Source organism: Lynx canadensis, chromosome F2, assembly GCF_007474595.2.
Source record: "Lynx canadensis isolate LIC74 chromosome F2, mLynCan4.pri.v2, whole genome shotgun sequence".
In the NCBI taxonomy this organism is placed as follows: Eukaryota; Metazoa; Chordata; class Mammalia; order Carnivora; family Felidae; genus Lynx; species Lynx canadensis.
The window spans coordinates 46052653-46122238 of NC_044320.2; the positions used below are offsets into that span (position 1 = coordinate 46052653).

General features: G+C 39.2%; 1 protein-coding gene across 1 annotated transcript; it reads right to left on the reverse strand.

The window, feature by feature from the left end:
* Window positions 1-5874: 5874 nt before the first annotated feature.
* DECR1 (2,4-dienoyl-CoA reductase 1) lies at window positions 5875-45239 on the reverse strand. The gene is made up of 10 exons (XM_030304220.1): window positions 45125-45239; window positions 33220-33422; window positions 30864-30921; window positions 30653-30739; window positions 29544-29691; window positions 14080-14179; window positions 8902-8974; window positions 6656-6802; window positions 6130-6192; window positions 5875-6029 (listed from the first exon to the last, which is right to left on the reverse strand). The coding sequence occupies exons 1-10, from the start codon at window positions 45173-45175 to the stop codon at window positions 5970-5972; spliced, it is 990 nt and encodes a 329-aa protein (XP_030160080.1). The 5' UTR covers window positions 45176-45239; the 3' UTR covers window positions 5875-5969.
* Window positions 45240-69586: the final 24347 nt, after the last annotated feature.

Genomic DNA, 69586 nt, shown 5'->3' on the forward strand with positions numbered 1-69586 from the left:
TCCAGGTGAAATCTGAAATTCCTCCCCATACACAGAGGGCAGGGAGAGACTGAAGAAAGAAACAGGATTCCAAATTATAGGTGGCAGAGTAATAAACAAGGGAACTTACTCAGGAGGCTTGTCTTGAATAACCCCAGGACGGATAAATCTTCATACTCACCCACCGGAATCTTTTTTTTTTTTTAATGTTTATTCATTTTTGAGGGAGAAAGAGCACGAACAGAGAGTCCAGGTAGTTTCAACAACACGTTGCTGACTCGAGGCTTCATGCTTGAAAACCACTCGAGCCAGGAAACAGTGGGTACGTGGAACCAACATTCCAAGGGGATGAGAACCCTGATTGCCCAGGTGCAGCTCTCGGGTCAACCAGCGGTCACGTCCTCCCGATGACCTCCTCCAACAATTTGTAGCACATATAATTGGCAAAGGTACTTATCCAGAGATATATAAACGTTACTCCAAAAATTAATTTTAAAAGCATAACCCGGTAGAAAAAATATGTAAGAAAGTTGAACAGGCATTTTACAAATAAAAAAGTTCTCTAAACAGCCAAAATAAATAAAAGTAATCAACTTTATTAGTAATGAGAAATGCAAATTAAAACAAATGAGATACTGCCACACACTTATCAGAAAGGTTAAAATTAAAGGGATGCTGAGGGGCTCTTTGCTGGCTCCGTCAGTTGAGCGTCCAGCTCTCGGTTCCGGTTCAGGTCATGATCTTGGGGTTTGTGAGGTCGAGCCCCATGTCGGGGTGTGCTCTGACTCTGCGGAGGCTGCTTGGGATTCTCTCTCTCTGCCCCTCCCCCGATCGCACTCTTTTTGTCTCTCAAAATAAAGAAATAAACTTAAAAAAAAAATAAAGAGATCTTAAATGCTAAGTATTGGTGAGGGCGTGGCACAGTGGAAATTCTTACTGCCGGGTGGGAGGTTAAACTGGGATATTTTGGAAAGCACTGTAGCAGTGTCTAGTAAGTGTGAATGTGTACACGCCTTATATCCCAGCAATTTCAATGCTAGGTTTTATCAACCTAACAGAGAAAGGTCTGCGTCGTCACCAAAAGAATGCTTACAGTCGCGTTGTATTTGGCCTAACCCCAAACTAGAAACCCCAATGCCCACCAATAGCAGGACTAACATATGAATTGTGGTGTATTCATACCACATTGTTATGTAGCAATGAGAATGCATAAAGAATTGAGACACAGATAAAAACCAGAAACAGGGTAATACAAGGCATAGGATTCTACTTTATATAAGCTTCAAAAGTAGCTTAGCTATGGTGGTAGAAGTCAAGAGAGTGACCCGTTTTACAGCAGGTTAAGTCATGATGAGAGACACAAGCAAGGCTTCGGGACTCCTGGTGATGTTGTTTTTCACCTGGGTTGTGTTGACACCACAAGTGTATTCATTTTGCGATAATTCGGTTTGTGTACCTTAAGAAATCATACATCAAACAAAAACGTTCAAGAAATTAATGTTGCGTGAGCAGGGATTTAGAGAAGCACATTCCTAGGACAAAGGAGCAGCTAGTGCAAAGGTTGTAGGTCGAAGAACCCCTAGGAACAGAAGGAAAGCTGCTGTGGCAGAGCCTGGGTAGAGGGCAGAGTGTGAGGCAGAGCAGGCAAGATCTCCTCTGCCAGAATTAGTTGATTTTATGCTAAGTGCCATTTGTCCTGTCTCCAAACACAAGGATTATGTTACCTCACAGTTGAGACATATAAGACTTTAGAAGAGGGGCGCCCGGGTAGCTCAGTCGGTTAAGCGTCTGACTTCGGCTCAGATCATGATCTCAGAGTTCATGAGTTTGAGCCCCGCGTATGGTTCTGTGCTGACAGGTCAGAGCCTGGAGCCTGCTTCGGGTTCTGTGTCTCCCTCTCTATCTACCCCTCACCTGCTCTGTCTCTCTCTCCCTCTCTCTCAAAAATAAACAAACATTAAAAAAAAAGAAGACTTTAGAAGAAAATTCAAGTTAAAGGGATTGAAGTTGAGAATGAATTCACGAAAGCCTAATAAATAGTTTTATGTTCAATGAACAAAATAATAAAATTGATCAAGAACAAAAAATTTTATAAGCTTTTTCCCCTTGAAGGCTTTTGCAATAGAACTGTAGGTCATAAAGACCCTGTTATTGCCTCTTGGTTTTAAATTAGGATCCCAAGAAATGGTCTAATTGGGGGGCGCCTGGGTGGCGCAGTCGGTTAAGCGTCCGACTTCAGCCAGGTCACGATCCCGCGGTCCGTGAGTTCGAGCCCCGCGTCGGGCTCTGGGCTGATGGCTCGGAGCCTGGAGCCTGTTTCCGATGCTGTGTCTCCCTCTCTCTCTGCCCCTCCCCCGTTCATGCTCTGTCTCTCTCTGTCCCAAAAATAAATAAACGTTGAAAAAAAAAATTAAAAAAAATAAATAAATAAATAAATTAAAAAAAAGAAAAAAAAGAAATGGTCTAATTGGGAAGAAAATGACCTTGACTGATGGAGTGACCTTAGGCATATCATAACTTCCCTGAGTTCTCAGTTCCCTCAGATATAAAATGAAGGGGTTAAGAAGTATCTTCTAAGGTTTTCCGGCTCTAAAATTCTATTGTTCAAAGTCATTTAAATTCTTGCTGCTTTAGTTTTTTTCCATAAGAACAATATGACAACTGTTATTCCATACGTGACACGTTTTCTGAAGGTGTTTTCATATACTAATGATAAGATCGGTGATATTATTACCAACAATCCTTATTTTAATGTACTGAATATTAACTCTTCCGTTAGTGTTGGAAGCAGGACCCTTTGAAAAGGTACTAAGTAGAGTGACAAACTAATAATTCTTAAGATGAAACATTGATGTGGTTACAGCCCCAAGGTGGTATGTCATTACATACAGTGACTACTCATCAATAATGTGTCTTGCAGGCTTCCTGAAAACGTTTCTTTCCTAGCAAGAAATTTCAATGAATTGACAGCCTCGTAATCTCTCTTTTCTGGCCTTCTCTTCCATGTTTGCAAGCTCTTCTTCCTCACTCATCATTTGCAATAGAATATAATAAAGAAGCAAACTCTAGGAGATGATTAATAGAAGAAAAATGTGTCTAAAAACTTGGACAAAACAAAGTTTTTATGGTACCCAGTGAAGATACCAACAGGTAAAAAACACAAACGGGACATTCAATCGTGTAGAAAAGTATTCAATATCACGAACAAATAAACACATACTTGAAGAGAAGCTTTATCCTTTACTTACGAAATGAGGAAATAGTTTGAAAATCAGACTACCCCATGTTGGCAGGTATTTGTGGAAACTGGCACAATCACACACAGCTCAGGGTGCTCTAAACCCATACAAATCTTAGGAATAACAATTTTAAAATGTGTATCCAGGGTCTTTAAAAGCTCCATAACCTTTGATTAATAATATGACTTCCAGAAATCTGTCAGGAGGAAAAAATTCCAAATTCTGAAAGGTTTTTCATGCACAAAGATGCTCATCATAGTTTTCTATACTATACTGGAAATAAAAATAACCGATTCTGAGAATAAAGAATCAAATCAAGTATGATATATATAAACCATGAAATACAAAAAAATCAGATTTGTTTAAAAAAACAGTATCTGATTTATCATACACTCTCAACTATTAAAAAAAAAGAGGAAAGTTGAAAAAACACTGGAAAAAACGATAGTTATGAAGTTATAAAAAATGTAAACACTGAATACTAATTTAAGCAAAATTAGAAATATGGTTTTCTTGGTAGATTTAGCGGAGGGAAAGAGTGTATATTACAGGAAAAAAAGTTTAAAAAGCTGAGGAGCTTACTATGGACTGTGGTAGTTCTCTTTCTGTGCAAATTATATAAACAAATTACTTCCATAAAATATAAAATTAAATTAAAAGGCAAAAGACCAAAAACAAATATACCAAAGTATTAACAGGTATTTTCTTTAGAAAGTTAGTTTTTTTTTAATTTTTTTTTTTAATGTTTATTCATTTTTGAGACAATGCAAGAGACAGATTGCAAGCAGTGGAGGGGCGGACAAAGAGAGACACGTAATCTGAGGCGGACTCCAGGCTCTGAGATGTCAGCCCAGAGCCCGACAGGGGCCGGAACTCACAAACCGTGAGATCATGACCGGAGCCAAAGTCTGACGCTTGACCGACTGAGCCACTCAGGCGCCCCTAGAAAGTTAGTTTTTAATGCTTCCTGTTCATTTGTATTCTCATGTTTTCTACGATAAACAAGTCTTAAAAATGAAAGGGTCAAATGACAGGAGGGCCCACCATTCATTTGTTTAGTTTACATTTTACAGTATTTTCTTTCACTTGATCCTCATAAGAACCCCGCCAAACAGGTATTATAATCCTGAACTTTATAACAAGGAAAAGAAGAAGTGATGAAACTTATACAAGTTCATTTATATAACTACTGGCACCTTTTTATTTTTTCCTACACCATAAGAGGTACTGATAATTTGAAAACAAAGATTTAGGCAGACAAGAGGAAAATGAGGGTTAGCATTAAAGGTAAAACGCAAACTGGGTACCTGCATTGCGAGAGCGTGAAGACATGTGACATCCTAAAAGGCCCAGTATAATTGAGAATGTCAAGGCCACTTATTCCAAAACTATAACATTACCCATTTATGTACACAATTTAATATAATTTATGTGCACAATTAACTGTGAACGTAGTAAGAGTGTCCGTGTGGGGCTTACAACATAGATATTCAAACAGGAACACTAGATTCCTTTGCAGATCTGTTCAGAGGAGGTATGATGGAAGTTGGTCCCCTCTCTTGGTAATTTGGGCAATGGGGATAGTCCAGTGAGCATGTTTATGAGAGATGCCTGTGACAGCCAAACAGACCTTTTCTTTAATATAAGCTCAAAATTATAGCTACATAGACTAGAGACTACGGCTTTATTACTTGATCCTCAGGATGACAAATTAGTCAAACCCAATATGAAATGAAATGAAATTACACACAAAAATATTTTATAAGCTTGTTCATCTTCTCTACCTAGAGAAATCTACTCTTCTTTTAAAGCTGAGATGGAATACTATTTCCTAGGTGTCACTTTCTCTAAACTCTAGAGTCAGAATGAATTACTTCCTCTTCCACACTTCAACACTGCTGGAATAGTAATTATCACAATGCATCAAAAATAATTATTTATAGGTCTCTCTATCCTGCTAGATAATATTTCAAGAAGGCAAGGCTGTAGATTGTTCATGTTGTATACTCAGTACCATACAAAATGCCAGGCTATAAAATAGGTCCCGGTAAAATTTTCTTTGAATTAATATTGAGCTACCTAAAGAAGATAATTCACAAGTCCAGTGAAAAGGAAATATAATGGAGGGGTGCCTGGGTGTCTCAGTTGGTTAAGCATCTGACTCTTGATTTCAGCTCAGGTCATGATCTCAGGGTCGTGAGATCAAGCCCCAGGTGGGGCTCCGTGCTGAGCGTGGAGCCTGCTTGGGACTGTCTCTCTTGCTCTTTCTCTGCCCCTCTTCCCGCTAGCATGCACACTCTCTCTTTCAAAAATAAACAAATAAACATTTAAAAAAAGGAAATATAATGAAAAGGCAGAGTCCATTAAATCTACTGTATACCCTCTACTTTTGTTTTTTTAGGCCCCATCCCCATAGGCATGGTTTAATATGTAACTCAAATGCTACTTTGACCATTAAGATTCTCCTGACTTTTTCAAGTTATAATATCTGTTTCCTTCTCTGCATTTCCAAGCATTTTACCTCCACCAAAGCCTTTACTCACTAGCCTTTTTTATTTTTAAAAAAACTTTTTGAAGGGATAATTTCCCATCTTACAGATCTTTAAATATAAAATGTATACCTACAGCTGGCCCAGCACGATACACACCCAGGCTGTGTTTGTTCGTTAACAATTTATTAGACTTGAAAATATTCAAAAGATCATAGACTGTATCATTTCCACTGTAACCAAGATGAAGGCCAGAGTGATCTTAGGAGCCTTTTGTCTTCCTGATGAGTCCTTCTATCGTGTCCCACTGCTCCTTAGTGACCTAACACAAACAGAAAGCCAACTTAATGTGGTTCTTGCATATTTTTAAAGCTTAGCATCTTAGCTGCTAATATTATATTATATTCACAAAACGGCATTACCTTGCTCAGACTGTTGAATTCCCCTGAAATAAATGCTTCCTCTCCACCATCAAATCTAATGACCTGAAGGAAAAAAAAAAAAAAAAAAAAAAAGCAAAAATTCTGAAACTAACACCTTTTAAAACGGTTCTGAACCATTAGACATTCTCTCATCTTGATTGGATGGAACATCTCCTCGGCACTTTCAATCAAAGCCCAAATTCTGAAGACAAAAGTGATGATTAAACCTAATCTGATTAACTTATTTTAGAATCCTTTTTCCCCCCATCTCCACAATTTCAAATTCTACCCGATATTAAAAATCATCCTAAAGGCATGTCTTCCAAGGTAATTTGCATTTAATAAAATTAATTTATCCATGAAAAAATTCCATAGGCTAAACAATCTACATTAACATTTTATATTGTTTGCAGCTAAATAAATATTTTAAATCATATTTATATTCAATATTGTCAGGACTGGTTCCACAACATGCCTTTCTACCCCAAATCCACGTCCCCCAAAAGTTAAGAGAAACAATGCTTACTGCCCCATTAATCCAAGAAGCATAGTCACTACAAAGAAAAGCAGCAAGATTTGCAAGTTCTTCTGTAGTTCCCAGCCGACCACAGGGGATTCTGTCAATCATTTCTTTCTCAAATTCTCCAGTTGGGTCAAGACGGCTAAAGGCACCCTTAGATATTAAGAAAATAGTTAGGTCGCGTTTTTTGTTAACGCAACTCCTTTCCTATCTAAGAAACAAGTTTGTAAGAAATGGAATATTACTATGGCAGCCTGTTCATACCTTAGGCCTTGTAAACAACAGAGGAGATTGCCAAATTCTTCCATATTCATTTTAGCTCAAAACGGGACATTTTATCTTATACTTACAAGAAAAAAAATTACTAGAAAATATGACCTTTTTACCTTTGTTTTCTTCATCCATAAAATAAGGATACCTGTCATGAGCCACCTCACAAGACCGTTATAAGCATCAAAGGAGAAAAGGTATATGAAAGTACTCGGAAATACCTACAAGCCCAGTGTGCTGGACGTAGTAGTGATATTGTCATTTGATTTAGAAATCAGAAAAGTACCTCAAGTAGGAAACCTTTCAGGGGAAATTCCTTTTCTCCTCCTTTCTTCTCAAAATAATTGGAAAGGAGGAAAACAAGTAGGGAGGAATACTAAATTCAAGTAGGTCTTAAAGAAAAAAAAAAAAACAACCAAAAAACTAAATTTGCCAAACAATGTCTGCCTTCTGTTAATGATATGAAGGTGCGGACCAAGATGAAGTACGTATGTGCATGGATCAAAAAATAAATACATAAAAGACTGGGTTTCTCTGTATCAACGCCTGGGAGCCGAGGTGACAGCTGTCTTCAATAAAACAGGTATGAGACAGAGCAAGCCCTCAGGAGGCTCCTTGGGGGGTCCTCCAGCTCTCCCTGCACACGAATCAACCGGTGGAGACAAAGGGTAGCAACGGGCTACCTGGCTCTACCAGTGCTTGCTTCAGAGTTTCTAGACTTCAATTTTCTTTTAAACTCTTTAAAGCTACATGCGTGATTGATCACAAGGACTGATACCTCTACTGCTACATTGTAAGCTCCTTGACAGCAAAGACTCTGTCACAAATGTTTTTGTATTTTCTCAGCACCTTTGCATACAGCAGACACTCAATATATGTTAAATAAGTAAATAAAATGCAGGTGATCTTTCCTAGTTAGTGAGGGCTTAAAAAGAAGCTCTGTGACCCCAGGGTTTTCTTCGGATAGCACTCAGCACAGTGCTGCCCTGAATCACGTGTGTTAATACATGCTTTTGAGTTATTTTTCCATTAATTGTATTAGACTCTTTATTATTGAAGTGTCAAATAAGATAGCCAAGTTTCAGTCACTCAGGTAGTTCTCCTTTCCATTTCCCCCCCTTCAAGCTGCTAAAGAAACTAATACAGCCATTTCCTCATTGATATTTAATACCCAGAACTACCTACAATCCAAATGCTCCCTAGCATTATTTTCTAAAGTGTTTATTGATACAACTAGAACAAGTGATCACACTTCACTGAGGCCTTCAGAGCTATATGCCAGTTAGTGTTGTAAATTCTTGCTTCACATGAAAACAGAAAGTGAGAGGGAAGTTATCTGGGGCAGTGTGAGAGAACACAGAACCTGTGGACATTCTGAGCAGCAACCGTAACAGCAATAGTGATCATTATAAGTTGCAGTAAGTATCTGTAATGATTATTAATTATAGGTGAAATGCATGCCATCAGAAAGATTTGTAATCAGAGACATGGGAGTCAAATGGCATGCATAATTGAGTGTCTGAAAGTGAAAGGCAGAGACGTGAGCAAAGAAAACGCTACCTATCGCAAGAGCAGAGAACCTTCTAGAACATCTCTTAAAATAAAAATATACTTCCATTTCCAGGAACTAAAAAAAAAAAGGATGTCAATCAAAGAAAGAATCCTTAAAATACGGTGAAGATTAATAAATATAGGGTAATAACAGATCACTGAAGCAAATCAGACAAAATACCAAAATTGATGGCACAAAAGATCCCAGAAGATTACGACACTGAAATAGATCTTATCAAGAAATTATATAGCTGCTGTATTCCTGTCCACCTCCTTACTTATAGTGGATAATGGCAAAACCCTCTTCTCTACCACTAGGGCTCCAAGCTCAGACATCTCTGACAAGTCCTGCACACAACAATCAGAATATTTCTACCAATATTTCATTCCTTAATCATTCACAATGAGATACTAGGCAAACTAAACCTTACTTTCGTTTTTATAGGCCCCGGTTGAATCACATTGAATCGTAGTCCATATCTACCCCATTCAGCTGCAAGAGACCTAAAAATTAAAAAACATAGATTCTGAAATATTACACTATATGCTAAAAATGCTAACAACCAAGATTCACTGCATGCTCACTACATGCCAGGGACTACAACCCCGAAGTACGTACTATTATTATTCCCCATATTATAGACAAGGAAACTGAGGCACAGAGAGGTTAAATCACTTGCTCTGGGTCACACAGCCCGTAAATCAACTTTAAGTGGTCTAGCTCCAGAATTTGTACCTTTAATCACTCTGTTTTAATATCTACTATTTATGTAGCAGGATTCTCACACAGAGTCCTGACGCCAAGGCTTTTCTTTCCAGGAAGCAACTTTATTTGTGCCAGCATCGCTCAGTTGGGTTCATTTCTGAAGAACTGAGCCCCGAACACCACGTGGCATAGTTTTTTACATATTTTTTACTTCTTTGTCTCCCACATATGGTAACATACAGACATGTAGTCTGATTAAGTGTCCCATGTTACAAGGTCATGAAGGATGTTTTCATGTATGCGTATACAACCGGATTGCCTTGAGGTTTTGTTTTTTTTTTTTTCTTTTTTCTTTTCTTTCCTTAGGGAGGGGGCCCTACCACATTTACATTTTAGTGTCCTTCCATAATCACTATGCTCTACCACCCACCATTTACACTGCCAAACCAAGTCCAATATCAAAATACATTATTAGAGTAAGTATCACAATTTAGCATGAAGAGTGAGAGAATCATGCCCTCCTCCACATCTTCTGGAGTTCAGTCCTACATGTACAAAGTCCAAAATAGCTTGACTTATATATAGTCCATTGGATTACAATGTTTACAGCATCACAAGTGCTTTTAAGTAAGAGATGAATTACAAAGATATAAAATACTATCTATATCCATGTTTAATGAGGCTTTAATATAATTGTTGAACTGCACTCAAAAGGAAATAGGAACCTAACAAAATCTTACTAAATGGTATGACACAAAATATAACAATAATAGAAAACATGGAAACTTGAAGCAATCTGTTTTAAAACCCTACTTGATAGACAGGTCTTAACTTTTATTGTCTCATTTTAGGAATTTATATTCATATGTACATTTGTGTCTATATATACTTAATCTAGTTTCAAAAAATGACTTAGGGTAACCATTGAAAAATATATAAATAATGGGGGCGCCTGGGTGGCTCAGTCGGTTAAGCGTCCGACTTCAGCCAGGTCATGATCTCGCGGTCCGTGAGTTCGAGCCCCGCGTCGGGCTCTGCGCTGACAGTTCAGAGCCCGGAGCCTGTTTCAGATTCTGTGTCTCCCTCTCTCTGACCCTCCCCCATTCATGCTCTGTCTCTCTCTGTCTCAAAAATAAATAAACGTTAAAAAAAAAATTAAAAAAAAAATTAAAAAAAAAAAAAAAATATATAAATAATGCAAATAAGGAAGATAAAATCATTTGAAGGAAAGAAATAGAGAGAAGAAGGAAGGCAGGAAAGAAGGAACAAAGATAAAAAAAAAGGATAAGGAAACACAAAGGAACCAAGAATGGAGCTAATACCTAAATGTTCTATGGCATTCCATATAATCACAATACGTGGGTCACAAATTTGCATCCATTCTTTCCATGACACTATGCAAAAATGAAACCTAATCAGTTACACACTTTGCAGTGCCCATAAGGAAAAAGCAAGCTAATATCTCAGGAAAAGCACAACTGTTCCTGATTAAAAAAAAAAAAAAAAAAAAAAAAAAAAAAGATCAGAAAAACACTTCTTTCAAGAAGACTTCTAAAATGAAAATTGTGTAATGTAAATAATACAATACTGCATACTTGCAATAGATACAAAGAGATAAGTCTTACGGAACTACAAGAAATCAATTAACATGACCCAACAAGATCAATTCAAAGGCCAAATCAGAGGGTGCCTGGGTGGCTCAGTTGGTTAAGCCTCTCACTCTTGATTTTGGCTCAGGTCATGATTTCATGGTTCCATTCATGAGATTGAGCCCTGAGACAGGTTCTGGGCTGATAGCGTATGGAGCCTGCTTAGGATTCTGTCTCTGCCCGTCTCTGCCCCTCCTGTGTGTGCTCTCTCTGTCTCTCAAAATGAATAAATAAACATGAAAAAAAAAAAAAAAACAACCCACAAACAGCAATTCAGCAAAATTCATTCTATTGGGGTGGGGGTGGGAGGGCAGGGGCTCCAAACACAGTCTGTTAATCTGTGTTAATCCATGGGTGCATTTTAGAGAATGGGTGGATTGCATCTCTTTGGGGCAAATCATACATAAAGATTGCTTCCCTGAGTGATACTTTTGACAGAATTCATGACCATACCTACCCTTGGCATGTACTTGTAGTGCATCTGCTCCAAATTGCTAGGAAAGTAGTAACTTCATGTCCTAACAGAATTACCGAGCCAAGCAGAGTTTATGGCTTCCTGTGAAAAACTGAGCAACCTATTAAGGAAACATGCCTAGAGGAAAAGCCATCCAATCTCTGCTGAGAGGTGCAACAGATACACTTTTTCCAGTCCTAACTCTCATTAAACTAGTTTATATTCTGATAACATGGTAAGAAATCCACCTCATTAGCTCATTTTGCGTGACAAGATGCTAAACATAATATACTCATTATATGTTAGCCATTATTGTTGTTAAATCAACAGATGTTTATTTATCGTGTACTTACTGTGAGCTGATAACACTTTATAAGTGTTACCCTCAAAGAAAGGCAGTCCCTGCTCTCAAGAGAGCAGTCTTATTCTCTCAAAAGAAGCCAGCTCAGTTATATCACAAAGTAGTTACTCTTCTGGGAATTATGTAAGGTGTGCCATGACTGCTTAAAGGAAGAAGTACTTCAGTCTACTGAGAGTGAGAAGGAAGGCTTCCTGGAGGAGGTGATATTTGAGTTAACACTTGAAGGAGTAGGAGTTTATGGTGAGAGGCAAGGGGGAGGAAAACAGGATGGGAGATACCAGAGCATAGGATGGAAAACAAAAGATAGCCCAGGCATATGGGCCAGAATGAGTGAAGGACAAAGGCACAAACAACATGCAGTATTTGGGGACTTATAAGGCCTTATTCAGTAGGACCATGTACCATAAAGTATGAGAAGAGAACTGATGGGAATGCAGGCTGGAGAGGAAGTACACATTTACTGAGTATCTATTTCATGCAATACACTATGCAGTAATAAAACAAAACAAAACAAAAGAACAAGCAGCACAGAATCATAGACCTTAAAGGACATGAAACTGAAACTTCTAACAAGATCAAAGGTCCTAACAAGACAAAAATATTTTTTGAGAGAGCACGCACACGTGATGGGGGTGGGGGGCACAGAGAGAGGGACAGAGAGAGAATCTTAAGCAGGCTCCATGCTCAGCACGGAGCCCGATGGAGGGCTCCATCTCCCGAATGAGTTCATGACCTAAGCCGAACGAAATCAAGAGAAGTTGGGCACTTAACCGACTGAGCCACCCAGGCACCCAAGACAAATAGTGATACTGTACAAATGATGCCAAAATAGTCAAGTTCTAATTCCTTATTTCTAATACCATCTGACCTTTAAAAAAAGGTAATTATCTCTATTCACACCAAGACTCAACTTGTAAGTATAGTGATATGTCTTTGTATCTCAAATAAATATATGTTACTGATTTAAACGTTAAAAAGAATTTTGAGACTACTTGGGAAAGAGAATAATTGTGCAGTTCAGCCAGCAAGGAGCAAGAGCTACACATCAGACCTTGCCAAGAAATAAGTATATAGAGATGAATAAGGCTTCTCCCTCACAGAACTCACATTCTAGTGGGGAAGTCAGACAGCTTGGACAGGATGTTAAAAAGGAGTCTTGCGTGTCCTTCCCTGTGCCCCTCATTGGTACACTACCTTCATTTTAGAATCTATAACAATGGGTGGCATTTATTTATTGGTGTGTTAGTCTTCTCACTAGACAAAAATAAAGTTTTAAGGGTGCACAGAGTAGAGAATAATTCATTCTGTTCTAAAGAAATGAGAGAAAACATCACAGAGGAAGTGATATGATGACAGCCTTGAAAGTAGGGAAAATATCACAGCAAATTCCAACAGCAGCATAGCCCAAGCACAGAGAGATGAAAATGCACGGCATATTTAAGGAAATACAGAACAGTTCAATGGAAATTAAAACACAAGAAAAATGGCATAAGACTATACACTCAGGTGGGCGTGAGGACTATTCTACTTCTATCACTATTATATCGTATCGCTGGTACCCAGCATAGTGTCAGGCACACAAAAGGCACAAAATAAATATTTATCCAATTAGTCAGTGAATAAACAAAGGTCAGGGACCAGTTTATTTAGAATGCCATAGTGAGTTTTGGCTTTTATTCTAAAGAGTCATGGAAAAATGATCTAAGATTTTAGCTAGGGAGTATCATAGGCATACCTGTATTTTTAGAGAGATGATTCTGGTGGGAATATGCATAAAAAATAAAGAGGGAAAAGACTGGTAGCAGAGAAACACATTAGAGGGCTATTACAGTAAGCCATGATGACAACTGACATTACCACAAAAACAGTGGCAAAGGTTGATGGGGAACAGATTCAAAGAGCTATCATATGCTGCTGAGAAAAGGCCACAAGATCTGGCAGTGGTGACTGGTTTATATTAGTCCTATGAATCTCACACAGCAGGTACAATAAAAGGATGAAGGTGTGTTTAATAGAGATCAGAAACAGACTAAAGATAAAGGTATATGGGAGAACAAAAAGGCTGTACTCCTGTGCTATCTAATATGATAGCCACTAGGTACATGTAGCTATCTAATCTTAATTTTCATTTTAAAGTAATTAAAATTAAATAAAATTTAGGTTCTTAGTCACTGTAGCCACAATTCAAAGGTTCATATGTGGCTGTTGGATAATGCCGAGTTATAAAACACTTCCATTGCTGCAGAAAGTTCTATCGGGCAGTGCTGACCTTGACAAATAGGACTCATCCAAGAAACAGAAAGTATGTTTTCAAGTAAATCCAAATTAATCTTTGTTTACTTTTCTCTGGATGGAGACTAGAATGAAGAAATTTAGCTCCATGAACTACCAAAGTACACTGTTTATCTTCAGTGATGGGATTAACATAGGAGTACTCACTTGTTCATGGCCTCCACACCCGCTTTGGCAGAAGCACTTGGTACTACAAAACCCGACCCACTTTCAGCATAGATGGTTGTAATAGCAAGAAATGCTGCTCCTGAAATTGGAAAAGGATATAGTAATTAACAATATGGCCAAATCTACGCACGTCAGGAAAACATGGTTTATAAGAATGGGATCTGATTCAAGAGGATATAACAAAAATGTAGCATTTTGTAAAACTTCAGTAGCCCTAAATTAATGAAAGAGTAATCTCTAAAACTGCTACATCTTGCTAGTAATCTTGCTGTCCATCAAGGCGGCCTAGTCTGTGCTTACTCGACATTCTATACCGGGTGAGTCAATATCGAGGCCCAAACCTCAGAGGCATGGCCCTATATAACCCCCTGCATAGTCAGCTGGATGGGATTTCCACTAACCAAGCACCCACTTAAGTAAGAATAAATTAGAATCACAACTATATTAGCAGGGACTTCTGCTTCCAGCCACGATGGACTTGCCCTCCTCCTGTAAACATCTGCATAACACATACAATTACATGATACAACTATTTTCAGATACCATACAGCAGGCAGGGAAAGACAGTGACCCCTGAGAGAAGAAAAACACGTGAAATGAGCCCTAAGGCCACCCCAGATTTTTGTCTAAAGGTACGATACATATACTATATACTCTACGATGTAATATATACCACAAACATACAATACTACACACACACACACACCGTACACATATACTATATAGACTGTGAGATAAGGAAGAGAAATACAAGTGAAATATGGCATTCTCACTGAGTTGAGGAGACAGAGATCAGAGTTTGGGGAGACTGAGGAAGCTGGAATTTGTGAGGAGAGATCCCCCAAGGAGAGAAGTATGCAGATAGAGAACTCTAGAAATCTGCACAGTGTCTCTTTGAGTCTTTGGTCAAACAGCAAGCTGTCCGTGTCTAGGAGGAGACTTCACGAGGCCAGGTGAAGAACAAGTGCCAGGGAGCTGGAAGCTGAACAAGTCCCAGACTTCACATAGGGCTGGGAGAGAAGGGAGTTCAAAGTAGCCTCACTGAACATCCAGGACTTTCAGTGGAGAATTCAGAAAGGCCATGCCTTACTAGGAGTGTTAAATTAGCTCAAAAGTAAAGACTACCCTACACGGATGCAAATAAAGCTTAAAAATGAATACCGAAATGACCAAGCTGATCCACAAGTAACTGAACTGTTTGCTAAAATAAAACTCAACACATTTCAAAGGAAAATTTTAATAAACACACACATATTCAACAACATAACATTCATAGCATGCAGTCAAAAATCGCTACACAAAAAGACACAAACATAACCAGGAGAAAAATCAGTTAATAGTCTCAGAAATGCTACAAAAGATAGAACTGGCAGACAAAGACCTTTAAAATGATATTATAAATATGCTAAAAGATTTCAAGGAAAATGAGTATAATAAAAAAATCAATAAAAATACAAAAATAAACCAAATAGGAATTCTAAAGCAAAAAAAAAATACAATATCTGAAATGAAAAATTACATGAATGGGCTTATTTATAGAAGAAAGATCCACTGTCTTGAAGACATAGCATCAGCAATCAGTGAAAATGGAGGACAGTGAAAGGAAAATAGTTGGGAAGGGAAAAAAATAACCAGAGCTTCAGTGAGCTGTAGAACAGTATCTAGCATGCTAGCATATGTACAATTGGTGTCCCAGAAGGAAGGGGAAGAAAAGTCACTTGGAGAAATAAAGACTGAAAACTTTTCATATTTGGTAAAATCTATATCGATCCAGGGAGCTAAACAAATCCTAGGTAAGATGAATACAAAGAAAACCATACCAAGGCATATCATATCAGTCACTCAAAACCAGTGATAAAGAGAAAATCTTTTTTTTTCTTTAAGATTTTATTTTTAAGTAATCTCCATACCCAATGTGGAGCGCGAACTTACAACCCTGAGATCAAGAGTCGCATGCTCCACCTACTGAGCCAACCAGGTTCCCCAAAGAGAAAATCTTAATAGAACCAGAGGAAACAGTAAAAAACATAAACAAGGGAACAGATATTAAAAATATTCACTAACAGTAGTACCTGGGTGGCTCAGTCAGTTATGCATCCAACTCTTCATTTTGGCTTAGGTCATGATCTCATGATAGTGAGACCAAGCCCCTGTGCTGGATGTGTAGCCTGCTTAAGATTCTCTCTGTCCCTCTCCCTCTGCCCCTTCCCTGCTCAAGCTGGCATTCTCTCTCAAAAAAAAAAAAAAAAAAAAAAAAAAAAAAAAAAAAAAAAACAACTATTCACTGACATCATCAGAAACAAAGTTAGCTCAGGTCATGATCTCATAGTCTATGAGTTCAAGCCCTGAGTCAGGTTCTGTGCTGACTGCTCAGAGCCTGGAGCCTGCTTCAGATTCTGTGTCTCCCTCTCTCTCTGCTCCTCCCCCATTCATGCTGTCTCTCTCCCTCTCTCTCTCTCAAAAAATAAACATTAAAATTTTTTTTTAAAAAATGAAAGTGATATTTTCTGACAAAAAAATCTGAAAGAATTCAATGCCAGCAGACGCATACTAAAAGAAATATTGAAAAAGTTCTTCAAGCAAAATGAAAATGATACTAAATAGAAACTCAAATCTTCAGATGGAATGATGAATGTCAGAAACAGTAAATCAGTCAATATTTACAGTTTTTGTTTTCCAAATGTCTTTTGAAAACAACTGACAGTATAAAGCTGTATTAGAAAGTGACACAAAACATACAGTAATCAACAGTGCTTGGGACATAATACATTCTCCATAAATTGACTAAATGAATGAAAGTTTAAAATAATAATCTTTAGCTGCTAAGAAATCACTGATTTTCTATTTTTTTAGCCACTAAACTAGATAATACTCCAAGTGTAATATATCGTGTACATATATATATATATATATATCTTTTAAAACAACATATGCTTTAAGAAATTTAAAGGACAATAAGTGTGAAAGACTACAATAAAAATAATTTGAAGAATATTCAGATAAGTTTTATTCCTCCTCCAAAAATATCTAGCTTCTCTTCCCCTCTGCATTTTCCAAAGTAGCAACAAAACTCAGCACATCCTGGACAATACGGGGGTGGAGAAGGGGGCAGGAGTACCATTTTGAGGACATGAGAAGATAGTCATTATGGTAACTCCTTTTGTATATCAAACTCAGCCTCTTTTAGTGCTGTGAAAATTATTTTCCTTCCAAAATCACTCTGTGCAAAAGGAAGGATGTCGAACATTCATGTACACAATCACACTACACTGACAACAGAGGCTAACCGCATCACTCTTACAGCAAAATCATAAAAGCTACTTTTGCTTATACAAAGCAAATGCTCCAGTAGAAAGTGCTCCAAGGGTGCCTGGGTGGTTCAGTTGGTCAAGCGTCCAACTTCGATTCAGGTCATGAGCTCATGGTCCAAGACCTGCATCAGGCTCTCTGCTGTCAGCACAGAGACCACTTCAGATCCTCTGTCTCCCTCTCTCTCTGTCCCTCCCCCACTCTCGCTCGCTCTCTCAAAATAAATAAACATTAAAAAAAATTTTTAATTAAAAAAAGAAAGTGCTATAAGTTCTGATTCACATTAAACAAATGTTTATTAAGGTGTGGGAGAAGAGGAATTAAGCCATTTTATATAAAAGATGTTGTCCTCTTCTTTCTCCTTTTAGGTTTTATTTTCTCAACCTAGAAGATCTGGGTCACCCACTGCCTGCAATGAGACGACAGTGCTTCTTTTAACTCTATGAGTGTAAAAAGGAGGTAAAATTTGGAAACTATACTATTCCAATAGGTTTAATGCTGCACAGTGGAAAAATACAGCAGGACTTTAAAGAATGAAAAATAGTGCTAAAAGGTCAAAATAAAGATTGTTAGAGGCACCTGGGTGGCTCAGTTTGTTAAGCATCTGACTTCGTCTCAGGTCATGATCTCAAGGTCCGTGAGTTCAAGCCCCGCCTCGGGCTCTGTGCTGACAGCTCAGAGCCTGGAGCGGGCTTTGATTCTGTGTCTCCCTCTCTCTCTGCCCCTGCTCTTTCTCTCTCTCTCTCTCTCTCTCTCTCTCTCTCTCTCTCTGTCTCAAAAATAAAGAAACATTCTAAAGATTGCTCATTAATCATTGCTACCTATCAATCTTTTACCCTCATGCAAAAAAAAGTGCACCATTTTGAAACTGATAATATCCAGCTTTTTAATTACTAACTGTAACTTCAACTGACTTCCTAGCTACTCTGCCAATTTCACTGAAATTTGACTCCTGGCCTTAAACCTATACAAGGATCTGTAGCCACATCTCAAACTCAACCTCTGTCATCATCTTGGTAGATTTCAAACACCAGGAGGACAAGATTAGAAATCTCACAGCTCTAGGATCTCCTCATCCCCAACAAGCTTCCCTGCTACCCTGCCACAACCTGAGCTTTGCCATCACATGCCAAAATATTGCTACAGTGCCTCCCTCACTCTCTGGATCCTGCCCTTCCAGCACTCTCACACCCTCATACTATATGTGTTCCTTAAGACCTCATTATAAATTCCGGGTGCTTTTCCTCTCATATTCCTTAGGCTTATAATTCACTCCCGGTCTAACTTGCTTATTTGCCACGTAGACAATTACTGAATTAATCACTTAATGCCTAGCTACCATGTTGTCTCAACTCCTCAACTCCTCAATACCAGAACTGCCTTCTCCACTCGTAGAAGGGACTGTTACACTGTTACAACTGTGAGTGAATGTCACTGGAAAGATACATCCGTAATTTCACCTGGCTCTCAACACTGCTCATCAGCTCTTTCATTATCCAGAGTAAGACCCTACACCTGTGTTTCTAATTCACAGCTCCAGGGACTAGACCATTCTTTCATTGGTTCTTGTTTCTTTCTCCTTTAACACTTCTCTTCACTGGGCTCTCCCCTCAATCATAAATCATGCTTCAATCTCCAGTCAGAACGTATCTCTTCTTAAGATCCTTCAATTAAACTTTACTAATCTCCAGAGGGTAAACTCCAAACCCCTTACCCTCATTTCTTGCCTCTCCAGGCATTATATGTTACACATACATAACACTGAACTCCTTATACTTCCTAAACACACAATTGAGCTATTGTTTGTGGCTTTCCTCTTCCATTATTGCCAGCAATTAATTTTACTGACAATCATGGCAAAAAGAGAAAATACTGCACTGCTCTGCCTTTTTGATTAGGGCACAGAAGACCTCATCTATTGGCCATTTTTCAATAGAAGCTCAGATTAAATTTAAATCTAAAAATCATCATTGCTCTAAAAGTTATTCAAAGGAGGATTATATAACTTAAAAAAATAGAATAACTCTTCTAAAAAAATATTATCTACTAAGTAAAGAATTATCTCAGTTGAACATTTAATATAAACACATTATTCACATAGATTGAAACTTGAAAGTTTAATTACAATAAGTAGTATCAGGACTCTGGTTTTTCTAGTCTACTTTAATTATGGGTCCTGGTCTCAACTTTAGGCATTTCATGGCACCCTTGTAACTGAGGTAGTAAACATACACTTATCTTGGTGGAACATAACGTTTTCTTTAATAGCTAACACTTAACTGAGCACTAGCCTGGGCCAGGCACTGTTCTTAACACTTTGCACGCACTACTTCATTTAACCATCACAGCAATCCTAGGAAGGAGGTTCTATATTATCCCCAATTTACAGAAGAAAAGACTGAGGCACAGAAAAGTAACTTGCCCAAATTCACAGTACTATCAAGTGATGTAAGCAGGATGGGAACAGGCAGTGTGATTCTAGAGCCTACACCCTTAACCACTGCTAAAACTGCCTAAGAAACTTCCAATTACATAGTTTAAAAGAAAAAAAGATTCCCTTCAAAATTTCCAAATCACTTTACCTTTATATTATCTTCATAATACACCAAAGTAAGGTACATGGTTGCTACAAGAAATTTTAACAAATGAATTTGAGGGGCGCCTGGATGGCTCATTCGGTTAAGCACCCAACTTCAGCTCAGGTCATGATCTCCCGGTTCACGAGTGCGAGCCCCATGTCGGTCTCTGTGCTGACAGCTGGGAGCCTGGAGCCTGCTTCGGATTGTGTCTCCCTCTCTCTCTGTCTCTCTCTCTCAAAAATAAATAAATTTTTTAAAAAATTTTTAAACAAATGAATTTGAAATGTTCCATCAAACTAAGTGAGATAACTCTGGCAAAAAGTGATTTTTGAAAATGATACTGATGCTGTCCTAATAAATTCTGAATGATGAGTAGAAACGTACTTTTAAACATTCTTTAAATGCACCCAGTATTCTAAGGAAGGACTGGACACAATACACAGAAATGTGTCCATATGGTCCTAATATTCTTTAAAATCTAGACAGCATTTAACTTGCACTCACACTACTGAAAAATAAGAAGGCCACACTCTACTCCTGGTCTACTCTTCCTTGCTTGTGCAACAAGGTGCACTTGTTTCCATACCAGTGATTTTGCCAAATGACTGGTCATCTTGTTTTATTCCAGTAGTAAAGCTGACAGACATAACCGAAAGAGCTGTTAAATACGCCCTCAATTCCTCTTGTTTTTGTGGCTCTCAGAAATGTTTCATATACAAACCATCACCTTTCGTGCTTAGTGGTAAGTTAGGAACTCGTGGCAACAGGAATGGAGAATTGAGAATTTAAAGCATCTACCTCATATATAAAAAAGACTAATTCTGAGCCACGTGTAACTATAAGGGAATAAAATAGTACTCACTTTACAGTCACTGCAAGTATTAAATGAGCTAATAAATGTTTAGCATTTAGAACAAAATCTGATACAGAATAAACAATAAATGTTTGGTGTTTTTTTTTATGATTATTTTTATTTTTGAGACAGAGAGAGACAGAGTATGAACGGAGGAGGGGCAGAGAGAGAGGGAGACACAGAATTGGAAGCAGGCTCCAGGCTCTGGGCCATCAGCCCAGAGCCCGACGCGGGGCACGAACTCACGGACCGCGAGATGGTGACCTGAGCTGAAGTCGGACGCTTAACCGACTGAGCCACCCAGGAGCCCCTGTTTGGTGTTTAAAAAAAAGGAAAGATGAAAGGCAAGAAGGAAGGAGGAAGAAGGAAGGGAGAGAGGAAGAAAATACGGCTAAAGTTAAAACATTTCCTTACAAATAATATTTTGCTTTTTGCTTGTTCCATATTCTAACACCTGTTGGGTATTCTACCTTTATTTAGTAATTATATAAGTGGGAGTGATGACTACAGAATTCTCAAATGGTCCTATGTGGAAGGAATTCTAGCTTCTTGGTATAAAGTAACCCATGTGACTCAATTACCAAAGTTAGTCCAAAATCAAGTACAATATCTGGGTAGGCTAACCTATAATAGGATTTAAGAAAAAATGTTTTATTTGAATAAAATCCAAACAAATATTTTTTAAATAATTTTTTTTTAATTTATTTACTTTTGAGAGAGAAAGAGAGACAGAGACAGAGTGAGAGTAGGGGAGGGGCAGAGAGCGAGGGAAATACAGAATCCCAAAGCTCCAGGCTCTAAGCTGTCAGCACAGAGCCCAACAAGGGGCTTGAACTCATGAGCTGTGAGATCATGACCCGAGCCAAAGTTGGACACTTAACTGACTGAGCCACTCAGGTGCCTCCAGACAAACACATTTTTAAAAGACAATAATGGGTATGTGGCCAATATTTTAACTTCAATGTCAAGTAATTTTTTAATGTTTTTAACGTTAAATATTTATTTTTGAGAGAGAGAAAGAGAGCACACACACAAGAGGGGGAAGGGCACAGAGAGAGAGAGAGGGAAACACAGAACCTGAAGCAGGCTCCAGGCTCCAGGTTCCCAACATGGGCTCGAACTCACGAACCTGAGATCATGACCTGAGTTGAAATCGGACACTCAGCTGACAGAGCCGCCAAGGTGTCCAAACAAGTAATTTAAAATTCTGATAAGCAGCCAAAAATGACATTTATCAGGCTGTTTTGAATACTCATGTACTATGTTTTTGACAGTGGTACATGAAGGAGACATGTTTTGGACATAGCTTAAACATGATAATCAATTTCAAAAAGCAGGGCTATAGCCAACACATCATCTGTTCAAAAAAACAGAGGTGAGGACTGCCAGAGCAGGTGAAAAGAGGAAGCAACATTTGCATACAAATTGCCCTCAAATAATTGGCTGATCCCTAAACTGAAAAAGCACTGTTACAGCTCTAAGAACCTCAGTTAAAAGTAATAGCTGGAAGCTGAAAAAGTGAGCCTTAAGAAAATTTTAGTGAAACAAATCTACCAATACACAAATAGGATAATATATCATAACCAAGCAGGATTTAGATTCAGAATGCAATGTTGGTTTAAAAGTTCAAAAATTATGGACTTCAAGCTGTATTACAAAGCTGTAATCATCACGACAGCATGGTACTGGCACAAGAACAGACACTCAGATCAATGGGACGGAATAGAGAACCCAGAAATAGACCCACAAACCTATGGCCAACTAATCTTTGATGAAGCAGGAAAGAATATCCAATGGAATAAAGACAGTCTCTTCAGCAAGTGGTGCTGGGAAAAATGGACAACGACATGCAGAGATATGAACCTGGACCACTTTCTTACACTATACACAAAAATAAACTCAAAATGGATGAAAGACCTAAACGTAAGACAGGAAGCCATCAAAATCCTTGAGAAAGCAAGCAAAAACCTCTTTGACCTTGGCCACAGCAACTTCTTACTCAACACGTCTCTGGAGGCAAGGGAAACAAAAGTAAAAATGAACTATTGGGACATCATCAAAATAAAAAGCTTCTTTCTGCACAGTGAAGGAAACAATCAGCAAAACTAAAAGGTAACCGATGGAATGGGAGAAGATATTTGCAAACCACATATCTGATAAAGGGTTAGTATCCAAAATCTATAAAGAACTTACCAACTTAACACCTAAAAAACAAATAATCCAGTGAAGAAATGAAAAGACAAAAGACATGAATAGGCACTTCTCCAGGTAAGACATCCAGATGGCCAACTGACACATGAAAAAATGCTCAACATCACTCATCATCAGGGAAATACAAATCAAAACCACAATGAGATACCACCTCACAGCTGTCAGAATGGCTAACATTAACAACTCAGTCAACAGCAGATGTTGGTGAGGATGTGGAGAAAGAGGGTCTCTTTTGCACTGCTGGTGGGAATGCAAACTGGTGCAGCCACTCTGGAAAACAGTATGGAGGTTCCTCAAAAAGTTAAAAATAGAACTACCCAATGACCCAGCAATTGCACTACTAGGTATTTATCCAAGGGATACAGGTGTGCTGTTTCAAAGGGGCACATGCACCCCAATGTTTATAGCAGCACTATCGACAATAGCCAAAGTATGGAAAGAGCACAAATGTCCATCGATGGATGAATGGATGAAGAAGACGTGGTGTGTGTATATGTATATATATACATATACATACATACAATGGAGTATTACTCGGCAATCAAAAAGAATGACATCTTGCCAATTGCAACTACGCGGATGGAACCGGAGGGTATTATGCTAAGTGAAATTAGTCAGAGAAAGACAAATATCATATGACTTCACTCATATGAGGACTTTAAGAGACAAAACAGATGAACATAAGGGAAGCAAAGCAAAAATAATATAAAAACAGGGAGGGGGACAAAACATGAGACTCTTAAATATGGAGAACAAACAGAGGGTTGCTGGAAGGGTTGTGGGAGGGGGGATGGGCTAAATGGGTAAGGGGCATTAAGGAATCTACTCCTGAAATCATTGTTGCACTATATGATAACTAACTTGAATGTAAATTTAAAAAAAAAATTAAGAAATTAATCAATGGAATTCACCATACTAACAGGTTTTTAAAGCTGGGCATGTCAATAAACATAGAAGATTTGACAAATGCCTATTCATGATTTAAAAAAAAAAAATCAGCAAACTAGATACAGAAGCAAATTTCCTCAACTGATAAGGAACACTTAGGGAAACCTACAGGTAAACTCATAATTAATGATGACTGAGTGGTTTCCTCCTGATATCAAGATAAAACATTTACTTTCACCACTGCTATTCAACATCGTACTGGAGGTCCCAGCTGGTAAAATAAGGCAAGGAAACTAAATACAGATTAGAAAGGAAGGTATAAAGATTGACTTTTTTCACAAACAATTATCAATAGGGGCGCCTGGGTGGCTCAGTCAGTTAAGCACCTGACTTTAGCTCAGGTCATGATCTCACAGTTTGTGGGTGCGAGCCCCACATTGGGCTCTGTGTTGACAGCTCAGAGACTGGAGTCTGATTCAGATTCTGTGTCTCCTTCTCTCTCTCTGCCCCTCCCCCACTCTCTCTCTCTCTCTCTCTCTCTCTCTCTCAAAATAAATAAACATTAAAAAAATGTTTTAAGATTATCAAGAATATAGAAAATCCTAAGGAATCTACCAAAAAAGCTGTAAGAACTATTAATTAATTTTAGCAAGCTCACAGAAAAAAGGTCGATGTACAAAAACAAGTTCACCATATTTTTAAATACTAGAAGCAAACAATTATAAAATAAAATTTAGAAAACAATATCCTTTAACATAACACCAAAAATATAAAATTCTTTGGCAGAAATAAGACCTACACACTGAAAAGAGCAAAACATTGCTGACAGAGATTAAAGACCTAAACAAATAGAAAGATACTGCATGCAGACTGACTGAAAGACGATATTGTCAAAATATCACTTCTCCTCAATATAATCTATAAATCTATAATCTATAATGTATAAATCTGTAAATTTTGACTCCTGGTCAAAATTCAGGAGACTCTTTCGTAAAAATTATTGAATTCTAAAATTTATATGAAAATGCTAAGGACATACAATAGTGAAAGCAATTTTGAAAAAAGAATAAATTTGGAGGACTCACAATACCTGATGTCAAATTAATATAAAGCTAATCTATATATATGTATACATTATAAAGCTAAGTAATCAAATAATGATAGATGTATCAACTGAACAGAATAGAGAGGTCAGAAATTGACCTACATTTATATCAACTGATTTTCCACCAAAGTACCAAAGTATTTCAATGAGGAAAGGATGGACAGATATATGCAAAAAATTAATCCTGACTGTTATCTCATACCACATGCAAACATTAACTCAAAATGGATCATGACCTAATTGTAACAGTGAAAATTATAAAAGTTCCAGAAGAAAACAATGGAGAAATTAATTGTGACCCTGGGTGAAGGAAAGATCTCTTAGATACAACTCAAAAAGCATGAGTCATAAAAGAAAAGTTTCATTAAATTGAACAATATCAAAATTAAAAACCTTTTATCTTCAGAAGACATTGTTAAGAACAAGACAGATCACAGACTGAGAAAAAAATATTTGCGAAGCATGTATCTAATAAAAGATTTATACTCAAAATATGTAAAATAACTTTTCAATCAATACTAAGACAAACACCTAATAAATAAACGGACAAAAGATTAGAACAGACACTTCATCAAAGAATATATGCAAAGACCACAGGAAAAGATGCACAACTTCATTAGTCACGAAGTGTAAGTTAACACCACAAATGAGGGACAACTATAGAGGACGGCTAAAATGTAATATAACCAATCCAGTGTGGGCCAGAATGTGGCACAAATGCATATAAATTGCTGTTGGGAAAGCAACCTCCTAGAGCCAATTTGCAAAACCATTCAGTGGACTTATCAAAATTTAGTTTCCTCAACTCATCAAAAGACACTGATAAGGAAATGAAAAGACAAGCGACAGATTGGGAGAAAATATTCTAAAGACATACTATATCTGACAAAGTCCTCAGTCCAGATTAAACAAAGAATTTCTATAAATCAATAATGAAAAGACAAACAACCAAATAAAAATGTATTAAAAACTAAGATAGTGAGGAGTAAGTGGAAGATGGAAGAGGGAACCCTTGGGAGCAGTAAAAATGTTAGATGTCTTGCCTGGCGCGATGGTTACCTAAGTGCATAAGCTTATTAAAAGTTCAATTTGAACACAAAAAATCTGTGGGTCTCACTATATACAAATTTTACCTCAATTTTAACAAGCTAAAGTTAATACATTTGAGTTATGTTTTGCATTTATTTATTCTTTTTTAATAAGCTTATAATAGTCTTGATTTCATTCTATTTCCACACTGTTATATAAAAGTACATTGTAAATTAAATAGTGCCACAGTGGTATAAAGTATTATTAGTGTTACCTCAATAAAATACTTTTTACACGTCCTTAAATCACCTCTTTTGAGTTTCAGGAGGTATCTCTTGTTTCTAGTGATCTAGAGTTTCATGTAAAAATTCCTATCCTATCCATGTCCTTTGTGACTACATTTATTTAGTTTTTTTAGTATGAAATTTATTGTCAAATTGGTTTCCATACAACACCCAGTGCTCAACCCAACAGGTAGTCTCCTCAACTACATTTAAATAAAACCCTCTATTAGTGTCTTTTTTAGTCTCTCTTCATTGCAAGTTCTCTCAATTCTTTAATAAAATTAGGTATCCTTTTCCACACTGTTCACTAATTTTTACATTGATACGTGATACCTTAGAGATTAATGGATCTCAGCATAATATTTTCAATATTCTTCCCAATAAGGATCAGCTATGTATTTACCAACCTTTGTGGTTATAAGAGTACATTGGGCTAACGTTTTTAGGAGTTTCCTAAATTTTTTTTTTTAATGTTTATTATTTATTTTTGAGAGAGAGACAGAGACAGAGCACAAGTGGGGGAGGGAAAGAGAGAGGGAGACACAGAATCTGAAGCAGGCTCCAGGCTCTGAGCTGTCAGCACAGAGCCCAACACGGGGCTCGAACTCACGAACCGTGAGATAGGACCTGAGCTGAAGTCGGACGCTCAACCAACCGAGCCACCTGGACACCCCAGGAGTTTCCTAAATCTTTTATTTGTTCATAATTATTAACTTTGCTTCAATGTTACTTAGAAACATACTTTAATAATGTCCTTCTAGTTCTAGCTTTTCTGTCTCTGCTAAGGTCACCTCTCTCGTGATCCTCAGTCATCTGCTATCCCCTCTCCAAGGGCATATGTCATCACCAATTCCTGCCAGCCAATGTCTGCCTTCCAGTTGCCTTCCCTTCTCTAGTCTGAGTTCCCTGGATATAGAACCTTAACTAATTTCCTAGATTCCAGACCACCTAACGTACTTCTGACCACAAATTACCAAAGACTGCCTGCCTTCTGAACTGACTTCCACTTTGACACACTTCAGAGATCATCAGCACCTAAGTTCCTTGACTGTCGCTCCAATACCAGAATAGGCCCTGTGCACTGTACTCCACAGCCCAGTGGTACAAGTCCTTCAAACTCTGTCAGGTTATGGCATCAATAACTGACAGGAATCTTGGAAGAATAAAAACTGGCTTCCATCTTTTAAAAGTCTTAGCTCATATATTTTTAATGAAGCCCATAGAATTTTAATCCAATGTGATGAGTAAAAATAGATCATAGACTGTTAAAATGAACGACAATAATGAGAAAAGAAGGGGGAGTCAGACAAAAATCAAGAGTCACAGAGACGGGCAGCGGAAGGAATAAAAGAGACAATGGAGCAGAGAAACACAAAGGTGAGAGAGACCAAGATGAAGAACAAAATAGGGAACCAAGAATGAAGAACTGACAGAGACAGAGAAAGAAATAGAGAAATGAGTAAGAGATAAGGAGAAAAAAATCGGAGACGGGAGAGACAAAAGGCACACAGGTCAAGGATCCTAGGACAGAGAAAGAAAAAGATAAAAAAAAAAAAAAAAAAATCTTGGAAGCTCCAAATGGAACTGGAGTAAGTGACCTGAAGTTTCTATTTCAATGAGCTCAGGGACAAAAGATGGCAGTTGTACACATACAAAAACAGGCAGCACCTCTCCAGCATCCTTCTGTCTGTTCCTACATTTTTTCTCAAGCTGGCTTGAGAATTATCCACACTGTACAGAAGAAATGGAATCTAATGAGGCAAAGGCTTCCGAACCAGAAGGAACCTGGCCAACTCCATGCCTTCCCTTCTCCCCACAAGCCTCAAGGACTCTTCCCCCTTTTCCTTGTTCAGAATGCTCTCTACCCTAAGAAATACCCCTTTCAAGTCCCACCGCACCCTCCCCCCACCTTGTTCAGGGACAGAGTCTCATCCACCTCTGTCATTTGTGCATATAGTACAGGACCTGTTACACAAAAGTCATCAGTAAGTGTCCATTAAATGAACAAATATACTCTGATTCTAGGCATATAAGTATGTACACACGTTACACACATACATAAATTACACATATATTTACTACTTATATTTCATGAATAGAGTTTGTTCCTAGTACTAAACAGAAATGTTCTAGTAACTTCCCTGCAGATCTATTTTCCCCAGTGTTCTCAACCACACCGATGCCATCATCATCCAAACTACTCACCCAGCACAAACTCTCTCATGTAATCAGTAAGGCCTATTGATTTAATCTGCTAAATGTCTCCTAATTTATCCCTCATGTCATGTGGCCACATACCAAAAGAAAAGACAAACCCTTCGGAACGGTCTCCCTAATTTTTTCCACCCCCCACATTGTTGTCAGTATCCTTTCCAATCAAGTCCAAGACATGACTTGAAGGAGACACCTTGAAGAGAAATCCCTAAGAAAACAACTCCCATTTCCTTCACAAGTAACATCAAATTTTCTTTTTTTATTCTTTTTTTTTTAAGTTTATTTATTTATTTTGAGAGAGACAGAGACAGTGCAAGTGGGGGAAGGGCAGAGAGAGAGGGAGACAAGAGGATCCCAAGCAGGCTCCTCGCTGCCAGAGCAGAGCCCAATGTGGGCCTCGAACTCACAAAACCATGAGATCATGACCCGAGCCAAAACCAAGAGTCAGACACTTAACTGACTGAGCCCTCAGGTACCCCAACATCAAATTTTCTATTTCGATATTGAGAACTTTCCCAATTACACCCAATCCACATCCCCACTCATTTCCCACTATTCTGCCTCCTCATCTCTAACCACATCAAATTTCTCATCAATCCCTAAACGTTTGTTTATCAGGTCTCTTTCCTGGGACATTTTCATTTACTTGCCACCCTCCTTTCACCCCAACTTCTCCATATCAGGATCTTGGAAAATTCAGCTCAAATTGTGTCTTGTTCCTCAACCTGATAATCATCCTAGGGAGAGTTAGTCATTCCTATCTCTGGGTTTCCAACATACATGAAATGTATATTTATGACAGCTCATATCATAACATCCAGTAATTATTTAGGTATCTTTCTGCTCCATTAGCCTATGAGTTGCACAGATACCAACAATGTCTTATTGACTTCTGTAAATATCCCAGGACTTATCACAGAACCTGTGTGCAGTAGGGACTCAATCAATATATGAAGAATTAATAAACATACCTTTCTGTGCTTTAATTAGTTGCTTTCCAATTTCTAGAGTCACATAGGCAGTACCATTTAGAACTATGTCAGTTATGGTCTTCCAAGCATTAGGAGAGAGTCTTTCAGTGGGAGAAATAAAATTCCCTGCTGCATTGTTTATCACAATCTAATAAAGCAATAAGGCAAGTTATAGAAATTTTTAGATAAGGAAGAACATTTTCCCTCCAGAGTTTTTACTTCTAAAACATACTAAATCCAAATACCATTAAGGTAAAATTGATAGTCTGCTATGAAATAAAACCACAAGATTTGGTTCAGTTTTACTTTTTTTGAGCCTGTAAAAATCCCCTGTGTTATTTACCACATTTCAGAATCCTATTCCCTGTCTCAAAATTAGGGTAGAATCTATCATTAAGAAAACAAATACAGATTAAGCATGTCTACCACTTATCTACACTGTATTTCAAGGAATCTCAAAATGCCTTTTAATTTCTGGTGACATTTTGGCTTACTTTACCCAATGAAATTCTTGCTTGATAACATGTTTCTTCACTATCAGTAAAGATTCTACCCAGCTCTATTAGCAGACTCAATATTACTGGTCTGTCTGAAAATATCTTTAACTCAGAAGAGCGCTCTCTGAGACTACTGGAGGAAATTGCTTCTTTCCCATATGTGAACCAAACAACAACCAAATACTCATACACAACTCGGGTCTTAAAAGGAAAAACCTGGAGTATTTTATTGATTTCTTTACTTGTATTATTCTCCTCTACTGATGGAGATAATCAAAAGTTATTAGGAAAAGCAAAGAGCATGAATCATTTAAACTAGATATTGTGTTGTTGGATAATTGCTCTTATTTCATAATCTTATTAAATAAAGTGAAATCAAGTTTGTTCTATATGACTGTAAATGCATTTTTTAAGTATTTCTGAAAGGAAATGGTATAGCAGTTCACCTAAACTGTTCCCTGCTCTGAGCAGAGCTGGCTCTTCCCTTAAGAAAGAAAATAGCTTCTCAACACAGCACTTGCTCACGTACATATTTTATTTCCTGAGTGCATCCTTAGTACTCTTGTGGGTGTTATCAACATCCTGTTCTGGCCTCATCAGCACTGAACTTACGTCGGGATGTCCCGCAACTTTGATCAGTTCTGACACAGTGTTTTGCACCATTTCAGGATCCCTCACATCACACTGAACTGCATGAACCTGAAAAATAACACAGAGAAAAAGAAATCCAACAATTTCCAGACTTCTTAAACCAAAAGCATGAAAAAGTTACTTAAACATGTTTTATTTGTAAATCCGAATTAAATAACTCTTTTTAATGTACCTTATTTCCAGTCTGAGAAGAAATTTGTTCTGCCGTATCTTTCAAAACATCAATCTTTCTAGAAATAAAAATATGGTACTTTGCATGAATTCTGAAATGACTTCATATTATATTTTTCTTTTTAATTCCATAAACTGAATTCCATAAATTAAACACAAAGAGAATCTATAGCTTAAACACATGCATTTTTGACAAAATACAAAAGCTGTATCTATAAACAAATCAGTTTGAATGAATTTACTTTCCACAAGTTAATTTAGTATAATTTTTGTATACTTGATACTCAATTATTGAATTATTTACTTTTAAACTAGTTGCTTTATATCTACTCATAGTTTAAAATTATTTCCTTAATACAAAAATGCTGATTCAAAGGGGTACATGCACCCTAACATTTACAGCAGCATTATCAACAATTGCCAAATTATGGAAAGAGCCCAAATGTCAAATGTCCACCAACTAATGAATAGATAAGGAAGATGCGGTGTGTGTGTGTGTATATGTGTGTGTGTGTGTGTGTGTGTGTGTACACACACACAAAATGGACAATGGAATATTACCCAGGCATCAAAAAGAATGAAATCTTGCCATCTGCAACAATGTGGATAGAGCTAGAGAAAATTATGCTAAGTGATATAAGTGAATCAGAGAAAGACAAATACCACGTGATATCACTCATGTGTGAAATTTAAAAACCCAAACAGATAAACACAGAGAATGGGGGGAAAAAAAGAGGGAGGCAAATAAAAGACTCTTAACAATAATAGAGAACCAATAGAGGGTTGTTGGAGGGGAGGTGGGCAGGGGGATGGGCTAGCTGGGTGATGGATATTAAGAAGGGCCCTCGTGATGAGCATTGCTGTTATATGTAAGTGATGAATCACTAAATTCTACTCTTGAAACCAATATTATACTATGTTAACTAAAATTTAAATAAAAACTTAAAACATGAAAAAAAATAAGTAAATAAATTTTCTTAATTACAATAATTTCTGTTCCCTTGCCCAAGCCTGCTTTAGAAAGAAAATACATTTATGATATAATGTAACCTTATATTATACTATATGAAATCTGTTATGTATAAAATTTATGTTAGTAGATTTTAGACCAAATTTATGGATATAAAAGCATTATATGCATTTAGCTTCATACTCTCGAAAGAAACATGAAAAATAAACCATAAGCATAAATTATGTAGTGTTACAAAGAAAATAAGATTTTAATACTTGCAAAAATGTTACAATATAAAAAAATGTTCTGGCAAATTTGCATGAAAGGAAACATCTGAAAGAGATTCCTTTGGCCCTTTGTAAATTACATTGTGACTTGTCATTCAGATTATTATTCAGCCTATCTAAAAATTTTACACTATTCAAAATAGGAGGAAGGTGAAGATTTTTTGACCAGTCTTTAAAGTTCTACACTTACATAGGCATAGAGTCCTAAAAATAGTCATAGTTATAGGGCCTAAATAAGAAATTCCATCTACATGGCCTTATCCTTCCCACATTTATCACAAGAGATGTTTTGAAATATCTACCCATCTTATAGAAAATGGAAGGATTATATCCATTACCCAGGTACAAGGCTAACTAGCCTTTGAAGCAGTAACTATAATCACTCTCACTGAAAAAAAAAAAAAAAGCAGCCTCAATACAGTAGTTTTTAACTTATCCATTATCAATCATTACTGATCTTCCTCAAGTTAATGATGTGGTTACACCCAATAAACCCACCATAAATTCAAAACACCGTTAAGTTGAAAATGCATTTAATACACCTAACCTACTGCACACCATAGCTTAACCTAGCCTACCTTAAACACATTAGCCTATAGTTAGGCAAAATCACCTGATGCCAAGCCTGTTTTATCATAAAGTGTTGAATATCTCACAGAAACTTACTGAATACTGTACTGAAAGTGAAAAACAGAAGGTTTATCTGGGCACAAGATGGTCGGAAGTGTATCGGTTATTTACCCTCATGACTGAGTGGCTGACTGAGAGCTACAATTCACTGCCAGCATCATCAGAGTATCTCGTCACATATTATTAGCCTGGGAAAGGTTCCAAATTCAAAACTTCAAGTACAGTTTCTACTGAATGTGTATTACTTTCACACCATTGTAAAGTCGAAAAATCCTAAACTGAACCAATGCAAATCAGGATCCCATCTGCATTTCTATCATTACAAGTATAACTGATTTTTCCAAGGAGATTTACTTAAATAATCTAAAGGATATTCACAGAAAATGATGATGAAAATCAAAAAACTCTGGCATATAGTGTTTTCAATACTGTGGCACAGAAATGTTTTATACTAGACTCTTGCCAGGCAACTGGTGAGCGTGACTTACCGGCTGGCTATCACACACTGAGCACCTAGGCTGGACAGAAGAGCTGTCATTCCTTTACCAAGGCCAGTACCTCCCCCGGTAATAAACGCCACTTTTCCTTGAAAACTATTAGGTGGTAGCATCGGTTTTCGAAGGGGCAGGAAGAATTTAGACTGAAACGCTTCAAGGTTTTGATACAATATTTTTGTTCCATAACTGAAAAACTGAAAGGGAAAAAAGATTAATTGAAATTTTCACACGTGCATTTCCACAAAATAGATGAATTTCAAAAAACTTACTCTTGAATTCACTATTAATCAAACTCTTGGATTAACAAACTCACTGTAAACTTACTGGTATCGTATTTAACCAATTATTACTTTTTTCCCCACTGGAATGTTAAGTAACACAGTGGAATGGGTAAAAGCATGGGCTTTGGACAAAGACCACATAGGACATATTTTCTCTTTAATTGTATAAACTTCAGCAAGTGATTTAACCTCTTTGTGCCTCAGTTTCTTCCATAAATGAAGACAATAAAAGAACCTTACTCTTGAGACATTGTAAGCATTACATGAATTAACATAAGTAAAATACCTAGAACATTGTTTAGCATATACTAAATGTTCTATAAATGCTAGCATTATTATTTACAGGGGTTTTGCTTAAATTTATATAAAAAGAACTGACATAAAGCACATTCATCTTTCAATAAGAATAACTTGGATAAAAATCACATTCCATCTTTGAATCACTGAAGAAAATTACTACAAGTCCTTATAAGTTTATTAAATCAAATATCTCATCCCATGTTGTCTTCTGGATAATAAATTTAGAACAGATAATTATTTGTTATATTTAAAATAGGGAAAAAATTAAAACATTTTACACTGAAAACATTTGCATTGCCCTATCTTATGCCTTACAACTTACATTCTCACATTACTTGTAAAAATCACTGCCATTTTCTCACCTTTAATTATAAAAACAAACTTTAAGTGTTGAACATAATAACAATAAGGAGCTAATTTCATTAAGTGCTTATCATGTGTCAAGACTCGATATCTTCACCAGCCCATGAAACAGGTATTATTTTAACCTCACTGTGCTGTGGAGGTGTGTGTGTGGGGGGGGGGGGGGGGGGGAGTTATGTTAAATATATTTTAAATATATTGCCCAAGTCCCAGAACCAAGATTCAAATGTGGTCTGATAGGCTCCAAAGCCCTCCCTCATCATTACCTTGTATATTTCCTCTCTCTACTCACTGAACTCCTACAGAGCTTAATGATCACACCAAAAAGGCATGTGATGTTCTCCATCAGGTCATGGTTGCAAGACTACAACTCCAAAATGTATCATTTCCTGCTAGAATATTCCTATAAGCTAAGTGAGCTGCTATCAGTTGGTCTTGGGTATCTAGAAATTTCTCCTAAGGAAATAATTGGAAATGTGGTCAATGATTTAGGATAAGGCTGTTTATCAACTGGAAATTACACAAGAAAATGCTTATGATATGATGTTACGTGAAAAAAGAAGTATACAATATGTTAACTGTAAATAAAAATATATGCTTGGGAAAAAGACTAATGAAATAACAGTAAGTAGTAGATTCACCATTAATCATGTGCCAAGGTCTACTAAAGACTTTAAATGCATTATCTCACAACAATCCTATAAGGTAAATTCTATTGCTATCCTCAATTTATAGATGAAAAAGGTGAAACACAGGAAGATCAAGTAACAAACTTTTTTTAAATTTTTTTAATGTTTTTTTTTTATTTTTGAGACAGAGACAGAGCATGAGCAGGGGAGGGACAGAGAGAGAGGGAGACAAATAATCCGAAGCAGGCTCCAGGCTCCAAGCTGTCAGCACAGACCCCGACGCGGGGCTCGAACTCACGGACCGCGAGATCATGACCTGAGCCGAAGTCGGATGCTCAACCGACTGAACCACCCAAGCGCCTCAGTAACTAACTTTTAAAGACAAATAATAAGTAGAAAAGACTTGATTCAAATCCAAGATGTGTCTGGCTTCAGAGTCCACCCATATCTTCCTTACACAATTACTCTCTCTAGGTGATGAGATTATGGATGATTATTTTTGCCTTTTGTTGGGTTTTTAGCATTTTTATCTTTTCAATATGTATGACTTGCTTTTACAATCAGGAAGAACATGTTACTGAAAGACAAAATCTGAAAGCATGTATAAAATAATTGGTGAAGATAAATTTGTAAATCTGATTATGCTCCAGGCTGGTCTTTGTACATCCTTTGGCTTCAGGTTGACAAAGCATTTTCTTTTTGTATCCTCTGCCAAAGCAGAATAATCCAAGCAACCTACAATAATCTTTCTCTACATAAATAGCAGTTTTACCTAAGGCTGCCACCGCCTCCGAGAATATTACATTAAGATGATAGAACAGGAAATTTGCACAAGTAGCTTAGGGAGTCTGTCATTACTCACTAATGATGAAAAAACCGTGTTCCAATTTTCCAAAGACTCTAAAATGAATTTTTATTTATTTAGTGTTGCTTTGTACAGGGAATGTGATGTGGTGCTTTACAAAAGATAAATTATGCAAAATATTTGCATATAAACTTTTTTTACTTATCCTAAAACATTGTCTCAACCTCCCAAATGGTAGAAGAATGTACAGGTAAAAATAATCAGTTTGATTAACAGTTCCTAATAAGTGTCTATAACGTATTAGGTTACTACTTAGCACAGGCTTACCTGTTGTATTTTATTTGATCTAAACAACACTGATCTTTCCCACCAAACCAAAAGTGAAGAAATTGATATGCTATTTTAATTCACATTACCTTCTAATAATTCATAGCATATATGCTGTTGAATATTAAATTCAAGCCATCTATTTGTCTACAAACAACTTGTTCATTTTAACATTAAGACCCATTGAGGTGAACAGACCTCATAGAATCTTGTTGTATTCGGTCTCCTATTTCTACAAAGAATTCTGAGCAACCTGAAATAGCATTTTGGCTATTTCTTTTTGTTTTTTTTTTTTAATTGTTTTACTATTTATTTATTTTTGAGAGACAGAGTGTGAGGGGGGGAGGGGCAGAGAGAAAGGGAAACAGAATCTGAAGCAGGCTCCAGGCTCCGAGCTATCCACAAAGAGCTCGATGCCAGGCTCAAACTCATAAACCGTGCCATCACGACCTGAGCCGAAGTCGGATGCTTAACCAACTGAGCCACCCAGGTGCCCTTGCCATTTCTTTTTGAGTCATAAAAAGTAGATTCAAAATAGACTTTTAAGTTTTCAAATCTTGCTCTGTGCTTTTTCTAGAAATCAGTTGTCTTTTGAAAATAGAAATAATACCTTGCATATCAAGATTGAGTTCTCTGGATATCTTTAAAACCTAAAATTCTTACAACCCTCTCTCATCTTCCATTTTGGCAAACAAATTCACTTTTAGAATTAGAAGTTCTACAATCTCCCAGAAAAAGAAAATCAGTTATCATCTGCCTCCATATGCACGACTCCCCCACATCATATAAACAATATCTATCTCCTTCATGTGGTCCTAAACAATACCATCTAAACTCATGAAAAGTGATTGTACTTTTAATCCTCAGAATGGCAATTCTTTAAGAGCCTTGACTGTCTTCTCCCCGGAGGATGAGGACTGTATAGCAATGAGATTTATTCTTAAATTACCTAAGTATTTTGGCTAGTCTCAAATGTCTAGAATAAACACCTACAATAAAGGCAGATTGGTGATCCTAGGCCAGATGTTTTATTAGGCCTGCCCAATGTTTTAAAATAATTTTTAAGTTCATTTATTTTTTAAGAGAGAGAGAGACAGAGTGTGAGTGGGGGAGGGGCAGAGAGAGGGAGACAGAATCCAAAGCAAAGCGGGCTCCAGGCTCTGAGCTGTCAGCATACAGCCCTACATGGGGTTCGAACTCATGAACCATTGAGATCATGACCTGAGCTGAAGTTGGACACTTAACCAACTGAGCCACCCAGGCACCCCCAATGTCTTAAAACTTTTGAGCCAATATTTAGATACTGAGTGAATTCAGATAAAAATCAGAAGCTCTACTGACACTGAGGTTCAGCTTCCAATAAGGCTGAGTTAATGCCTACTTGAGACAAGACCTAAGCTCTGCCCAATCCTCACTCACACAGGCAAAGTAAACTCTTTTCAGTGGGCAATCACTGTCATTTTATAGAGCCTCTCAGAACTTGAGGCATTTGAGTGCATGACTCCTAATCTAGATAAAACCCAAGAAACTAATACAAAATAGAAAAGGGGAAAATGGTTTTTCTTTTTTCTTGTTCTTTTTTGTACCACAGAAAAGTTTCTGAAGTTTCATATAAAACAATTTTCTGTAAAAGTAATTGTTTAATGATCGAGGTACACTATTAAGAAAATCCAGTTCCAAATCTGTAAAAATCCTATAATAACAGACACTCACACAGAAGTTGTGGGCTAAAGGTCATATTTAAATAGCTCTTAGCTTAGTTATCTCACTATCATTGTCACCATTACTAATTGACAGGGCTCCCACACTAAAATCGCATACCTCAAAAATACAGATGTCCTCTAGAGTTGAAAATACAAAAATTAAACTCTTTACTGGCATTCAAGCTGGACAATACAGCCTCAACCTACCTTCGTAGCCCTACTTATCAGTTTCACCACTTAGAGGTTTATTCTATGCTCACCAACCCCTCAGCATTCCTGAAACTTGCCAAGAACTTTCACCTTCCAGTCTTTGCTCGGTCTTTGCTGATTTCTCACTTGCCTAAACTAGCCACTTTCTTTCTCAATCAGCCTTCAAAACCAAGCCAAAGTGTCAAAAACTGTTGACACTTTTAAACATGTGTGTCTGTTAAAAATGGGCCAAATGAATCCCTCCCCCCATCAGGATCTTAGTCTTTCTTAGCCTTCCGCACCAGACTGTGAGCACCCAGGAAGACAGAACAGTCTCCATTCATAACTATAATAGGGTGTCTTGTTTTTTTAAGGAATAATTTTTTTTGAGTTTATTTGAGAGAGAGAGAGAAAGGGAGGGCATCAGCAGGAGAGGGGCAGCGAGAGAGAGAGAGAGAGAGAGAGAGAGAGAGAGAGAGAAAGGGAGAGGGAGAGAGAGAGGGAGAGAGAGGGACAGAGTGAGGGGAGAGGGGCAAAGACAATCCCAAGCAGGCTCTGCTGTGTCAGGGCAGAGCCCTACTTGATGCAGGGCTCCATCTCAGGACCATGAGATCATGTCCGGAGCTGAAACCAAGAGTCAGACACTTAACCAACTGAGCCAGCCAGCCTCCCCTTTATAATAGGATTTCTAACACCAGTTGGGCATTCAGTAAATGCTTGTTTTATTTTCTGTAATGCTGATCAGCCAGGGTCTGATGCCATCCAAAGTACATGAGAGAAGACAAGTAGACTCTTATGCAGCTATGGATACAACCCAGGTTTCTGCCGCATGTTTCATGAAGTTGAAATAGTCACTTCCAAAGACTCTAAATTATGCCACATTAAATATTAATCCAAATCTATTGATGTATGAGTATGAACAGATCATTTGCAAATAGAAAAACTGGGCAAAGACCTTAAAAGATAGCCCACACGCAAAAAATATATACAACCATACTTTCAACCAAGTGATGTAATTAGACAAAGAAGGTATCATTTTTCTCACAAAAGATTGGGAATACTAAAAAATATCTGATTAAAGTCACTCTTACAATCTGTTGAAATGAATTGGGCCAACTTCTTTGGAGGCCAATTTGGCAACACATATCAAAATGTTGACTAAACTACACATATCCTTTGACCCAGCAACTCAACATTTAGGAATTAATCCAACAGATAAACTCACTCTTTCGGGTGGGAGGAAGAAGCTATGTTCAAAGAAAGGCACTAAGATCAAAATGAACTTAACAATTCTATTTACAATCACATCAAAAAGAATAAAACGCTTACTAATAAATTTAATAAAAGTACAAGATTTATAAATTAAAAACTTTATACACCATTAAGAAATTAAAGAGGACCTAAATAAATAAGACATCCTGTGTTCATGGATTGAAAAACTTAATTTTGTTAAGATGGCAGTACTCCCCAAATTGATCTACAGATTCAATGCGATTCCTATCAAAACACCAGGTGGCTTTTTGCACAAATTGACAAGCATATCTCAAAATTCACTCTTAGGGACTCAGAAATACAGGGCACTCAGATGAGCCAAACAAACATATTTACTAAAGCACTGTTTGCAATCAAAAAAGACCAAAAAACAATCTATCTGCATTTCCAAAGGGATGCTCAATTAGGGCACATCCATATAACACAATACTGTGTATCTTTTAATAGAATATATTCTATTCTAATAACAATATGTTGTTATTCAATCGCTCAACAAATTTATTGAGTACCAACAACGTGAGGCATCATGTGTTAAGGAAAAAATCCAAGGTAGGGAAATATATATAAAATGCTCTCATTTGTGTGGTTTCTTTTAATGAAAATATCTCCATATATATGTTGATACATAAACAAAAATTGTTGGAAGGATCCACAAGAAACTATTCATAGCATTAATCTCTTGGAGAGGGACTGTTTGTACGGTCATTGCATCCTTTTGTACTGTTGAGTGTTTGGTATGTTCATAAATTAATTTTTGATTAGAAATAGTTAACACAATATCAGATCATATATGCAAGGACACAATATAAAAAGGGTATAGAGGAAAACAAAGTGTCAGCAAGAAGAACACTGGCATACGATCAGTGCTATTTAAAGTGTAAATAGTTAAGTGTCCGACTCTCGATTTCGTCTCAGGTCATGATCTCACAGTTCCTGCATCGGGCTCTGCGCTGACAGCACGGAGCCTGCTTGGGACTCTCTCTCTCCCTCTCTGTCTGCCCCATCCCTTGCTCATGCTCTCTCCCTCTCTCAAAATAAATAAACATGAAAAAAAAATTTTAATAAAGTGTACTGTATATTCCACACTGAAGTGTAAGTTATAAAGACAATGAAACATCACCCTATTTTTTTTTTTTTTTTTTTTTTTTTTGGATTTTCTAAGTACAACATGAGGTACTGCTGATTTAGGTCAACACGAATATTTTTTTAAAAACAAATTCATCCTGACCCAAATTCACAGGAAAAGAGCTCTGCAGACTGGGGCCTTGACTGTCACATTAAGATGTCAGCTTGGTAAAGACCTGACAATCTTATTTTTCAAAGGATGACTTTGAAAAATGCATAATTCTGCATTCCCAACACAACTCAATAGTCTGTGCAGACAGTTAAACCTCCAGTAACTACTTCCCAGTCTATTTTGTCCAGTTGCTAGAAGGCACGTATCTGTGCCTTGCCTGCATTATTTTCAATGTCCAGACCACTGCCACTTAAGCACAGTGGACATGGCTCTTAGCCGGAAACATCTGGAAATACAAGAGGAGGCTGGGCAGGATGCTCTACTTGATGCTCCTGTACAAACAGATAGTCCTGCAGAATGAAGAATTGTCCCACCCACTAATCCAAAACCAACCCTACAAACCATAAAAGAACTGAAGAACCCAAACTCTACCCATACCCATGGCTTGCCACAGGCCATGCTACTCTCGAGCTCTGTGCGTGTGTGGATTGCTTGAGTACCTCTCCTTCTCCTTAACTGAAAGCAGAGCACTGCACAGAGGCTCTTCTAAGCAACTGCAGAACACAGATCTCGTTGCCACAGCAACTTGAAGGTAAGGCTGAGCAAATATAAAAGAAAGTTAGCTGGACTCCTAGCTGCAGTGGCTAGGCTGAATTATGTAGTTGTTGCCAGTAGCAAGACAGAAATTACATTTTTAAGTAACGATACATCTCATAGCAATGAACATGAGTCCTTGAAAAAGTAGCTGCTGTGTGCTCCAGGGTGTGCTTCCCATTTTTATTACAGTTCTTACCTGTTGGCAGTTAGATGTGGACCAAACAGATGCTTCACCAATACCACACAATAAAGGGAGATGAAATCAAGGAGATAAATGAGCAGGCAATTTGGTATTTTCAACTGGGATCTTCACTCTGGCTAACCTCTCATTGAGTAATCTCACTGATCCCCATCACATTCGCCAAAACTAACACGACTACCTGACTTCTTTCTTTCTTTCTTTCCTTCTTGCTTGCTTTCTTTCTTTCCTTTCTTTCTTTCTCTCTTTCTCTCTTTTCTTTCTTTTCTTTCTTTCGAGAGAAAGTTCCAGTGCACAAGCAGGGAAGGGGCCGAGGGAGAGGGAGAGAGAAAATCTTATGCAGGCTCCAAGCCCAGCACAGAGCCCAACATGGGGCTTCATCTTACGACAGTGATATCATGACCTGAGCCAAAATCAAGAGTCAGATGCTTAACCAACTTAGCCACCCACACATCCTGGCAATCTTTTTTGGGGACAAAAAATAGAACCTCAACTCTTCAAAAGGTTTTTTATATGGGAATTTGCTTATATGAAAAAAATATATTAGAGATAAACATGATGTTATGAGCTGGTATAGACTTAACTCATTTACTTATATTTAGCAAGTTTTTATGGAGCATCTCCTATGCCCTAGGCACTGTTCTAGGAAATGTTAACACAGCAGTGAACAAAAACAGATACAATACTCTACCTTGAGAGATTATTTTTTGGAGGGAGGAGGATAAGTAAATTAAATAATATATGTAGTATATTATAAGCTAATACATACTGTGGGAAAAAATAAGGCATAGAATAGGGGTGGAGATCTAACTGAGGTGAATTTGAGCAAAGACCTAAAAAAGGTGAGGAAATGAGTGCCACAGTTCTTTCAGGCAGTAGCAAGAGTTAGATCCTAAAGATCCTAAAGTTATTGCTCTTGATAAAAACAAAAGGAAAGGGGGACACCTGGGTGGATCAGTCTCAATCATCTGACTCTTGATTGTGGCTGAGGTCATGATTTCGCAGTTCGTGCGTTCGAGCCCCACATCAGGCTCCTTGCTGGTGGTGTGGAGCCTGCTTACGATTCTCTCTTTCTCTCTCTCCATCCCTACCCCACTGGCTCTTCTCTAAAATTAACAAATATACTTAAAAAAATTTTTTTTAAACACAACAAAAAGAAAGGAAGCTTGGCAGTGTGCATCTTAGAGATCTAAGAATTAATCTACAAAAGGAAGAATGGTAAAATTAAAAAAAAAAGTTTCACAAAGTAAACTTAACCTTACTACCTGAGATGAATTCTGATATTTCCTATTCTATTTCAACTTATTTTTCTTAAACTCATCTTGTTCCACAAAACTGATTTCAATGTCCAGTCGTGATTATCTCTTAGCCTGAAAAATATACATGAAACTTAATGATGTACACATAGCTTTTCAACCAACTACCCCTAAAGAATGCCTAACACTTAATAGGCACTTAATGAGCATTTCCTGATAAACAGCTGAATATGTGAATGTTTTCCAGGGTAGAACTGAAATCAGCATGAGAGCAAAGGTAATTTTTTTTTTTTTTTACGTTTTTATTTATTTTTGGGACAGAGAGAGACAGAGCATGAACGGGGGAGGGGCAGAGAGAGAGGGAGACACAGAATCGGAAACAGGCTCCAGGCTCCGAGCCATCAGCCCAGAACCTGACGCGGGGCTCGAACTCACGGACCGCGAGATCGTGACCTGGCTGAAGTCGGACGCTTAACCGACTGCGCCACCCAGGCGCCCCAAAGGTAATTTTTAAAAAAATTTTTCCAACCCAGGGCCAGGCACGGAGCCAGTTCTCAGTAATTGTTTGTACTTAGGCCTACTAGTTAAACAGAACAATTTAATGTAACACTTCATAAATAGAACTCAACAAATGAAACTTTTCTCTTTGTTCTTGGTAACAAAACTACTCAAATTAGGTTTTAATTGTAACAACTAGTATTTGCTAACAAAAATCTGATGTTCCCTGGAACAACCCACTTCATAGAAGTAAAGTCTCTTCTCCTAGGAATTTAAGCCCAAGCCTGCGTGTGCCAAGAAAACAAACCACACCAAAACAGGCTTCTCTTGGCCCTGAGCCCCAATCCTCAAAACTTCTATTTTTCTTAAGCAAAAGAAATTCAAAATTGTCAGATTACAATTACTTTTTAAACGAGTTCATTGTCTAAGGGTGTCAGAAGAGCTGGGATACAGTCTGTGTGACCTTATTACTACAGGCTTAATGATTTGTGGGGGAAAAAAAATCTCTGGGGACTTTTCTGCCTCACAGAGTTGTAGGAAGAGAAAGTTCTTTGAGAAGAGTCCAGAAAACACAAGCTTCTTTTACAACGATCTGTATCCAAAACCTTTAAAGGAAAACAGTATCAACAAAACTTTGGTGTTGAACAAGTATCACTTTTTAAAAGAAAAGTTCTCTTACTTGAGAGATTTAGCATACTATTATTTCCTTGTGTTCACATTTGAAGCTACTGTCTCTCCTTTAAACAAAAAAAAAAAAAAAATTAAAGGGGCTTCTGGGTGGCTCAGTCGGTTGGGCATCCGACTTCGACTCAGGTCATGATCTCACCGTTCCAGAGTTCAGGCCCCGCATCAGGCTCTGTACTGACAGCGCACAGCCTGGAGTCCCCTTCAGATTTTATGTCTCCCTCTCTGTCTCTGCCTCACCCCTGCTTGTGCTCTCTCTTTCAAAAAATAAATAAATAAATAAATAAATAAATAAATAAATAAATACACATATATTTTTTAATGTTTAATAAACAAACAAATAAAATTTAAAAAACTACTATGGCTGCCCATTCTATTTGATTTAAAAGGGTTTTTTTCACAACTGGCAAAATAGCTTTTCAACCTAGCTAAGGAAATTGAACTTTTTGGTTTAATTTATTAAGATTTTTGAATTTGGTTGTGGAAGAGGCTGTCTTGGATACTACTGTTTGCTTTTTTTTTTTTTTAATGTTTATTTATTTATTTTTGAGAGAGAGAATGAGCAGGAAGGGACACTAAGAGAGGGAGACAGAGAATCCCAAGCAGGCTTTGCAGCTGCCAGTACACAGCCTAAGACAAGCTCGAACTCACCATGGCTCAAACTCACAAACCTGAGATCATGATCTGAGCCAAAACCAAGAGTCCGGTACAACCGAGGCACCCACGCACCCCCACTATTGCTTTGTTTTCGTCTTCCTTTCTCCTTATCCTCTCTGTCTTCACTTTCATCCCCGCCCCCCCCGCCCCTGCGCCTGTTTATTTATTTTGAGAGAGAGAGAGAAAGAGAGAGAGAGAGAGAGAGAGAGAGAGAGAGAAAGAATCCCAAGCAGGCTCCCTGCTGTCAGTGTGGAGCCCAACGCAGGGCTGGAACCCAGGAGTCTTGACATCATGACCTGAGCCCAAGTCAGACATAACTGACTGAGCCACCCAGGCGCCCCTTCACTCGCATTTTCTATTTGGACTATGAGTCCAACGGATATACATAAGTTGACAAACCAGCAAACAAGTTGGTGGAGATATAGGTAAAAGCCAGCCTTAGATGCTTCTCTCCCAGCTTTACCTCTGGGAAATGGAGTCTAGATAGCTGGGGGTTTCTCCCTTTCCATAAAAAGCTTTATGTGAATATGCTTGTATTAATGTTTAATTTGCACAACACATGAATGGCTCTTCCTCTTAAATCAAGGTCTCTTATAAGGCCAATGCCCCTTCTGGACCCCCCCCCCCAGTCCCTCTCCCTCCGCAAAGGGCCAACGTGTGCAATGTCTCCAGTCTTTCCACCTATTTCCACACAACTTTGAAACTTCTTAGGGACATGAAAACTTTGAGAATCACAGCATGACCCTCACACACTTTCTCAGACAGCAAGTGTGGCTTTGACCCCTCTTAACTCCAACCCCGCCTCCCGGCTCCCACTGCTCCCGCGTTTCTCCGCGGCCCGGAACCCCCTGTCCTCGCTCCCCGCATGCCGGGTCCGGATCTTCGCTCCGTCGTCTTACCCTCCGAGGACCTTGGCCCCGAGTAAGGAAAACTCGGCCTAGCATCGCCATCTTGGACCTTCCGGATTGGGACTGGCGGGAGCGGGGAACCGGGTCGAACGGGGTGAGGGGACGGGGGCGGGGCGGGGCGGACCGGAGAGGGGAGGAGGGGGTGGGGCCGGGGCGGGGCCAAACGGGGGGCGGGGCGGACCGAAGAGGGAAGGAGGAGGGGCGGTGTCCGGGCCGGGGCGGGCGGGAGCGGGGCCGGGGATGGGGCGGACCAGAGTGGGGAGGAGGAGGGGGCGGGGCGGGGCCGGCAGGGGCCAGGTCGGACCGGAGCGGGAAGGAGGAGGGAGCGGGGCGGGGGGGAGGAGTGGGCGGGACCGGGCTGGCACAGGACTGGACAGGCGGGAGCTGGGAGGAGGAGGGGAGAAGGGGGAGGAGGGGAAGGAGGATGGGAAGGGGGCGGAGCCAGAGTGGTCGGAACCTGGCTGGCAGGGGTCGCGATGGGCGGGAGCCGGAAGCTGCAAGCGGGCGGATGGAATTGGGGGGGGGGGGGGGGGGGGGGGGCGGCACGGCGGTCCACGGGGTAGGGGCGGGGCCAGCAGGGGTAGGGGCGGGGCGGGGCATGTCTTGATGGCTGTCTAATTCCTGGTTGGTGTGGCGCTGGATCATACATCATCAGAGTAGTAATATCTACCTTGTAGCAGGATTCTTGCACACAGAGTCCTGACACTGAGGCCTTTGTTTCTAGAAAACAACTTTATTCCTGCTAGCACCACTCAGTTGGGTTCGTACAGGAAGAACTGAGCCCTGAATGCCACGTGGTATAGTTTTTTATATATTTTTTACTCCTTTGTCTCCCATATATGGTAACACAAACATGCAGTCTGATTAAGTTGTCTCATGTTATGAGGTCCTGAGGGATGTTGTCAGGAACCAGTATAGACTGGAGACAGACCACACAACTAGGGGAGCCAAGCAAGGTACAAGGTACGATTAAGCAACCTCCCAGAATTAGGTGGATAATTTTATGAGAGTTTTGAATCCCCCCAAAATTGAAAAACATCTTCCAAATAACTCCCTTGGATTTTAACTCTTCCAGGCCTGGACGGGAACAAGAGCAATTCTTTTTGTTTGATTTGTGATCTCCTCTATGACTTTTTTTTCATTACTTATCTGTAGGCAGCAGTTACTTAGGTTAAACTTTTTACAAATCTCTCTCAAAAGCAAGCAGGTAATCTAATGCCAAGTGATTTTGATAGGTAGCATTGTGTATTTGGGTTTGCTGCTTGGCTAGTAAATTAAGAGCTCTGGGAGTTTTATTGGTTATAATTTTTGTAACTGCTTTTAGTCTGATTATGCAGTTTAGCTTGTAAGTAGGAGTGCGGTAGCCCCAGGACCCATCCTCTGCCCAGGTGGCAAGGCCATAATATTGGATTATACACTTGGGAGGCCATTTATCATCTTTTTAATTGCCAATTTGTAAGGCATGCCACTTTTTTTGGAGTCTCTCTGTCCCCATACATTTGGACTCCCAAATGTTTCCTTCTGGCAAGTGGGAGCAGGAAGAAAGTTGGACAAATAGTTTCCAGCACATACGACCCTGACCAGATTGAGGGAAGTACTATATAGGCTGTCCTTCCACATATCTAGTATAGTCCACCTGGGTCCTGCCATTGGATGGCTTCGTTGACACTGTCCCAGGCCTCTCAGAGATGAGAGAAGTTAGACAGGGTGTGGGGATCTGGCTCAAGGTGATCTGAGGTCCGCCACCATTGGGTTTTCCGGGCAGCTGAGTTATAAAATCTTTGGCCTAGGCATGTTAAGTTTTTAATAAAGATGACGATGAACTTTTTCCCCACCAGGCAAGACAGTTTTTCCCAATAATTGTGCTTTTGGGGAGCCAATGCCCGGTAGTGGTACTGGGGTATTTTGTTTTACTCTAAGGTTTGTGGGGATCTAATTTTCTAGTCTCTTACAGCCATTGTTTCCCCATGTTGGTACCAACGAAGTATCCTATACCCAAAAGGAAGGTGAGTGCTAACAGAAACCTCTCACCACATTTTCAGCCGGCCAGGGCAGCCTCTGCCAATCCTATGGCAAAGAGTAGAGCAAGAATCACAATAATAGTGAGAAACAAGGTGTGACAGTGCATCACAGTAAGGAAACAGATATAGAAAGCAAGGACAGTCTTTTGTTTCACCAGACTGTCAATTCCTCAAGCTTCTGCCATGCACAGATAGTCAGCTTCCTGAGTGACTAAAGCAGGGTTGTAGTCTCTTGGAGCCTCTGGAGTTGCAGATTGCTTTTTCCATATGGTTAGCTTGCATGGCATTGATGGATTAAGAATGCACTCCGAGTTTCGAGAGTAGTAGTAGTGAATCCGGGGACCCACTCTGCTGTAGTGAATCCAGGGACCCACTTCGGCTACCTTTACTGCAGTAGGGGTGGACAAAATGACACTGAACGGGCCCTCCAGAGGGATTTTAGGGGTTGGACATTTCACTCCTTTAGCCATATCGCATCTCCTGGTTTAAAGGGGTGAGCGTCTATGGTCAGACTCACAGGTAATCGCTCCCTGACCCAGTGGTGTAAGATGGTTAGGGTAGAATCAAGGGGCCCGCATTTGTTGCCTTAGGGTTAGATTGCCTATCTCATTTAGATACCCCCCTTATGCTCTTGATAATGGGGGGGGGCACCATAAAGGATTTTTATTAAGGGGAGAACCCCATCTGTTGCTTTAGCCTCCCACCTGCGGCTGCAGTCTGCCTCCCTGGAGGTCCCTTATCTCTCCCTGCCTAATGTTAACGCCTTCCCTATTTCTTTCTCCCCTGGAATAGGGCCTGTAACTGCTGTTGGGGAACAGGGACGATGGCCGTTCTGGCTTCTTCAAGCTGATAAGGGACAGTGTAGGGGTACAGCAATTAGAGTCAACCCAAGGGTCAGTCCAGTGGCCCACAGTATGGTTTTACAGAAAGACTAGCAGACATAAGGCAACATAAAAGCAGACACAAGGAGAAAAACACAAAGTAAATATTCTACTGACCAACAAGATGGCATCTTAAGATGGCATCTACAGTTTCCAAACCTGTCAATCTAGGAGAGACCCTGACTTTGTAAACAACATATATCAGGGAATTTCTCATAACCCAGGTGATGGAGGAGCAGAAGCAGTAAGTAATCAATAGTGGCTCTATTTCCAAGAGTTTGGCCCTAACTTCATTTTTAAAAAATATTCAAGCATCTAATGCTTGTGAGGTGTTATTTAGAGTTTTGCTGAGTATAAGCAGACAGTCTGCTTTATTCTGAGGTGTAAAACTTTTCCAAGAGCCAGGAGTTCTACTAGAGAAAGAGGCAAGGCATCCATTTACCATTATTAATTTGTAAATTTTTAGGTAAGCCAAATCTGGGTATGATTTTATAAAGCAAAACTTTTATTACTTTCTGTGCATTTTCTGTCTTGTAGGAGAAGGCCTTTACTCAATTAGTAACAGTATCAATCCATACCAACAGATAGTGGAATTCCTTTGACCTTGGCAGATGAGTGAAACCTAATCGTTAGTCTTTCCTGGATAGTCTCCAGTTCCTGGATTGCCTGGGAGAGCAAGTTTGTGGTTGAAAGGATTGTTTTTAAGACATACCTCAGGGTGCCTGGGTGGCTTAGTCGGTTAAGCATCTGACTTCAGCTCAGGTCATGATCTCATGGTGCTTGAGTTCAAGCCCTGTGTCGGACTCTGTGCTCAGATCCTGGAACCCGTTTCAGATTCTGTGTCTCCCTGTCTCTCTGCCCCTCCCCTGTTCATACTCTGTCTCTCTCTCTGTCTCAAAAATAAATAAACATTGGGGCGCCTGGGTGGCGCAGTCGGTTAAGCGTCCGACTTCAGCCAGGTCACGATCTCGCGGTCCGTGAGTTCGAGCCCCGCGTCGGGCTCTGGGCTGATGGCTCAGAGCCTGGAGCCTGTTTCCAATTCTGTGTCTCCCTCTCTCTCTGCCCCTCCCCCGTTCATGCTCTGTCTCTCTCTGTCCCAAAAATAAATAAACGTTGAAAAAAAAAAATTAAAAATAAATAAATAAATAAATAAACATTAAAAAAAATTTTTTTTAATTAAAAAAAAAAAAGACATACCTCACAGGCTGATACTACTTGCAGATCTTTTAGCTCTGTGAGCTTGGTAATAGTAATTGCCCTGCTCTGTTTGTAACCATTCCAAGGGCTGGAGACACTGTCTAGGAGTCAGACCCCAGTTTATTTTTCTGGGAGACTAGGTGGGATTGAGTTTCCTTTAATAATTGATATAGCAGGCAAGTTATTTTCCTGAACCCTGGTACCTACAGCCTATAATATTCAGTAATTTTCCAAAACTCATACAATTGTTTATTCGTTCTGGAGTTAGTAGTACTATAGTCTCTAATTTAGTTATAATGTCCTTTCCTAGCAATAGAGTAAGGCTCTCTGGTATTATCAAGAATGAATGAGAAAAAAATTAGTTTTTCCCATATGTGTATCCCAGGGACTGAGAGAAAAATTTAGTTATAAGTTTTCTGGAGATGCCTCTAATCGTCATGCTGCTTTTGGATAGTTGGCCTGGAGTGGAAAAGAGGACAGAAAAAGCTCTGGTGTTAAGAAGGAAATCAACCAGTTTTCCTTCTATATTTAGAGTTACCTGAGGCTCTGAGTTTCTGATAAACAGTTGGTTTAGGGGAGCCACCGTGAAGAGCCCCAGAACCTGGTTAGTCGCTTATCTGAGCTCTCACAGATAGAGGTCCCTGAGGGCACTCAGATCTCTAGGGATTGTCTCCACATAAGGGGCATGGCTTATGAGGTTTTCATTTTGATTGTCCTCTCTGAGGACTTTTTCATTTTAGTGCTCAGAACGGTCATAAAAATGGCACTTGGTTCCAGGACCTTGAGAAGTCTAGTCTGACATAGTATGTCAGGCCACAACAAGGCCTCAGGTTTTTGTTTTTTTGTTTTTTTGTTTTTTTAATTATTATTCTTATTCTTCCCTTGATCTTGGTTGTAATATACCCAACTGGCAGCTCATAAGAGCTCCTCCAGGGTCCTTTCCTAACCAACAGCAAGTTTTTGCAGTTTTCCTCAAATATCTGGGGCCAAGTGAGTGACAAATTTGACTTTTAGAATTGTCTCAGCCTCAGGTGGGTTAGGGGAGATAGCCATATATTTAATAAGAGCCTCCCTTAATGTTTCCAGAAAGGCCACCAGGATTTTATTTTGTGTCTGTAAAATAGTGGCTAATTTAGCATAATTTAAAGGTTTAACCTTAGACCTCCTGACAATATATAAAATTTTTTAAAGATTTTTTTTTTTTACAAACTTTTTACAACTTTTCCTTTGCTTTTAGATTTTGATGTCTTTTTTTTTTTTTTCAAACAACCAGTCTCATTTAGGACAAATTTACTCTTTTTTAAATATATATCTACTCTTTTATATGTAGAGTTGTGTTTTGTTTTTTGTTTGTTTGTTTGTTTTTATTAGTCTTAACTATATTTAGCAGCATTTTAACTCTTAGAAACTTTAGTCTCCGGTGAAAACTAAGTAGTAAACAATTGTGAACTGTTACATTAGAATTTCTTAGATGGCAAACTTATGAATCAATTAAGCACAAAGCATGTTTTTTCAACAGATCCAAATATCCTTGGTTTTTCTGCAACAAGTCAAAAGCACAGATCTACATCTAGTAATTAGTGTTTTAGCCTCTTGTTAAATATCCAATGAATTTAATCCCAACTTATCTTGCAAGCAAAAACTTTAACATTTTACCAAAGACTTTGAAAGCTATCTTAACAATTACCCAGGAAAACTATGAGACAGACCAAGTTAACCATTACTTTAAGTCATCTTTTTGCTAACAAATTGGAACAGAGGTAACATGAGCTTATTTGACCTTCAGCAAATCTAGGTAGAATAAAAGTTTTTTTTGTGTGTTGAAAAACATTGTCTATCTTGAGCCAACAGAGTTAAATTAGCTTAAACACTGAATATGTTTTACTTGGATCCATTTAAGACAATTTGTTCCCCATGGTTAATTTTTACCTAGAGCATTGGTGGGGAAATCTGAAATGGGTGGTCTCTGCTCCATGACCTCTAGGGTGGCAGGAGGAGCTGATGGTGCCTGAGGCATTGAGGAGCCAGTTATGTAGGCCGTACCCCAGGTAGTACAGAAACAGGAAGGGGGGAAGGGCAGGCAGAAGAGGCAAGGTGCCAGCAAAAGGCAGAGAAAGAATTCCCAGTTTTAAATCTTGTCAGCTCAGACAGAGGAGCAGACTCCAGGTTTGTTTTGTTTTGTTTTGTTTTGTTTTCCACTAGTGGAATTAGGCAGTCCACGTCAGTCTGGAGAAGACAAGGAATTTCCTCAAAACCAAAGGAGTTTTGGCAGCTGCTTGGGAATATTCCTTAAAGTCCCCATTCTGAGGTAGAATAACCAGAGACAGTCGGCTCTAATTATCATAGTCATTGATCCAGGAAATAAATGACAGACAAGTTGCCACACATAGTCACACAGTGACTCCAACCTGCTGCCCAGCGCCCAGGGCCTTAGAGTTGCAACTTCGTTCCTCATCCCTTGTGGAACCGCTAGGGCCACTCTGGGAGGTGATCAGGCTCCTTTTCTGCCTCTTAGGGGCAGGTCTGCCAAAACAAACCCAGGTTCTTACTAGTCTGATAGGCGGCACTCCCTGAGGTGGTTCCTGGGCCTCACAGTTTCCGTTGGTGCACACAAGGTCCTTGCCCTGGTGGTCCAAGAGGGCTAGTCTCCTGTGGATCAAGTGGTCTGCTGGTGCCAAGTGAGGCCCACCTCTCCTAGCACTCCGAGGTTTGTATCCCTGCGGCCAAAGAGGCAGCAAATGCACTGTCTCTGAATCCCGGACGAGCCCCCAAGTAATGTAGCGGGATTCCCATGCAGAGAGTTGTGACACCGAGGCTTTTCTTTCCAGGAAGCAACTTTATTCCTGCTGGCACCACTCAGGTCATTCGTGCCCGAAGAACTGAGCACCACTTGGTGTAGTTTCTATATATTTAAACATTAAAAAATAATAATTTAAAACTCAGCCTCCCTTGTCCAGGGGCAAAGCACCTGAAATCTAACAAAAGCAGCAGCTTCCAGGCAGCTGTGACTTTCTTGCAGGATACACTGCCCCCTATCGCTGAGAGGCAGCTTGGCTCTGCCAGTTGGACGTTTTGCTTTTCTTGCAAAAGGAGTAATACACATGTTAAAAGAAAGGCATATCTTTAGTTCATCATTCTCCATCTTAATATAATGTACCTCTTGACACAATGCATGAACTCAGATCACACTTCTTTCCTCATTTCTAAGATGTGAATTTTCATACCTAGCTTAGGATTATTGTGAAGATTGAAAGAGGATGGATGTGAAGCCCCAAGCTCAGACTGATCGTAGGTGACATTGAGAATTCACAAAGTAGTGAGAAAGAAAAACAAAAAGCAGCCTGAACATTCAGAACCTGACCTGTCACTCACGTGTAGTCCATGATAATCTCCTTTTGTATATAAACTATGTCACAGAATACAAACTGCACAAGTTTGCTGCAAGATCAAAAAGTGAGACAAAGCGAGCTGACTTCATAATTTTGTCTATGCACAAAAACAAGATCACGGTTGTTACCCACAAAACATCTAACAACCTGTCTCTTGGCTCTAATGAGTGACTGTTTCCTTACCAAGTACAACTTTTATCTCATTCTAGTATCCCCTCACTCTAGATCAAACTTACTGAGATCGTCCTTCTTAGAATTGCCCTTGCTTTCTGACAGCATCCAACCTAGAGTGAACCCACCACTTCCTTAGAACATCTCCCAAATTATCCAACAAAAGTCCAAATCCTATAATAGATTCTTTCGAACACCCTTTTACTAAGACACCCCATGGTTTCCCATGGTGTGTGTCCTCCCTTGATGCAAAATAATGAATCCTATCAGTTCAACTCTAGGTGTGTTCCTATTGGACTCTGGCTGGAGGGTATTGACATTGCCTTTACTATATTAACTCATTGTCTCATTTTGGGTTCCCTGTAAGCAGATTATGGAACAAGGATCCAGTGCAAGTTACTCATTTGGGAATTACCAGTAGAGAAGAAAGGCAAGTGATACAAGGTTATCCAGCTAGCTAACACTGTGGACAACTAGAGCCAATGCCACAGAGGAAACTCAGAGAAAACATGCTGCTATGGACTGACTATTCATAGTCTGAAAGCCTAACCCCCAAGGCAATGGTATTAGGAGGTGGGGCCTTTGGGAAGTGACTAGATGAGGGCACTTATAAAAGAGACCTCAGAGAGCTAGCTCATCCCTTACAACATATGAAGGTGCAATGAGAAGCCAGCAGTTTGTAACCCAGAAGGAGGCTCTCATCAGAACCTGACCATTCTAGCATCAGACTTCCCGCTTCTGCAGCTGCAAGCAGTAAATTTCTGCTGATTATGAGCCACCCAGTCTATGATATTTTGTTATAGCAGCCCAAAGACTAACACACGTCTCAGAGAAATCTCACCTAGAAGTGAGGGAGCTGGGGTATTTACACACCACTCCTTTTTAAACAGCTGAGGGCTGCTGGGGTTAGATGTTGATTCTCCAGCCCTTTTGTCCTGTGGGCTTAGCATCGGGGCTTCAGAGAAGGACCTCAAGAAAAGAAATGCAGACGCCGTAGTTGGTGGTAGATGGTACCTTGAAGTGGTGAGGCCCCAGGGTCTACCAGTGGGATGCCCCATTGTCAACCCACCCTCATCTAATTCTCACGACCCTGTAAGGTTTGCTTTATCCTTTCCCTTATGTCCCAGAGGCATATACCAGAGTGGTTGAGGAACTTGACTCAAGCTCCACAGCCTTGGAGAGGCAGAGCTGGGATGTGATTGTAGCTGTCCAGACCTAGAGCCTGTGCTCTTTCCCAGTACATTCTTTTTCCTGTGACAAAGTACCACCATCTTCACTGTAACAAAAGTCTGACTTCACTTGTTGATGCTCAGTTTTCAGCCTCACCCCCACCCCTTCCCTTGTGTCTTGGGTCAGCTGGGCAAGCTGACAAGAAAGCACAAACACACCCTCCTTTGGCATTGCAGCAAGCCCCTTGTCATCTGTGGGCATCCTCATTCTAACCCCTAACCAGCCCCTAACAACTCTAAAAACCCCCAAGCCACTCTTTTTTCCTTACCGTATTAATTCTCTGGGGCTGCCATAGTAAAGCGTCACAGCCTGGGTGGTTTAAACAACAGAAATTCATTTTTTCACAATTCTGGAGGCTGGAAATCTGATATCAAAATGTCACTGAGGTTGGTTTCTTCTGAAATCTGTCTCCTTGGTTCATAGCTTGTGTCTTCTTCCACTGTCTTCACATGCTCTTCTTTCTTTACATTTCTACGACCAAATGTCTCCTCCTTATGAGGACACCAGTCATTCACTGGATTAGGGCTCCCCAGAATGACCTCATTTTAACCTTATTATTTCTTTAAAGCCATATCTCTAAAATGGGTGATTTGACCGATTGGTCAAATTCTAAGGTACTGGGGGTTAGGACGCCAAAATATGAATTTGAAGGGGACACAATTCAGCCCATAATACTTGCTCTCTCAAACCATTTTTAGATTAGCTCAGGAGGATTTCTCTGTCCTCCCAACCAATCTCACTACATAAATAATAAAGCTTTTTGTATTCTCATGATGGTGGTGGTGGTGGTGGTGGTGGTGGTGTGTGTGTGTGTGTGTTTGGCATCATCAGTCTTGATACCCAAACCAAATTTTGGGTGGAGTCCATCTTGTTTCCACAGAGATACTACAACATTAGGGTCTAAAAATGATATATATTTATTATGTCACTGTTTCTATGGGTCAGAAGTCCAGATATGGTCCTAGACAGTCCTAGACAAACTCTATGACTATCCAGGTATGCTTAGGCTCTCAAAAAGACTGCAATAAAGTTGTCCACGAGGCCAAGTTTTCATCTGGAGGCTAAATTGGAGAAGAATCTGCCTCCAAGGTCATTCAGGTTGTTGGCAGAATTAATTTCTTTGTGCCCATATGACTGAGGCCCCCAGCTTTTGCTGGCCATTGGCTGGAGGCCACCCTCAGTTTCTAGAGGTCACTAGTAATTCTTTTCTATATGAGCTTCTCCAATGTGACTACTTATTACATCTAGCTAGCAAGGAGAATCTCTCATCTCAGGAAGGACCCAGTCCCTCTTTTAAGGATAACCACCTGATCAAGTGTGGCATACTGAGAATAATTATAATCTTTGATTAACTAAAAACCAACTGATTTAGAACCTTACTTATATGTGCAAAATCCCTTCACCTTTGCCATATTCTGTTGGCTAGAACCAAGTCACAGATCTGATCCATAATCAAGGGGAGGAGATTACACCGGGTAGTAGGGATTATGGGTACCTCTTAGAGTTCTGCCTACCATAACCACTATGCTATCCATAGGAAGGAAAGGAGGTTGCAAATGTTTCAGGTAGGCCCACACTCTACCACTAGTCAGAAGAGAATAACTATAAAATACACTTCGGCAGGCTAGGCACTGGGCACTCAGCTTAAGTGTTGGGACATCAAGCTTGGTACACCTTGGCAGAGGCTTGGGCTTCAAGAGAACAAGTCAGCTAGGGGAAAATAGAACCACTGTGGTCTGAAAACCAGAGAGGTCTCCTCAAAGGCCTGTGTCAAACCTGGGGCGCTTCTCATGATCTTGAGAGGGGAAGGAGAAAGCAGGGCCCAAAGACAAATAAAAGTAGGAATGAAAAGACTTATTTTAACCACTAATGTTGTGGTATCTTACTCTTGCAAATTTTACTGAAAAATAAATGGCCCGGTGCGATGAAAGGACTGTGCACTTAAGGGGCCCTGAGCTTTACCAGCTTCTGGTAAAGCCACCTCTGCCCTTGCTACACATTTTCATAGAGTTCAGGTTTTTCCTTTTGTAGCTCTTAATACAATTGTGGTTGTGTCTCTCTTTTATACAATAGGGTGTGGGGGGGAGTCTTTTTTTTTTTTTTTTTACACATCCTTCTATCCCCCACATCTAGCAAATATTTGGTACATAGTGAGCCTTCTGCACAGATTTGTTGAATGAATAAGCACTGAGGCTGTTGCCATCTTCTAAAGGCAGTACCATAAATATAATTTAGACAACTTGTAGCACTGATAGGCACTACTAAGTCATAGACTGGGGGCAAGTAAAAAAGCAGTCACTCCAAATGCCCTGAGTTATTTCACTTAGGCAGGAGCCATGGGGTTTGACTTCAATGCCTGAGGATATATTACTCCTGAAGGCTAGTATTTCTTAATTGTTTTGTGTTCAGACTGTGCTCAGCACCCTACATGTCTACTAGTCCTCATAAGCATTTGTGAGGTTTATACTATTATTATCCTCATTTGGAAACTGAGGCAAAGAACAATTAGGCAAACTGCCCAGCTATTAACTAACAGTGATGGAGTCTGAGCCCAGCCCGGGGCCAGCTCTCCGCCAGTGCATTGTCACTGTGCTAGTGAGGTGTAGACATGGGAGTCAGACTGTTGGGGCTCAAGCAGAGCTATATGGCTCACTAGATAAGTCAAGTTTAGGCAGTCAAGAACTTTTTCCGTTTCATTTCCTTATCTGTGAAGTGCAGATATTAAGAGTGCTAACTTCAAAAGGTTTTACTCAGGTTTAAATAATATATTTAAAGCACTTGCAACAGGGCATGATACATACAGAACAGTAAACGCTCATTATGATCATGTACTTAGAGACTGAGCAGTAGGTAGCCCAGAGTTAAGGGAAACCCCTGAAATCACTATATAATGTGTTTTTATTTTTCTCATGGAACCACAGGCTATGACTATTTAGCAAGTTCAACAAGATTATTATCCAGAAGATAAACTACCCCAGGGAAGAAGAAAAAAAAAGGAAAAGCCTACAAAATGCCTTGTTCTTGTGTTGTCTAGAAATTGCAATCATTGCTGTTTCATATTTTTGTTACAGAGTTCTATACACACCTAACATGAAGTGTCTAAAATAAGTAAACAAAGTTGTGTTTGGATGAAATCAAGGCTCACAGCTTCTGTCCCTGGGGAAGAGATTGAAGAAGGTGATCAGTTTCCATCAGTTTGACAATTTAAGTGGTGTATGTTCTCAACCCCCCTCGGAGCTTTAGTGGTGGAATGGGAACCCAGCCCCCTTATGCAGAGGCGGGGAGAGACTGAAGAAGGAGACAGCCCTCTCCATGTTGGTAGGTGGCAATTTTAATAATAGCAAAGGAACTTACATATGAGGCTCGTCTTGAGCGGCAAGATGAATCGATCCCTGCACCCACCCTCCAAATCTTAAAAGCTTATAAAAAGGCCCTAAGTGGGCTCAGTCATGCATACTGTGCAGGTGTTTTCAACATCACATCACCATCTCAAGGCTGTGTCCTTGGAGCAGCCTCTGGGAGCAGGAAAGACAAGTTGAACCCACATTCCAAGGGCAGGAGCAGGGGTGAAGTGCCTTTGAAGTGCCCTGGTCCATCTCACGGGTCAACTGGTGGTCACATCTTTTTTGATCTAACAAGTGGGAATATGAATTAATATGAAGACAATTCTCAGTTGAAAATAGGGGAAATGACTCCCCCTTTTTTTGGAGCATTTACTGTAGAAAACTTGTCATTGTAAATTCTTCCGTGGCCTCTGAAATGTATGTAGATCCTTTTTAAAAGGTTAAATAAAACTCTGCTACCTTTAAAACCCAGTAATCTCTCTCAAGGACCAGGGGGCCATCTCTTTGAAATGTAACAATCAAGAAAGATAGACCCCATTTCCTAGTTCAACCTGTAAAACTATCTCCTGTCATAAAGATATGAGTTTGTCAGGGCACCTGGGTGGCTCAGTCAGTTAAGCATCAGGCTTCTGCCCAGGTCATCTTGTAGTTGGTGAGTTTGAGCCCCACTTTGGGCTCTGTGCTGACATCTCAGAGCCTGGAGCCTACTTCAGATTCTGTGTCTCCCTCTCTCTCTGCCCCTCCCCCACTCATGCTCTCTCTCAAAAATAAATAAACTTTAAAAAAAAGATATGAGTTTGTCTTCTGGATAAAAGCAATTAGCTAACACAATGGTTACTCTAATTGCCAGGTGAACCTAAGATGAGCTATGTGTGACAAATGAGGCTGTCAAGTCCTCTTATTCAAGGACTAGCCATTGTTTATCTGGAGAACATGTTATGGAATGAGTTTTATCTGCTTGCCTATATAAAAGGGTGAGATTTCTCTCAGCGATCTTTTGAGCAGATTGTCTGGAATTCTGGCTTATGCTTATTCGATAATAAAACAGTTCCCTTTCCCTTCTATATTTGTGGAAAGGGGTTCTGGTATGCCAGAAGAATCTGTTTTAACTATGTTTCCCCAATGGCAATGAACTTCAAACCCCTTAGTGCCCAGCCCTAACGTCACACAGTTACACTGGCCTCAGGCCTCACTGCTAGGGAAATAAAAAAAAAAAAAACATGTCTTCCAGAAAAGGCCAGAGAGTTGTTTAGCATTGTCTGGGAGACGGCATGAGAAATCCTTTGACCGATTTGTTTCACTACTGAACAATTGGAAGAAAGCCCACCTGAAAGGGGAATTCTTGACTACTTTAGGTGGGAGGTGCTGGCCATGGGATCAGTAACATCCTTAAAGGTAGAAGTATGATTCTGAGAAAAAGGAACAACAATTGAAAATGCTCCCACCTCCATTTTCAATCCAGCATTCATTCACTCCTGGCTGCATAGCATGGGGATTGCTAAACGGTAGCGTGAACTGAAAAAAAAAAAGCCGACCTCAAAATAGGTTAGTAAATGCTTGATTCATCATCTTACTGAGGACGATAGTCCAGGGAACAGTATTTCACATTGCTCTGAAAGAACTGCTCCAAAGCATGTCAGTTTCCAGGGCATTATATATTAAAAGGTTAAAGGGTAGTAGTATCTGTAAGCAGTTCCCCAAGGTCTGCCCGTCACAAGATATAATTTGATCAGTTGTGAAAACCAATGTTTATTAATTTCCGCATAGACATGTTGAAGACCCTCAGCTCATCTTAATACATTCATTATGTTTCTATCATGTCTGATAAAAAATATTGCGTGCATGCCTCCACTTATCTGGTTTACTGGTTCTTCTTGTTTTTCGTTTCTTCTTGAGGTCACTTGAAAGGGTCACAGGAGGCTGACATCATTTACCTACTGCAGTGTTAGTGCACAGGAGTGCTCAGAGGACTTGGTCCAGGCTGCTGTTGCAGGGATCTAAAGAGATTGCACAGAGGGGCGCCTGGGTGGCTCAGTCAGTTAAGTATCTGACTTCAGCTCAGGTCATGATCTCACACTTTGTGGGTTCGAGCTCTGCATCGGGCTCTGTGCTGACAGCTTAGAGCCTGGAGCCTGCTTTTAATTCTGTGCCTCCCTCTCTCTCTCTTCCCCGCCCCCCCCCCCATGCTCTCTCTCTCTCCTTCAAAAATAAATAAAAACGTTAAGAAAAAATCTTCAAAGAGATTGCACTGAGAAGCACAAGATCTGCTTATCTTGTTTGTGTCCTGACTCCACTACAGATTGGCTTTCAGCTACCGGGCAAGTAAACTTTTACCAGCTTTATTTTCCTCATCATAAAACTGGGGTGTTGATGTAAATTATCTCTAAAATCACTTCTGTTCTAGTTTTAGTAGTTCTAAAAATCTGTGATTTTACAAATAAATTAGATTTGGCAGAGTTATTATAGGCCACCTGGTGAGGTACTAAGAAGGTCATTGTGAAATGCTATTAAGACTTTTAAAAACCTGGTAGATAATATTCTTCCTTCAGAATATTAGCTCTTATGCTTCTCTGGTGCTTGAGTACCTCATCTAATTTTACACATTTTAGGTGAATATTAAACTTCATATTTTCAAAGTGCTTAGCAATCTCAATTAGCTTCTTAAATGACCTCTGGAAGGGAGGTTTGCCCATGATCCCAAACAAAGGCTTGTTTGTTCTTGTGCCATAGAGGCAAGTCTTACACTTTGCAATTTGGGGGTCTGACGTCCTTTTATCTTCCAATTAAAAAAAATAAATTATACAGGCTCAGTCAGTAAAGTGTCCGACTTTGTCTCAGGTCATAATCTCACAGTCTGTGAGTTCGAGCCCCACGTTGGGCTCTGTGCTGACAGCTCAGAGCCTGGAGCCTGCTTTGGATTCTGTGTCTCCCTCTGTCTCTGCCCCTCCCCCACTCACACTCGGTGTCTCTCTCTCTCTCTCTCTCTCTCAAAAATAAACATTAATAAATAAATAATAGTTAAACAGCCAATTTAATTCAACTAATCCACTGATGTTTGGGTAACTCTACTAATAATTCACAGACTAACTTGATATATACTGTATACTCCCATATAAAGATAAAACAATTAAGACACAGAAGTTAAATTTTTTATTCTAGTAAAATATACAATAGAATTATTGCAGTAAAATAATTCTAGCAAAATGAAATTAGGGTTGAGCTATAAAAATAGAACTCACTTGTTCCTTACTCTCAGATAATCTTCATAATAAAAAAGATACACTTTGGGTCAACACTGGTTCTCCACATGCTTCTCATTTCCCCAAACTGCACTTGCTTTCACGGTTCAACATAAATATTGGAAACAAGTGTAAAAAAGTTTCCATGAGTAGTTCAATTTAATAAACAGTTACATCAGGTATCCATCACTATGGTAAATATTAGATATACAAAAGTGATTTAGATAGTAGGGACCCAAATATGATTTAGATGCAGCCCCTACCCTTAAGGAACTAGAAAGGAAGGAAAGGAACTCAATATTTGTTTGATACCCATGATGTATAGTGTAGTATCTCATTTAATACTAACAACAATATTGCAAAGTAGATATAATTTAAGCCCACCTATATGTAAAGGGAGACTAAGCTACCTTTATTGGTACTTGTGTGTTATCCTGAGACAATGAAATCCTAGCCCTGTTAAACCTATGCTTTAGCTTAAATTAGAAGTTGATGACCAAGTTAATGAAATTTTAGAGGATGACAAGGTTGTCTTTTTTTTTTTTTAATTTTTTAACATTTATTTATTTTTGAGAGACAGCACAAGCAGGGGAGGAACAGAGTGAGAGGGAGACACAGGATCTGAAGCAGGCTCCAGGCTCTGAGCTGTCAGCACAGAGCCCGACGCAGGGTTGGAACTCACAAACTGTGAGATCATGACCTGAGCTGAAGTCAGATGCTCAACCGACTGAGCCACCCAGGTGCCCCAGATTGTCTTTTTATTTATCTTTTTTTCCCCAAGTTTTTATTTAAATTCCAGTTAGCTAACATACAGCTATGTCATTATTAGTTTCATGTGTAGAATTTAGTGATTCATCACTTCCATACATCGCCCAGTGCTCATCACAGCAAGTGCCTTCCTTAATCCCCATCACCTACTTAGCCCATCCCCCTACCCGTCTCCTCTCTGGTAACCATCAGTTTGCTCTCTAGAGTTGAGTCTGTTTCTTGATTTACCTCTCTTTTTCCTCCCGTATTCATTTATTTTGTTTCTTAAAGTGCACATATGAGTGAAATTATATGGTATTTGCCTTCTTGGATTTATTCAGCTTAGCATAATACACTCTAGCTCCATCCATATCATTGCAAATGGCAAGATTTCATTCTTTGTTATGGATAAGTAATTCCATTGTATGTATGTATGTGTATATATATATATATATATATATATATATATATTCCATTGTGTGTATATATATATATATGTGGTATATATATATTCCACATATATATATACCACATGTTGCTTATCATTCATCAGTCAAGGGACATTTGGGCTCTTTCCATAATTTGGCTATTGTTGATATGCTGCTATAAACATCAAGGTACATGTGCCCCTTCGAATCAGTTTTTTTGTGTTCTGTGGATAAATACCTAGTAGTGCAATTGCTGGGTTTTAGTGTAGTTTTATTTTTAACTTTCTGAGGACCCTTCATACTGTTTTCCCAGGCGGCTGCACCAGTTTGCATTCTCACCAAAAGTAAGAGGGTCCCCTTTCTCCACATCCTCGCCAACACCTATTGTTTTCTCTGTTGTCCATTTTAGCCATTCTGACAGGTGTGAAGTGATATCTTATCATAGTTTTGATTTGCATTTCCCTGATGCTGAGTGATGTTGAGCATCTTTTCATGTATCTGTTGCCATCTGTATGTCTTCTTTGGAAAAATGTCTATTCATTCTTCTGCCATTTTTTTACTGGATTATTTGATTTTTGGGTGTTGAGTTTTATAAGCTCTATATATTTTGGATACTAACCCTTTCTCAGATATGTCATTTGCAAATATCATCTCCCATTCCATAGGTTGCTTTTTAGTTTTGTTGATTGTTTCTTTTGCTGTGCAGAAGTTTTTATTTTGATGAAGTCCTAGAAGTTTATTTTTGATTTTGTTTCTCCTGCCTCAGGAGACATATCTGGTAAGAAGTTGCTATGGCTGAGGTCAAAGAGGTTGCTGCCTGTGTTCTCCTCTAGGATTTTAATGGTTTCCTGTGTCACACTTCGGTCTTTCATCTGTTTTGAATTTATTTTTGAGTATGGTGTAAGAATGTAGTCCAGCTTCATTCTTTTGCACGTTGCTGTCCAGTTCTCCCAGCACCATTTGTTGAAGAGACTTTTTTCATCGGGTATTCTCTTCTGCTCTTTTGAAGATTAACTGTCCATATAGTTGTGGGTTCATTTCTAGGTTTTCTGTTCTGTTACATTGATCTATGTGCAAGATGATCTTTTAAATGTTTTTAAGATAAGGTGAAGGAAACAGAGAGAAATTGAAAATACGAAGGAGAAGGAGGTAACTGATAACGCAAAGCCTTGGGAGAAATGAGAGGAGACAGGTTTAAATTGAGCACAAATGGAAGAATTGATCTCAAACTGAAGGGTCAAATCATACCTGGAAACCAGAGATAAGAAGGTAAGGATGAAGTGTAAGTATAGATTTTAAAAGAAAAGAAGTGTAGGAGCATCTGGATGGCTGAGTCAGTTAAGCGTCCAACTTCAGCTCAGGTCATGATCTCACAGTTCACAGTTCAAGCCCCGCATCAGGCTCTGACAACTAAGAGCCTGGAGCATGTTTCAGATTCTGCATCTCCCTCTGTCTGCCCCTCCCCTACTCATCCTCTCTCTCTCTCTTTCTCTCTCTCTCTCTCTGTCTCTCTCAAAAATAAATAAAAATTTTTTAAAAATAAAAAAAGAAAAGAATTTTGTCAGGGTGCCTGGGTGGCTCAGTCAGTTGAGCGTCCAACTTCCACTCAGGTCATCATCTTGGAGTTGACGAGTTCAAGCCCCACATCCTGTGCTGACAGCTCAGAGCCTGGAGCCTGCTTTGGATTCTGTGTCTCCCTCTTTCTCTACCCCTCCCCCACTCATGCTCCATCTCTCTCTGTCTCAAAAATAAATAAACATTTAAAAAAAGAAAAGAAAAGAAGTTTATCTTATGATAGGGATAAAAGCAGAGTTCGGCAGAAATGGTAAATAAATCCTTATAAAAATTTTCTCTGTAAGATGTGAAACACTATTTTTGGAAGGGGGACAGGAGATGATCATATCTGAGGAGACTGGCAAAGGTATAGAACAGCTGTTCAGGGTTTCAGAGAATGGAGGTTTTTTTAATGTTTATTTTGAGAGAGAGAGAGAGAGAGAGAGAGAGAGAGAGAGAATCCCAAGCAGGCTCCATGCTGTCAGTGCAGCGCCAGACTTGGGGTTCAACCTCACTACCATGAGATCACAACCTGAGCCGAAATCAAGAGTCAGATGCTAAACCGACTGAGCCACCCAGGTACCTCAAGAATGGATTTTTTTTTTTTAAAGCAAGAGGTAGAACTAATGAGTCTTGTTCTATAATTCAACTGATATTAGAGCTTGTGAATTTTCACTGGTTTCACATTTTCAAAGATAGGCAGATTTAATCCAGAAGCTTCAGTATAGAAGGTGGTTGTATAATTGGCTCATGATTGGGGTTTGTTAAGGCTCCTAGACAAGCGAGCTACAGAGACTCTGAGAATGAAAGTAGTGCTGAGAGCTGCTCCCAGTACTGAAAGCAGAGCTGTGAGTAAAAGTAGTTCAAGCTACAATCCTGGTAACCAGCCTTACCAGGATATGATGGAGGATAAAAGGAGTCTGATCACCTGGGTAAAGTGGAGGGATCAAGTGCCGAGAGACCTGGATGAAGCTGAAAGCAGGTGTAATGGAGTGAGCATATAAGAAACCTAGAAGGCCAGGCAGCTTGTCAGAAAGTAGCATGTTAAAGATGGGGAAGGTCCTGGTGATGAAATGATCTAAGGGGTGGCCACTGAAGAGGTTGTGTGTGGGGAGTAGAGGTGAAAGTCCTAGGATTTGAGAAAGTCGGAGAAATGGGTAGAATGAGTTTCCCATTTGTGTCTTACAGTTACTTGAAAATACTGGCAAGAGTTGGGATGGAGCAGAAAACTCTCCTGTAGGTGGCGATGTCCTCAACGAATATGGACAAGTGACATGGGTATACCTCCAATAGGAAACAGTAACAGAATTTATAAAGAGTGTATTCACACAAAATGATTCGGACCTAGAAGAGATTTTGCAGGGCAGGGAAGAGTAATACACTAAAATGGAAAGTGAAGGTGTAGGTTTAGGTGGAAATAGTAATCCTCCTGGCCAATAAATATGGTGGATAGCCTACTGGTCAGTAAATATGGAAGAGGCTTTGGAGAAATTATCCCAGAACCGGTTGAGAAAAACTGATCTAGGGTGAGAGCTCTCTTTCACTTAAGGCAGGACATAGAGGAAAGTTTTCATGAAGACTTAAAAGGTCTAGTAGTCTTCGCTTACAGCAGAACAGGAGGTGACAGCAGATGCCAGCAAGCTACACAAAGCAGGGGGCCTGGAATAGTAAGCAGACCAATCTGCTACCAATTTAAACTCTATTTGCATTGTCTCCCCTTTTAAAATTTTTCTTAAGCTCTAGGGGCACCTGGGTGGCTCAGTAGGTTGAGCATCGGACTCTTGATTTCAGCTCGGGTCATGAGCTCACGGTCATGGGATGGAGCCCCAAGTAGGTCTTGATGCTGGGGCTGGAGCCTGCCTCAGATTCTCTCCCTGCCCCCACCAAAATAAAAAAATAAATGAATGAATTAAAAATTTTTTAAAAACAAAAAAGAGGGGTGCCTGGGTTGCTTAGTTGGTTGAGTATCCGACTCCAGCTCAGGTCGTGATCTCACCATCTGTGGGCTCAAGCCCTGCATTGGGCTCTGTGCGGACAGCACAGAGCCTGGAGCCTGCTTCAGATTCTGTGTCTCCCTCTCTCTCTGACCCTCCCCCACTCATGCTCTGTCTCTCTCCTTCTTTCAAAAATGCATAAATGTTAAAAAAAAATTTTTTTAAATACAAAAAAGATTTAAAAAAAATAAAAAAAATTTCTAAGCTCTGATCATCAGTCTTGTGCAGTTGCCAAGCGACAGATAAATTTTCCTTTATCACTTTAACATTGCCCTGTGACCCCTCCTGGCAATCAGAAAATAAATAGAGCTAAGTTATAGTGTAACCCAGCTGGGGAAGGACATGGCCTGATAAAAGAAGATGTGACTTTACAGTAAAAGGAGCTGCAAGGCCATCAATGTGTCAGTGGGAGCAAGGAGAGTACCTTTGGGACTATATTCTGAGGATCCTGAACAAGGGGCAAATGGAAAATAAATTTGGATAAGGGAGAGTTTATCGATTTGGGAGCACTCACCAGGAAGAGACAAATGAATGCCCTGGAAAGGACCCTGGAAAATATGACTGTCATAGTTCCATGATGGCTCTTAGAGGCTTGAAGAAAGTGGTGGCCCATGCTGAGAGAAGTAGAAATAGAATTGTCATGGCAGATGGTGGAAGCAGGGAGCAAAATGCTCAGAAAAGTGGCATGCTAGAGCGGTTATGCACATAAAGCTGGAAACTCCACCAGATGACAAAGTTCTGATTCAAATTCTCCATTTATGAAAGTGACTAGGAATTATCTGGTGAGAGGGGTACCAGCCTCACTGGTGGGCTCTCCTCCATACCTCATGGCTGATGATAAAAGATGCTGTTACCAAAATAGGTTCAAAGATAGCAACAAAGATACCTGAATCTTGAAACCGTAGAGGCCGGTTTCAAAGGCACCCAGCATCAGAAGGGTGCAACTGTCTTACTGCGTGGCAAGAATGGAGTGACAGCCAGAGGTCTTGACCTACAGAGAGCTCTGAAGATGATTAATAGAACATGGCACCCTTCAGGGGAAAGACAGAAGCTAGCCAATGAAAGCATACTCAATGAAAACGAAAAGTCAGGGATGGATGAACACAAGGCTGAGAGTGGCAGCCTCTATAAAAAGGTTCAGTCTCTTCCCCTGTTTCTTGACTTGAACCAGTTTATCATTCCAGATCCTAGTGGTTGAAGGAGAGCTAGGAACACCAAGAGGGAGGACCCTGTAACACCACAGTGAGAATATACAGTGACGCACCCATGCCCCCAGCAATTCTTCTCCAAAGAGACCTACGGCCATTCCCTTGGGAAACCATACACTGAAGAAAAGACAATGCCTAAATATTTTGAAGACTGTTGGGCACAATTATTGATACCTAGGAACCCTGAATATTATTATGACCTTCAATTAGAGTAAAGGTATACAGGAGCCAGGTAATGAATGGAGTTTTTGCCCAGATCTGGCATACAGCAGGTCCACTGAGCACATGGACCAATGTGGTGGTTGTTTCCCCACTCCTAAACGTATAGTTGGAAAGGACCTATTTGGTAGTTAGTATAACACCCACATTGGTTCTTGGCCTATGGGATAAGGGTTATGAAAGTGTGAAAGGCCACAAGGAGCCTTTGAAATTGCACAGCCAATATATTAAATAAAAACAATACAGGAGAATGGTAGATATTAATGCCACTTTTGGTTCCCATCATATCCATTTAATTCACCATTCATGTGCCTCCAGAGACCCAACAGCTCCTGGAGAATAAATAATAGACTACTGCAATTGAACTCCAAGTCATAACTACAATTAGAGCTGCTCTACCGCGTGTGGTATCTTTACAAGAACAGAGCAACATGACCTCAGGGAACTGGCTTGAAGTGGTTGATATGATGAATGTGTTCTTTTCCAACCTTATCAGAAAGTAAGATTAGAAGGTGTTTGCATTCACTTAGAAAAAATAATAGAAAATATTTATAGTCTTCCCCCAGGGCTATGTTGTCTTTTCTACCCTCTGTCATAATATAGTCCTAAGAGACTTGAAATGTTTGGATATCTCACAAAACACAACACTGGTCTACCGCATTGATGGTATTATGCTAATCGAGTTAGATTGATAAAAATTGGAGGCCTTGGTGAAACATGTTTACTCCAGAAGAATAAGAAGAAAAACCCTACGAATTGTTGGGGATCCACCAAATCAGTAAAATTTAAGAATTATGGGTTCCAGAGAATACTTTTTTGTGTCCTGTTTAAGAAATATCTGCCATGGGGTGCCTGGGTGGCTCAGTCAGTTAAGTGTCCGACTTTGGCTCAGGTCACAGCTCATGAGTTCAGGGCCTGCATCAGGCTCAGTGCTGACAGCTCAGAGCCTGGAGCCTGCTTTAGATTCTGTGTCTCCCTCTCTCTCTCTGCCCCTCCCCCCTCTCAAAAATAAATAAAAACATTTAAAAAATTAAAAAAAGAAATATTTGTCTATTTCTCAGTCATGTTTTCTTATAAAAATATTTATTATTTTACTTTCATATTTAGACTTATGATCCATCTGGAATTGATTTTTTTGTATTTTGTTGGTAAGGAAGGTGGTCAGCCTTCATTTCTTCTGTAGTGTTAATAAATATCCCCAAGTTCTTTTATTGAACCCCTCCCTCTGAAAAAACAACTTCCTACGTTGCTCTGCAGTATCACCTTTGAAAAGTCAAATTACCTTTCATGTGTGCATCTTTTTTAGGTCTCTCTCTCTCTCGACCATTTGCCTATTTTCTATCTTTGTGCCAATAGAACACTGATTTAATAACTACAACCTTTTAATAGGTCTTAATATCTGGCAGTGAAAGTACTCCCGTTTTTGTTTGTTTTTTTTTGAAATTACCTTGGATATTCTCTGCCTCTGAATTTCCATATGTATTTTAGAATCTGCTTATCAATTTCCTTTCAAACAATCCTCTGGAACATTACTGAAATTGCTTTGAATCTATAGATAAGTTTTAGGAGAAATGACATTTTAATCCATAAATATGGATATAGCTGCATTTATTTAGTATTTAATTTCTGTCAATGTTTTGCAGCCAGTAATGTTTTGTATCACATCTTTTTATAGATTTATAACTAGGTATTTGATGACTTTGGGTACTATTATGATTGTATATTTTATGTGTCATTTTCTATTTATTCTCTGGAATACAATTAAATTTTGTATATAGTCATTGTATCCAGTGACCCTATTAAATTCACTTATTAATTTAAGTTGCTGATAGATTCTTTTAGATTTTAACTGTATATAGTCATATGTCTTATGAATGACGGTGTAATTTCTTCCTTTCTGATCTATATGCCTTTTATTTTTCTCCTTTATTGCATTGGCTGGAGCATCCAATAACAAGTTAAAAACAAGTGGTAATAGCAAATATGTCCTTGTTTCATTGCTTACATCAGGGGGAAACATTCAATGATTTAAGTATAACATAAGCTGTAGTTTTTCATAGATGCCCTTTATCAGATCAAGGATGTTCCCTTTATTCCTATTTTTCTGAGAGTCTTTATCATGAGCAAATGTTTAATTTTATCAAATTCTTTTTTCCACAACTACCAAGATGATCATATGAATTTTCTTTTTTTTCCCCCCAGTTATTCTGATGAGTTATATTGGACTTTCCCCCAAATACCCATCCTTCCATTTCTGGAATAAGACCCACTAAGTCATGATTATCCTTTTTATATACCACCTGATTAAATTTGCTAATTTTGTGTTTATGATTTTTGCATCTATGTTTATAATGGAGATTGATAAACTAGCCTCTTAAAGTAACATTTTTTTCCTTCTCATTACAAATGCTTTAGAAAACCAGAAATTATATGATCCCAAGCGTGCTTTAGGATGTTTATTTTGTAGTGTACAGGATATAGAATGGATTTATGCAGGAGATGGGTGGTGAAGAATTAGGGTGCTACTGGAGTATTAAGAGAAGAGCGTGGACCAGTTTGGTTCAAGTAGAAATGAAAAGGAAGCATAGACTCCCCAGTGTTTAGCTCCTGATTAGATGGAGGGTAATGTTGTGAAGTAGAGAAGTTAGGAGAAGTTGATTAAGGCTTGGATAAGAGCAAAAATAATGAGTTGACGCGGGGTAAAATCTTTATCTTCATTATAATTATCATCATCGTTTGGATCCATACAAAGGAATGACTGCAATCTAAGAAATCGCAAATGCATGAAATTACATGATTGGTTACTATGTCAAGGTTGCTTTGTAACTAAT

Bases quoted from the DNA above. Each gene is read 5' to 3' on its own strand.
- DECR1 (XM_030304220.1), bottom strand. From the start codon at position 45,175: ATGGCGATGCTAGGCCGAGTTTTCCTTACTCGGGGCCAAGGTCCTCGG. The intron at 6,193-6,655 runs GTAAGCATTGTT...TTTTTCCTTCAG, and splicing joins CTTCTTGGATTAATGGGGCA to GTCATTAGATTTGATGGTGG. The intron at 6,030-6,129 runs GTAATGCCGTTT...TGTTTGTGTTAG, and splicing joins AATTCAACAGTCTGAGCAAG to GTCACTAAGGAGCAGTGGGA.